Below are 72,089 nucleotides of genomic sequence, written 5' to 3' on the forward strand. Positions count from 1 at the left end.
AATACCAAGTCTAAAAGGTCACACCAATTTCTTCACTTTCAAAGTCTTCAGAAAGTCTTCAGAAATTCAAAGTCTTCAGTCGAAGAACTTCATTTTTAGGGGTCGACTTTCTCTGTAAATATCAAACTCCTCATAGAATTATAGACCCGTGTATACTCACAAACGCATCAGTCCCTTAACCTATAAGTCTTCGATACACCAAAATCACTAAGGGGCACTTGATGCACTTACACGGACCCAGTCTGTGTAGTTGTTACCATCTTCTTTCAATTTAGCTTTCTCTAGGAACGCATTAAATTTCAATGGAACGGTAGCACGGGCCATTGATCTAAAACAACATAGACATGCAAAAAATATCAGGTACTAAGTTCATGATAAATTAAAGCTTAATTAATCATATTACTTAAGAACTCCCACTTAGATAGACATCCCTCTAGTCATCTAGATGATCACGTGATCCAAATCAACTAAACCATGTCCGATCATCACGTGAGATGGAGTAGTTTGCAATGGTGAACATCACTATTTGGATCATATCTACTATATGATTCACGCTCGACCTTTCGGTCTCAGTGTTCAGAGGCCATATCTGCATATGCTAGGCTCGTCAAGTTTAACCCGAGTATTTTGCGTGTGCAAAACCGGCTTGCACCCGTTGTATGTGAACATAGAGCTTATCACACCAGATCATCACGTGGTGTCTCGGCACGACGAACTGTAGCAACGGTGCATACTCAGGGAGAACACTTATACCTTGAAATTTAGTGAGGGATCATCTTATAATGTTGCCGCCATACTAAGCAAAATAAGATGCATAAAGGATAAACATCACATGCAATCAAAATATGTGACATGATATGGCCATCATCATCTTGTGCCTTTGATCTCCATCTCCAAAGCACCGTCATGATCTCCATCGTCACCGGCTTGACACCTAGATCTCCATCGAAGCATTGTTTTCGTCTCGCCAACTATTGCTTCTACGACTATCGCTACCGCTTAGTGATAAAGTAAAGCAATTACATGGCGATTGCATTTCATACAATAAAGCGACAACCATAAGGCTCCTCCCAGTTGCCGATAACGGTTACAAAACATGATCATCTCATCCACTAATTTATATCTCACGTCTTGACCATATCACATCACAACATGCCCTGCAAAAACAAATTAGACGTCCTCTACTTTGTTGTCGCAAGTTTTATGTGGCTACTACGGGCTTCTAGGAAGAACCGTTCTTACCTACGCATCAAAACCACAACGACTTTTCGCCAAGTGTGCAGTTTTAACCTTCAACAAGGACCGGGCGTGGTCAAACTCGATTCAACTAAAGTTGGAGAAACTGACACCCGCTAACCGCCTGTGTGCGAAGCACGTCGGTAGAACCAGTCTCATGAACGCGGTCATGTAATGTCGGTCCGGGCCGCTTCATCCAACAAAACCGCCAAATCAAAGTAAGATGTTGTTGGTAAGCAGTATAACTATTATCGCCCACAACTCTTTGTGTTCTACTCGTGCAAATAACATCTACGCATAGACCAGGCTCGGATGCCACTGTTGGGGAACGTAGTATTTCAAAAAAATTCCTACGATCACGCAAGATCTATCTAGGAGAAGCATATCAACGAGCGGGGAGAGTGTGTGCACGTACCCTCGTAGACCGCGGAAGCGTTTAGTAACGCAGTTGATGTACTGGAACGTCTTCACGATCCAACCGATCCAAGCACCGAATGTACGGCACCTCCGTGTTCAGCACACGTTCAGCTCGATGACGTCCCTCGAACCCTTGATCCAGTTGAGGCCGAGGGAGAGTTCCGCCAGCACGACGGCGTGGTGGTGGTGATGATGAAGTTACCGGCGCAGGGCTTCGCCTAAGCACTACAGCGATATGACCGAGGTGTGTAACAGTGGAGGGGGGCACCGCACACGGCTAAGAGAAGACTTGGTGTACCTTTTGTTGGGGAACGCAGTATTCCAAAAGTTTTACCTACGGTCACGCAAGATCTATCTAGGAGATGAATAGAAACGAGAGGGGAGAGTGTGTCCACGTACCCTCGTAGATCGAAAGCGGAAGCGTTTAGTATCGCGGTTGATGTAGTCGAACGTCTTCACGATCCAACCGATCCAAGTACCAAACGTAACGCACCTCCATGTTCAGCACACGTTCAGCACGATGACGTCCCTCAAGCTCTTGATCCAGTTGAGGACGAGGGAGAGTTCCGTCAGCACGACGGCGTGGCAACGATGATGATGAAGTTACCGACGCAGGGCTTCGCCTAAGCACTACGACGATATGACCGAGGTGTTAACTGTGGAGGGGGCGCCGGACACGGCTAGGAACAATTGATGTGTGTTCTAGGGATGCCCTCCCCGCGTATATAAAGGAGGGAGAGGGAGGAAGGCAGCCTAGGGCGTGCCCAAGTAGGAAGAATCCTACTTGGGCCCCTAGTCCAATTCGGGCCCCCCCTTACCATATTCGGACAAGGGGGAAAGGAAGGAGGGGGAGGGGAAGGAAGTAGGAGTCCTACTTCGTACTTTCCTTTTCCTCCTCTCCTTTCCCTTTCTCCCCACGTAGCTGGCCCTATAGGGGGCGCACCAGCCCCTTTTGGGCTGGTGTGTTCCCTTACTTGGCCCATTAAGCCCATATCTTTGCCGGGGGTTGCCCGGAACCCCTTCTGGTGACCCGGTATCACCCGGAACACTTCCGGTGTCCAAATACCATCGTCCTACATATGAATCTTTACCTATCGACCATTTCAAGACTCCTCATCATGTCCGTGATCTCATCCGGGACTCCGAATAAACTTCGGTCATCAAATCACATAACTCACAATACAAATCGTCATCGAACGTTAAGCGTGCGGACCCTACGGGTTCGAGAACTATGTAGACATGAGACACATGTCCGGTCAATAACCAATAGCGGAACCTGGATGCTCATATTGGTTCCTACATATTATACGAACATCTTTATCGGTCAAACCGCATAACAATATACGTTATTCCCTTTTGTCATCGGTATGTTACTTGCTCGAGATTCGATCGTCGGTATCATCATACCTGGTTCAATCTCGTTACCGGCAAGTTTCTTTACTCGTTCCGTAATGCATCATCCCGTGACTAACTCATTAGTCACATTGCTTGCCAGGCTTATAGTGATGTGCATTACCGAGAGGGCCCAGAGATACCTCTTTGATACACGGAGTGACAAATCCTAATCTCGATCTGTGCCAACCAAACAAACACCTTCTGAGACATCTGTAGAGCATCTTTATAGTCACCCAGTTACGTTGTGACGTTTGATAGCACACAAGGTGTTCCTCCGGTATTCAGGAGTTGCATAATCTCGTAGTCAGAGGAACATGTATAAGTCATGATGAAAGCAATAGCTATAAAACTAAATGATCATTATGGTTCCCCAAGATAACCAGATAGACACAAGGTACTCCTTGGTTCCTACTGGTTCGATGTCCAGGCTAAAATTGTGACTAGCAGGAATAAATTGATGGCTTTCTCTATCGCTCATTATTACTTGATGACACTCTTCTGCTGGGTAGTTGGTTCCTACTGGTTCGATGTCCAGGCTAAAATTGTGACTAGCAGGAATAAATTGATGGCTTTCTCTATCGCTCATTATTACTTGATGACACTCTTCTCCTGGGTAGTTGGACACAAGCGAGGTTCTTCCTACCAACTAGAAATGGGCGACTCCCACTATGTAACCATCGGCACGTTAATCCAAGCTAAAATGGTGACAAGATGAATAAATCGTTATGTTTCTCTAAGGCTCATTAATAATTCATGGTACTATTCGGTTGGATAACCAGACAGAAGTAATGTACTCCTTGTCAATTTGAGGGGACGACTCTTGGCATCTAGCCATCTATCTAGTGAGTAGCACGAATAAATTGATGTCTTTCTCTACAACAAATGATTGATGGTACTATTCGGCTAGACAACTAGAGAGAAGCAAGGTACTCCCTGGTTCCTGCCAATTTAAGGCAGATGGCTCCCGGTAATATGTGCATTAATCTAAACAGAAACGGTGACTAGCACGAATAAATCCATGTCTTTCTTTTTGGCTCTTTAATACTTCCACATTTCGACTAGGTTGTTCGAAAGCGTGAGGTGGGCATCTTCTGACACGGAGCCACATGCACATTAATCCATGCTAAAATGGTGACTTGCACAAATATATCGATGTCTTTCTCTAGGGCTCATTAACACATGATGGTATCATTTGGTTGGACAACCGGACGGAAAGCAAGGTATTCCATGATTTCCTATCCATATAGGGTGGATGGCTCCAGGCACGGGCCAGTTACACAATAATCCGGGCTCATCTAACACGAATAAATGAATGTCTTTCTCTATGGCTCATTAATACTTTGGTGGCACTCTTTGGGGTGTACAAAAGTGAGGTACTCCCTTCTGACTTCGGGTGGTTGTGGGGCCACTAGATGGACACAAGCAAGGTACTCCCTGTCATTTGGGGGAATATTTTAAATATTATTTTTTATGACATAAATTTCGAAAATATAACCCTAAAATATAATATTTCACCGGTAGTACTCCGACATGTTGGTGCCAACAATGACAGGTATCGTTGGCACTGCCAATGATATATCTGTTGTCGTTTCGAGTCATGTGGGCCATCATCAGTGCATCCTGCATCAGCCCTCCCACATGACACACTTGTATAGAGCTAGCTACCTTAGGTCGTGTACGACGATCCTATCTTCGCAATTTCACCTAAGATCGTTGATGAGTTAAACGAGAGTGAATGGAGGAAAAAAAGGCTTGCCATCTCTTACCTAAGAGAAGGTCTCTCAAGAAAAGAAGATAAGACAATTCTATTCAATGTACTAGATGTCATCTCTTATCTTTTCTAGTTTAATTTTAACCATCGCATTAATTCAAGAGCATGTAAACGTTGCTTGTTAGGCTAAGAGCTAATTCATTGTATAATATGTTTTTAAGCTTCTCCAAATGACATACATAGCATACGAGAACATTGTAACGAATAACTATTTGTGTACAGTGTGCTCGGTCTATTATGCAGATATAAAGCATGTGCTATTTGAATGTAATGTTGCAAGGGAGGTTTGGGACAATCTTGGTCTAATGTAATGTTGCAAGAGGCATGCATGCTGGACCATTGAGGTAGTGTTTTTTTCACAAATTCAGAATGTTTTTTTAAATTTGCTAACATTATTTTTAGAAAGCATGATTTTTTTAGTTTGAGAACATTTTAAAATTTTCAGAAACAATTTTTAATTGGGGAATATTATAATTTGATGAGCATTTTAAACATCCTAAAAATTTATGTTAATTACAGAATATTTTTTTATAAGGTTGCAAACATTCTTAAAATCCACGGATTGTTTTTCAAACTTGAAAGCATTTATTAAAATTCTTGAAAGATGTTTAAAAGGAATAAAATTTGTCAGCATTTGTTAAAATTTTCACAGTAGGCAACCTTTTAATTAGTTTTCTAGTAAACAGCTCAAAAATAGATCTGTACAACTGAGAAAAGGCTATATCTCGCTGTACAGCAACATATATCCTGAGCTCGCCTCTGAGCCCACCTTAGTGGGTGGGCTCAATGGTCCGGATTTGGGAAGGTAGTACTGACATGTACAGACTTGTTTTAGAACCAGTTTCTCAAAAAAAAAAAAACTTGTTTTAGAACCATTCGAGTTCTGTTTTTTTTTTCTTTTTGTTATTCGGTGTTTTCTTGGTATACTTCATTTTTATTTCCTGTTTGTTTTCTCTATTGGTTTTTATTAGTCTTATTATTGAATTTTATGTTTTTCATTCCTTTCTTTTTTTGCATTTTCCAAATACACATTGACTTTATTTCAATACACATTGAAAAATGCATATACATGTTGAACCTATTTGGATACACGATAAACATTTTCCGAATACAATTTGAATACTTTTTAAACACACCTTGAATATTTGTCAAATGTACATTAAACATCTTCAAAATACAATGTCAAATTTTCTTAAACACACAATGACCATTTTTCATAAACGCCATGAATATTATTTTTAGTTGTGCAAACAGTTTTTAAGTGCTACGGAAATTTTCTTCGAATTCATGAACCTTTTTTGAATGGTACGAAACATTTTTTGAAGATTGCACAAACAAATTTTAACATTGTATGGTTTTTTTAAATTGCTGCGAACTTATTTTTAAACACATGAACATCTTTCAAATATGAAAACCATTTTTTGAATATTGTGAACATTTTCTACAAACTATGCAAACAAATTTTTTACATTACATCAAGACTTTTTAATGCTGATCAACATTTTAAAAACTAAATAGAATACAGTAAATAAATAAACTAATACTCAAAAATATGTAGAAATATAAAATATATATTAAAAAATCAAACACAAACAAACGAAACAGAGCAAGACTCCCTATTGGCAGGGCCACTACGGGATCCCTCGAGCTACTGTCTCGCTATGAGCTAGACATCGAAATCACTAATTAAGGAGTACTCGTTGCAAAGAACACTCCACTTTCCCAGGTAGCGACAAGTGGCACATATGCAGCGCGCCACTTGTCGCAACATGGGAGTTTTCCCTTTTTCATAGATCTGTTTATTCAAAACATTTTATCTCTTAAACCGTGCGTCCAAATCTCGAACGGTTTTCACCATTGGATTCCTCGCGTCGAGATCTTCAAAACTAGATCCCATGTTGATAGGTTTTGACAAACTTTTTTTCACAAAAAAACCAGAAAAAAACGGGCGAAAAAACCGAACCAGGAGCATGGTTTTTTTCCCTTTCCGAAAGAGGCACGCCCGCGCCTCTCGCGAAATCACAACCGTGCCTCTCGTGGAAGCAAAACCGTGACTCTCGTGGAAGGAATAAAAAAACAGAAAACCCGTTTTTTTTTCGTTTCCGAGAGGCACGGCCGTGACTCTCGCGAAAGCACAACCGTGCCTCTCGCGAAAGCAAAACCGTGACTCTCGCGAAAGAAAAAAAAAACAGAAAACACGTATTTTTTCGCTTTCCGAGAGGCACGGCCGTGACTCTCGCGAAAGCACAACCGTGCCTCTCGCGGAAGCAAAACCGTGACTCTCGCGAAATAAAAAAACAAAAACGCGTTTTGTTTTTCCCTTTCCGAGAGGCACGGCCGTGACTCTCACGAAAGCATGATTATAAATCACCGGTGTTTATTAACCCGGCCTAGTTTTCGACTATAAGTCGCCAGTATGATGATAAATTATCCTGTGTTTATTAACACGAACTTGCTTGGGATTATAAGTCGCCAGTATATATTTGTATTGCGCCATTGGAATTATGCACTTATAAATCATTGGATTATATTATTCAAATCTTCAAATAGCCAACATGGCTGGATTTTATTATGGTTATCAGTAACCAGTGTTATGATTAAGGTTTTCAAAGTTGCTCTAGCGCAATGGCTATTATATTGTCAATGGATATGATTTATTCTATAATTGAAGGAATAGTCACGAGTCGCTGCAGGCTTACGACCCGGCACTTGGGGGCTACATTATTCAAGTTGAGATTACATCAAATATGCAAGTCTCATGTCGCTGCAAGCATGCACCATGACACTTGGGGCTAATGCAAAGTCATTTTTTGTTCACCTTATTGAAGACCCGACTCATCAAAGTGTAATGAGCCGGCCCTTGGGGGCTACCAATTGCTTCTGTCAACAATTCAAGGTACAAGTTAAATTCATTTTATTGAAGGGTCCATTGCTCAGTTGATAAAGCACAAAGCTCTTAACCTTGTGGACGGGGGTTCAAGCCCTACGATGGAAGCTACATTATAAGATGTTATTTTCATTGAACTATATATCAAGTCTCAGCTCAGTATTATCTTACTAAGCCGGCCCTTGGGGGCTACACATCACTGCTCAAGTCTACATGATTATATTTACAAAGTCAATGCTCATTATTGCATAATGACCCGGCCCTTGGGGGCTACACTAATTGAAGTTTTTATAAGCAATTACAAGTCCCAGGTTGCTGCAAGCATGACAACCCGGCACATGGGGGCAATATGTGTGGGATATTCAGTCGTGACTAGTGACTGAGATGAACAATCTGGATTTCTTCAAGGTTGCAACATTTATATTGAAACAAGTCTTAAGCTATCACTATTTTCTCCTCCTAAGACTTGGGGGCTACAGGTAATAGGCATATAAAGGAGGAACATCTTCAAATTCTTAGTTTTGAGCAAATCAGGAAGATTAATTGTGTGACCCGGTATTGGCAACAATCATAACCCGGTGCCTATAAACGGTCATGACCCGGGATCATCAGTTTTTATAACCCGGCAATTTTGGCAATGATAAACTGGCAAGTTCTACATTTTCAAACCGGCTGATATCAGTTGAATATTTGAAGACCAATATTTTTGTCAAATCAGAGCATTGAAGGCCGATTCAAATGGATTCTTTATTTACAAAATATCTTCTGCAAACAAATTGATTATGAAGTTGGTCTATTATTGACTCGGATTTTTCAGAAGGAAGAAATGATAAGGACTTAAGGATGATCCAGTGCCAGTTTATAAGAATATTCAAACCGGAGCACAACCCGCCAAATTTGTTCTTGTGTTTATGTTGCAGATCAGTTTAACATGGATAAATCCAAATTAAACTGGGGGCTAATGTCGGGGATATACCCCGCGGCGTAACCCGGCTGGAAGTATAACCCGGCCGGACTGGACGACTCACTAAGTGACCCGCCCGAGCCTGGCGACTCATGGGTGACCCGGCGAGCGGGTCAGAGGAACGACAAGACCCGGTGGCCCGAAAGGCGGTTTATGGAAAGCCGGCTTATGTTATGGTCGGCCAGTTTATGAGGAAAGCATAAGGAATATTATCCTACAAAGGAAGCAAGACTAGGACTCCACTTGTAATAGAGTAATCCTAATCCAACTAGGACTAGTCATGTAAACCGCCCCTTCAACATATATAAGGAGGGGCAGGGCTCCCCAAAGAGGGACAAGCAAGAAGATACAATTTCTAGGGCTAGACACAAAGAGCCGGTTTACCGGCGACTCCCTCATGATAATAATGAGACCTAGCCACAAACAGCATGTAGGGTTTTTACCAAATGATGTTTCCCGGGGCCCGAAGCTGTCTAAATCCTTGTCTTGTGTGTTGATCCGCCTCGCGTCTCTCATCCCGATCAATCCCTCTCAAGCTACCACATAGATGCGTTGGCCTCACGACTAAGTCCTCACACTAGGACATCTGCCGTGACAAAACCACTACAGTTGGCGCCCACCGTTGGGCCTGCGCACGGTGGTGTTGAGTTCTTGGAGGAATTTCTTCCAGGGATTGGAGAAGGTCGCAAATTTCGAGATGAAGAAAAGTCGGTTTTGAAAGGATCTATATCAGTTTTGATCAAAGTCAAAAATTATTTATTAGTGGAGTTCATCCGGTTGATTGGCGAGATTATCAGAGAAGATCCCGAAGGATTGGTTTGGTTCAGTGTTGGTTCACCGAAATCCAGTGGGTGCAAATCATCAACATGAACAAGGCCAATTTGTTCCAAGCCGCCGCCGACACCCGCCTCGCGGGCATACTCATCGCGTTTCACCTTAAACCGTCACACCTCGAGCAAGTTGCCCCTTCTTCACCGCGTCAATTCCATGGATTCGAGGCTTTGTTGTTTGCTGCCTCGACCAAGGACTCGAGTGCTGCCTCCGTGGTTAACTTCGTCTTTGCCCTCGAATCCGTGTTCGAGCCGCTAGTCGCCGCATCTATTCTGAGTTGCCCCAGGGAATCAGCTTCCGCCACGGACTCTAGGCTGCCGTGGCTATCATCCACCTGTTTCCGTCTTTGTTATGTCCTGCAAACCGTACGGCCACCGCCCTAAAGATCGCCAAGACCGACAAGATTTTCTGCTGCCGCTAATTGAAGGAGTCGGCTCGGCCTGACACGTATTTTTCTTGGTTCCAACACACATCCAATTCATTGAGCTGTCAGGTCGTGTTTGAGAAGACCGATTCCACCGTAGCCTTGCTAATCTCCACGTGAAGCAAAATCCAATTTTTATTTCACTGCCAAGAACCAGAACTAGTACTAGCACTGGCATGCAACAGTTTTGGAAGGACATAACTCGACTGACAAAAACGTGGTTGAAAAACACACAAGGAAGCCAATTCAAGATTCAAGGGAAGGAAAAGTTACTACTAACACGTGGATCCAGAAACCCCTATGACTTGGAAGCGGTTTAAGTCATGGGGGCTCTGGCCTCTGCCGGTTCACCATCGCCGCTGCGACGCCCGGACCGGCCGACCCGCCAGCCGTCTCGCCCCGTTCCAGATGGTGCTGGGTCACTGCTGCCGTTCTGAGCCGCCGAGGCCCTGCCCGCCAGCGCCCCCATAGCTGCATGGTTGAATCGCCCGAGCCAGTCCGGCCTTAGTCGTCGCCTTGATTCAGTACTGCTGCTCCTCGCATGCCGGTTCACCACTGCAGTCAGCTGCTGCTGTCTGCTCGAGCCGGTTTACCGCCCACGCCTGCGCCCTTGTTCCTCTTCTGTCGGGACCAGTCTTAAGTCGCCAGTGCGTACCTCTGTCCCCATTGACCCGCATGGCTTACCGCGCCTCGAGTCGCCCCTGCCTGGTTTTGCCTCTGAGCCGTTGCCCCCAGGCATGCTCTCCGGCTGGTTGCCGCTTGAAGAAAAGAAAGGTGGGGAGATGATTGGTGATTGAATAAAGGGTGGACGTGGATTAAGTCATCGTTCATGTTGCTGTTGGATTCCATATCCCAGCTAAATTATGGACGTGCCAGGTGATATCTTCCTCTGTATTTTATCAGCAGGTTAATTCTTTTTAGAACAATTACTTGGGCATGTAATATTGTTCCGCAGGACAATTGTTCATTTCAAATTGGAGGCATTATACTGCGGATATGGAGCACGCACCAGTAACGTTCTCCGCGCAACTCCACTACGAGTCACTCGACTTGGTGTTAAGTCGTCGTGCGTGACCGGGCTGAGTCGCCTCGCGGAGAACCGCTGTTGGAGAGCTGTCCGGTGAGCCGCCATCGCTAAATCTCGTCTACACGGCCTTGTTCGGAACCACCCCGCTTCGTCTCTGTTGCTGTGGATACGGCCAGTCGCCGAGCCGCCCGGTGCAAAAGTCGTCGGGGCCCTTCGAGCCGTCCCCACTGCTGACCTACGCCATGGCCACCTCAAGCCGTTGCATCGGGCCTCCGTGTTAAGCCGTCCTTGCCGGAGCGGCCTTTGCCTCTGCCGTGCGTGGCTGCGGCCTTCGTGAGCCGCCGGGTCACCGTCCTCCGCGGTGCTCCTCTGTCAACCCGCTTCATCAAGTCGGCCTTGCCTCCGCTGAGTCGGTGTACCGCGCCAAGGAGTCGCTGCGTTGTCGCCTCTGCCTCAATCTACCTCTGTCGTGCGTCGCTGCCGCGCCGGGTCGCCGCTCTGGATTGAGGCTGAGCTACTGACATCTATATGGTGTTGCAAGTTGCCGAGGATTAGACATCAACTATGGAGTGGTTTGGTCATCTGGTACTAATTGAGCTAACTCCAGTTACAGAGTAGTACTCTTTGAGTACTGTTTACGTAAAAGCCAAATTGACAAGGACACCAAAGGTTCGATGCGCTAATCAAGGGGCAGAAAAAACCACTTAAAAACTCAATGGATGAGTGGTTGTTTGTACGTGAAGGCCACCGCCTGGTTAAATTGCTGTACAGTCACTTCATCCGAAAAGTATATCAGGTGACATCTCTCTAAGTATATTTTATTAGCACATATTATTTTTGTCCTAGAACAATTACTTTGATCTGTGTATTTTTATATACAGGACAATCATTCACTACAAATATTGTTTATACCATGGGTATGGAGCACGGGCTGACAATATTCCGCCCGGCGATAGTCCGTAACATATTACCCGATGAATGGACGCGCACAAGCCGCCGCCCGTACGGCCCGGTCTACATCAACTAGCCGGGACTGCGCCTGTGATTGACTTGCGCGTCCGCACCAGTTTACAACGCCACAGACGACTCGCCCGTCTGCTTTCGCGGCCGGTTCACGCGTCCGCGCCGACTTACAACGAGGAGCACAACTTGCTTGTCCGCACCGGCGTACAACGCCGTGGCCGACTCATCTATGTTTCCTCTGATGCTGCGGTCGTCTTTATTGTCCATCTCTCGTGGCCTGGTCTACATCAACACACCGGGCCGCACCTTTCTGCATGAGCTGTTTATTGAGTATGAGCAAGTCATAGCTTGGGTAGCCCGGTTTTCTTTCAATAAAATGGAGGCAAATTATCATATACTATCAACCGTCGTCTACACTGGGTGGCTCAATGGGCAGGCGCACAAGTCGCCGCCACTACAGTTTAGTTAACTTCAAATCGCCAGTTGGAAGGAACCATTGGCCGAGTTGCTGACACGGCTCATACGGGATCATTTATAACCCGCCGCAGTCACCTCAATCTTCTGTGAATTCACATCGTGCTATCAACACCAATGATATACAATTTATGCCAGTTTTATATCACGGTCAAATATGGAGAATCTCAAGCCAACTCTTCGAGTCACCTTGAGACTCGGGGGCTACAATGATATGACTCATCAAATATTGTCGGTTTTCAGTGAAGTCAAGAACCCCAGGACGTTGGAGGAAAAGATAACTTGGTCCCGGAGACTACTACCATATTGATGAAAATTTGAAGGCCGTCAGAAAATTTCCGGTTCAAAATGAAGAAGGCCGGTTTAAAATCCGGTTCAAGGGAAATCTTTTCTCCCACAAAGCTCTGAAGCTCTCAAATCCGGTTTAAGAATTTCCGGTTCAAAAAAGAATTAACTTCTCGCAAGTTCGAGTTTAAAGGCCGTCAGAAAATTTCCGGCTGAAAATGAAGATTCCGGTTTAAAATCCGGTTCAAGGGAAAGATGTCTCCCACAAAGCTTTGAAGCTCTCAATATCCGGTTTAACATCCGACTCAAGAAGAAATATCTCTCGCAAAGTTCGAGTTCTCAGAAAAGTTATCAGGGAAATCACTTGGGGGCTTGGTCATATTCGAGCCATAGCTACACCTCTTGATCGGCGCAAGGCCACCAGGAAAATCACTTGGGGGCTTGGTCGTATTCGAACCATAGGTACACCTCTTGATCGGCTCAAGGCCAAAAGAAAATTACTTAGGGGCCAAAGAGAGTGTTGCAAAAGCACAACTCAAACATAGGCACCCACTGAGCACAACTCAAAATATTGCTTGGGGATTCTTTGCTATCACAATGAACAAAGAATCTACACTTGTAATAGGCTTTCAAGCCATGGCTTGGAAGCCTGGTGTATACACCTAAAACCCCGGGTTAGCTTGCCTTTTTTAAGTAAGTCACTCCGTCCAGGTAAACCTGGTATGACCCGCCGAACTTTGACAAGTCAATCTCATAAGACCCTGAACATGTCAAAGTTGAAAAGACGATTGGTTAAAGATTGAGGTCCATCTTAAAAGGCTTTTTAAAATAGTTTAACTCAGCGGCCTGGCAGCCCATGAAAAGCCTCGACTTTGGGGCCTGGCATCCCGTGAAAAGCCACGACTACAAGTTTTCATATGCTTTTATTTGCCAAAGTTTTTTCTCCTTTGATGAGATTTATGATGTTTGTGATAAACTAGCGTTCGTTAACCCGGTTTGGCTTTCAACTACAAAGTTGTCAGTACATAATCAGTTATAATCCGGAATTTATTAACCCGGTCTGGTTTCGACTATAAGTCGCCAGTATTGAATATGGATAATCCGGTGTTTATTGCAACCCGGTACGGTTTTACTATAAACCGGCAAGACATGGGAGGAGTTATCAATACTCAAAATTTGGTCATCACCCTTACTACAAAAAGTTGGTAAACCAACGATGTGATTCAATGTCGCAGGTATGATATATTTCATATTTGATTATTCTTAAGTGCAGCCTTGGTTATAAACCCGGGTTATATGTTGGGCAATATGACCCGTCCGGTGGTAAACCGCCAGGACACTTTAAACTTGTTGTATGCAGAAACAGGTTGAATAAAGCATAATTATAAATCACCGGTGTTTATTAACCCGGCCTGGTTTTCGACTATAAGTCGCCAGTATGATGATAAATTATCCTGTGTTTATTAACCCGAACTTGCTTGGGATTATAAGTCGCCAGTATATATTTGTATTGCGCCATTGGAATTACGTGCTTATAAATCATTGGATTATATTATTCAAATCTTCAAATAGCCAACATGGCTGGATTTTATTATGGTTATCAGTAACCAGTGTTATGATTAAGGTTTTCAAAGTCACTTTAGCGCAATGGCTATTATATTATCAATGGATATGATTTATTCTACAATTGAAGGAATAGTCACGAGTCGCTGCAGGCTTACGACCCGGCACTTGGGGGCTACATTATTCAAGTTGAGATTACATCAAATATGCAAGTCTCATGTCACTGCAAGCATGCACCATGACACTTGGGGGCTAATGCAAAGTCATTTTTTGTTCACCTTATTGAAGACCCGACTCATCAAAGTGTAACGAGCCGGCCCTTCGGGGCTACCAATTGCTCCTGTCAACAATTCAAGGTACAAGTTAAATTCATTTTATTGAAGGGTCCATTGCTCAGTTGATAAAGCACAAAGCTCTTAACCTTGTGGACGCGGGTTCAAGCCCTACGATGGAAGCTACATTATAAGATGTTATTTTCATTGAACTATATATCAAGTCTCAGCTCAGTATTATCTTACTAAGCCGGCCCTTGGGGGCTACACATCACTGCTCAAGTATACATGATTATATTTACAAAGTCACTGCTCATTATTGCATAATGACCCGGCCCTTGGGGGCTACACTGATTGAAGTTTTTATAAGCAATTACAAGTCCCAGGTTGCTGCAAGCATGACAACCCGGCACATGGGGGCTATATGTGTGGGATATTCAGTCGTGACTAGTGACTGAGATGAACAATCTGGATTTCTTCAAGGTTGCAACATTTATATTGAAACAAGTCTTAAGCTATCACTATGTTCTCCTCCTAAGACTTGGGGGCTACAGGTAATAGGCATATAAAGGAGGAACATCTTCAAATTCTTAGTTTTGAGCAAATCAGGAAGATTAATTGTGTGACCCGGTATTGGCAACAATCATAACCCGGTGCCTATAAACGGTCATGACCCGGGATCATCAGTTTTTATAACCCGGCAATTTTGGCAATGATAAACCGGCAAGTTCTACATTTTCAAACCGGCTGATATCAGTTGAATATTTAAAGACCAATATTTTTGTCAAATCAGAGCATTGAAGGCCGATTCAAATGGATTCTTTATTTACAAAATATCTTCTGCAAGCAAATTGATTATGAAACTGGTCTATTATTGACTCGGGTTTTTCAGAAGGAAGAAATGATAAGGACTTAAGGATGATCCAGTGCCAGTTTATAAGAATATTTAAACCGGAGCACAACCCGCCAAATTTGTTCTTGTGTTTATGTTGCAGATCAGTTTAACATGGATAAATCCAAATTAAACTGGGGGCTAATGTCGGGGATATACCCCGCGGCGTAACCCGGCTGGAAGTATAACCCGGTCGGACTGGACGACTCACTAAGTGACCTGCCCGAGCCTGGCGACTCATGGGTGACCCGGCGAGCAGGTCAGAGGAACGACAAGACCCGGTGGCCCGGAAGGCGGTTTATGGAAGGCCGGCTTATGTTATGGTGGGCCAGTTTATGAGGAAAGCATAAGGAATATTATCCTACAAAGGAAGCAAGACTAGGACTCCACTTGTAATAGAGTAATCCTAATCCAACTAGGACTAGTCATGTAAACCGCCCTTCAACATATATAAGGAGGGGCAGGCAAGAAGAAACAATCTCTAGGGCTAGACACAAAGAGCCGGTTTACTGGCGACTCCCTCATGATGATAATGAGACCTAGCCACAAACAGCATGTAGGGTTGTTACCGGATGATGTTTCCCGGGGCCCGAAGCTGTCTAAATACTTGTCTTGTGTGTTGATCCGCCTCGCGTCTCTCATCCCGATCAATCCCTCTCAAGCTACCACATAAATGCGCTGGCCTCACGACTAAGTCCTCACACTAGGACATCTGCCGTGACAAAACAACGACACTACTGGAATGGTTATGCTTTGTGTTTAAAAAAACAAAGGTTAATGCTCTTTTTTCAGAATGTACTCATTGTGCCTATAGGAATAAACAGGAATCGTTGATCAATTTACCCACAGACAGTATCTATAGAAACAAGAACAGGTACTGGCTTGATGAATCCAATCTATCTGTAGAAACAAAACAAGGTACTGGCTTGATGAATCCAATCTATCTATTGTGCCTATGTGCAGAAACAAATTCCCGCAAATCTAATAATCTCTGAATTGGTCTGAACTAAATATTCCCCTAGAAAACTAGATTCTCTTTCAAAATATATCCTGAAGAGCATTTGACTTGGATGTATTCCTTGTACTAGCTCCACAAGCTCTTCAAGAATTAAAGTGGCAACTACTTAGGTGACAAGAGCTACTCTGTCAAGTGACAAGAAATAATCTCGTGGACTTACCATTCACGCTCCCTGGACTTCTATTAATCTTCCTGCAGCTACTCTGTCAAGTAACAAGAACTACTCTGTCAAGCCAATAATCTCTGCAGCAGGACATGGCAGGACAATAATCTCAAGAACTACTTTGTCAAGCCATTAAGAACATAGATAATCTTCTTGCAGCTATCAAATTCAAGTGGCAAGATGCAAGGAAAGCAGCTTGGGCTTACCATTCACGGCAAAACTTCATGGCACTCATTGCTACTGCAGGTTCCTGCTCTCTGTCCCAGCACGATTCCCAGCTTTCCTCTTGTACCTCACCAATAACTTCATGGTTACTGATCTACTTCTTCTAATCAGTCCAGCCGTCCACAATCTTCTGCCACTTGAACCCGTCCACAAGGATTGAACATGAACGGTGCATAGAGCCACATGCCCACCATAAACCACATGGAAAACAGTGATGAAGATGCAAGTGACAACTCCTCTGTACGTCTGTCCAAACATTTCATACACAACCAGCAGAATCATCAGCTCAATGCCCTTCAGAAAATGTGGCTGTGAGAATAGAATCGATAGTTCTCACCGAATGTGGCATGGAACAGCTCTACATTCACCGAAATGGTGAGTTTTGGTCTCAAAATGAAAATGTGAAAAAAAAACAGATACCAACAGGAATAAATTCAAGTTGCACAAAAACTCTGATGCAAGTGCAACTTGGAGCAGTTTATTATGCACATCAAGTGCACTAAGTACAAGATACAAACACCCATAAAGGAAAACATACAGAGACCAAACTGTAACCGAGGACCAAGCAGAACGATTTAGGCCAAGAGTTAACCAATGATTCAGGGGAAAGCAGAAACTTAGTATTCACACCATTGCCGAAAGTAACATGACAACATTCTGAAGAAATCAAAATGGTTACCAAGTTGATAAATGTCACAGAGTTTTTTCAGCTTATTTTGCTTTTGGGTACCAACGGACTAGAGCAAGAACTAAAGCACGACTTTGGTTCAACAACCTATGATAGTTACCTACACAACAACTTTCTGTTCCATATGCATCTTAAGCGTCCTAGACAGGGGAATGTTTCGTATACAGAGTTTACGAGTGTTTCAACGCCGCAGACACATCAAGCAGTGGCGCACGGGCCTGCGGTCATGTTCCCCTGACTCCGTGGGTCGAGGAGAACTCAGCCGGTGAAGTCGATGGGCTTCACCTTCTTCAATGGCGGTCCATCCTCGACCACCTGTGCGCAATAAACCTTGTGATCATCAACACCCACCTTCAAGAGTAGTAGCCCCTTTGCAGGGCTCGATGTGCTGGCCGAGGCAGACGAGGTGGCGGTGATGGTCTTCTTCTTGGCGAAGGCAGACCTAGGAGCATCAGTGGACCCACCGCTGAAGTCAGGGCAGCTGCCGGCGGACCAAGGGCCTTTGTAGACGTCGAGGCAGCGGTCCCAGTCGCAGTAGCCGAGGTTGGAGCGGTCGCAGTAGCCGAGGCAGGAGCGGTCACAGTAGTCGAGGCCTTTGCATAGTGCAATATCACCCCGAGGGGCAAGACCTACGCTGCCGGCGAGCACACACTCTTATCATGTTCATGCCGGCCGTAAGCATCCTAACTAAACCATCATCTTGATATATATTTCTATTCCGCCTATTGCCCCGCTCATCTTGATTTTTTATATTAAAATTTTATACTTACTATAGTGATGTCTTAAGGTGTATACTTATTCATTACTTGTTTAAAATATTTTTAACACACTTGTTTGGCATACTAAACAACAAAACAAAGTTAAATATTAGTTATATTTTTTTCTTATAAATTTCTAATGTATATCATTGAAAAAAACTCATGTGTTCCCCTGAATTCAAGTTCTACTTTGAAACAAATATATATTTTTTGTTTAGATATTTGTGTAAATAATATAGTTTATACATATCTATGGTCGATATCTCTAAAACATATGGTTTAACAAATATTATAAGAGCGGTTGTCCTATATGATTAGGAAAACATATCTACTGAACATTCTAGATTACAAATTTAATCATAGATGAGTGACTGGTCTAAATATACAGACGCTTTGGAGCACGATGTACAAATTTTAACAAAATATTTATTAAAGCATATGTGGGAGATTACAAAATGTACAAATTTAACTATATATATACACACACTATTTTCCCTGATTTTAAGGCCTCACAATCAATTGAGGTCTTCAACTTGAAATGGGATTATCGATTTTGACTGGGTCAACAATATCTCAAGAGGCTCTCTCATTAAATTAGTTTAATTCACTATGCTCCTTAATTTTGAAGCTTTTCATTCGATCAAGGTATTCAATTTGAATTCGGTTCAAGATTTTGACCAGGTTGAGGATTTTATAAATCAATCGGGAGGAACGGCTTATGAAAACATATCAAACCCGCACACCTTTCACCACCAAAAAAAACCGAAGCGGCAACATATGATTGTAGCATCAAAATAGTACATGTAGACATCGATGTAGAAATTTTCTCCACAGCAGTATGGGTTGATTGGTAGATTACACGGAATCACACTGTGAAAGGCCAACCAAAACACCATATTATTAAAAAAATGGAAAAAAAACACTTCATCATCCTGCCTACTCGCCAAATGAAATACTCCCTCGGTTCCAAAACATATGGTGTATTTTCTTTAAAGTCAAATTTATTTAATTTTAACCATGTTCTGAGCGAAAAATATCGGCATCCACAATTATAAGCAAATAAAATACTCCCTCTTATCTATATTACTTTTCACTGAAACACTTGTTGTATCTAGATGTATTTTGGTGCTATATACATCCGTTTGAGCGACAAGTAATATGAATCGGAGAGAGTATGAAAATTCATTTCATGATGAATCTAATGATACCAATTTCAACGACAATCCCTGCAGAGGCCACCTAGACAAAACGGACATGACTAAAACTCCACACGTCATGGCAGGAACAACCAGAGTCCATACCAGCCTTCCAGGACAATTACTCGGCTGGGCTGACAATGCGGACGTTACTAATGACGTTACTACCCCTAAAAAATACCAATGACGTTGTTAAGACATCTTCATGGTGTCGTGGTAATTCCCTTAGTAACTGAAGCTATCATGGCATGGTTATTAGATCGTGACTCATAACAGTCGTTATAAGGCGAGAATAAGAAGAAATCTAAAAACGATCAGCGGATAGACATGACCTGAATCAACAGGTCCTAGATACCATCGTACACACTGTCATATGAAAGAAAAACATCCAGCATGAATAAGATGTTACCCTAGAACAATGAGTCCGAATGTGGGTAAAACCTCCTTCATGTGAAATCCTGTACCTAGATGATTCACAACTCTCTCGAGGATCCTCCAGAGTTGCCGTGACTAGGATGTAGCGGTACTGCATAAGCCTGATTTACCCACAATCCTCTTGAACTCAATCCCTGACCGAACCCTAAAAATCCATCGGTACTGCCTAATTTCAGATGTGGTGGTCAATCCCCTTTTGAACCCCCACATTCAATCTAACCCCTACCACATAAATTGAATGTGGAAATAGAATCAAATACACAAATGATTGGGAAAATCAAGAGCGATTAGGGGAAGCATAGGGCTTATCGCCATTGCTGAACTCCTACCGGCGGGGTTGGTGATGCCGGTGACCGACGCCGCTACTCGCCTTGCAGTTCTTCGCTCTGTTGATCGCCGTCGCCAGTGTGAGAATGGGTAGAGTGGGAGAGAGCGGTAAAGGAAGGTGCGGGTAATTTTGTCGGCTCTTTGGGAAACTACGCGATGTCTCGAGCATGGCTCCTCGCGTGTAGCTGCCGTCGCCCACATACCTCTAGGTACATCCCTCGGGCCTGGGTGTGAAAAACTGTCGATTCGTCCTTTACTAGCGGGCCTGGCTCGGCTATGCAGGCCAAAGAGTGAATGCAACCTACCAACAGTCCATCTTTCTTATATATTTACTAATTGGAGGCACCTTTAATGACCTCTCATTAATCCACATATATATATATTTACTAATTGGAGGCACCTTTAATGACCTCTCATTAATCCACATCATCAAAATTAATCAAACCGTTAGATTGTAAATTTTACGATCAGGATAAAAGGAAAACGTGCGTAACGCAAATGATCCAGTCCTATAAAAAAACACAGCTGACACGTCCAACATTAGTGCAAAAAACTAGGAAAGCCACACATAAAAAAAAACAAGGAAAGCCTCACGTCAAAAATGAGAGTCCTCTTACTGTACGATCTGTTATCTGTAGTCCAGCACGCAAAAATGAGAGTCCTCTTACTTTACGATCTGTAGTCCAAAACGAAAAGAATATGTAGATGCATTGTCTCTTCATCCTCCTCCAAGCCACGCTCCTATGATAGTTCAATCTTTCTCGCCATTATCATCTCACCCTGACTTGATGGCTCAGCCCATCATGTTCGTCCTCCGAGGCTTCATTGCCGCCACATGTTAGATCGACATACTCCTCTCTTCTATCTTCTCTCTGATTCAACTCACCAAAGCCAAGTATCCAACAAGGAAATAGGAGCTCTCCACTGGCCGCAATCAGCTCTATTTGTCTACATGATATTTCCGTCATTCCCCTGGTAATCTCTTCTCTTTTGTGATTTCCCCACATAATACCAAACCCTAATGGTTTCACCGTCAAAATTTCTGCACATATATATATAATGATGTACTTATCCCCTTCTAATTTAAATTTGGATCAGTTTATTGTATTCTTCTGCATGAAACAAATTCCTTTCAATTTTTTATTTTCTTCAGATTATTTGCTCTTCAGTCCATCTACTATTTAATCTAACTTCGTCCTAGAAATCATATAAATTTAACTTGCGTTAGATGATATAGGTGGCAAAGTCATAATACCTCGTGATGGCAGAATTGCTGGAGCTGGTGGACGAATGACATGTCCAAGAGGGAGAATGTTGCAACGGTGCAGAAGTTACACAACCACGATACTTTCTTATATGTGATGGTACAGTACGATAACCTTAACCACCAGAATATGATGTCAGTCTTTCCTAATTCAGTTCATCACGTATAACTACATAAATAACTATAAGAAATCGCATGAACTGAATAGAGATCGTGCAGATTGAAATCTCTTCCAGTATTGTTTCCTGATTGTTGCATCTCGCTGCATGCTCATCTAACCATAGTCTTGAGACTCAGTTATTGTACCATTGTATCCTGTTAACTGAATTAACTGATTGCAACCATCAGCTTATGTGAGGTTTTAAACATGGTGCCATAGTTCTCCAATCGTATACATATACTTTTCCCCAGAACATTCTTTTTAACCAAAAAATTGGTTTTTATCATAACTGCATTTTATTAGATCACACGGTATGATTAATAGCTTATTTTATAGATTTGCTCTCCTTGGTTTGATTACATGTTAAAATGAATTATTTATTTTGGTTGTAGTCATCTTAGAGTCATCATCCTGGTGCTGTGTGTGGGCACTCGACGGCCATGGCGGAATGCGTGCGCCGACGAGGGCGCACTCATTCACCTTTCTACATACAATTGAATTCATCATAGAGTCCAAGGTGGACCAGATTGATCCCTACTACCAGGACAAGATAAATTGAAGCCACGTCACAATCATATCTCCTTCCTCGGGCCTATGGAGTTATTTGCAGCAGCCATTTTTTGCTGTGCACACGCACATCCTCCGTATTAAGGGCTCCCTATCATTCACTGGACACCCTCCCTCCTAGGCACATGCTCTGCCAGAGTTGCTTCCTTGCTATATGACACCAAGTGTCCTGAAGTAGCCTGCTGTTTCTTTCCCAGACCAGTTCACAAAATTACTTATATTTTTCTTGATTATGAAGCATGCTAGGCAGCGATGGACAACGACATTACCCTGCAGGTGAAATATCCATGGTACGTTAGAAGTCGCAGCATAGTATAGCTGAAGCTGGAATATGTTGATTGGCTGCTGCACGGGGTGCATGCAGATTTGCATTTTCTTATACTATCATGAAAAGTGGCTATTGTTTCCTGATACGATTTCACTGAAATGCATAATGTATGTGAGTGAACTCCTAGATCGGAACCAACTGATTGGTTTGTCTCTTATCGGAATGTCTTACTTTTTAGTCCATTTGGACTATGTATTTTTCCTTGACGTAGTGTTGATCGTATATCTATAACATCAAGCATGCAAATAAGCATGTGTACAGAGCTTCTGATGAAATAGTTGATGCATATAATTCTACATATATGCTACATGATTAGGAATAGCATGAAGATAGCCCACCTATGTATCATGAGACGAATCTTACTAAGTTACATACTCATATTTCCCTAATTTAAGTTTCAGAATGCAACTTTGATCATTTAACTTTGTGCTTTGACTCGAGTTGATTTTACAGGTTTTGTTGTATTCACTGTATGGTTCTGTACCTTAGCCTTTCGAAATATTACTGCTATGACATCCGAAATTAATTTGAAATTTAGGTATATGTTTTCTTCGATATTGTCTTCTCTGTGACTTCATAATTTGTAACAAAAATAGTTCCCAACTGTGTAATTACTGTAACTTGAAACTGATTAAGTTTGTGTCACAAACAGAGAAAATGTAGCTACTTCTACACTTAGTATATTTGTACTGTAATGTTTTCCTTCTCCTTACCTTCCCATCCCATTATTTAGGTGTTCTGCATTTTATATGATACGAGCATATACATCTCCCTATACAACTGCATACTGTCCCATAAAGATAGACATTCATGATTTTAAAATTCGAATGATATTTTACATCTAAATTTAGTTGTCCTACTATGAAGGCATTTGCCATTGTTACGTGCAAATGATAAATCAAATATATTTGTTCAACAAGTTGCACTTGGTTCAGCCACAAATATGCCATATGAACAAGCTTAATTATTTCTCAGATTTCACATAGGTCACATATGGTTAGTTTTGTTTTTATTGAACAAGCGCAACATCAATATGGTCAATTTACCGAGAAAATCTGACATATATTGATATATAATGATCTATGGATACAGAACGTATACCAATTCTTTCTTTTCTATACATATATAGCTATTCATTCATCGTTATACATATTTTTGCACTTAACAATTATTTTATGTAAAAATGAAATCGCTAGACCGTGCAGATGCACGGGTTTAAGACTAGTGATCATAGTGCTCAGGTCTGGTTAGGCTATATGCGGGCAAGCAAACACGCCCACAATGCATGTACTCTACCACTAATTAACAAGAGCCTGGTCAATACACTTGGACCTCATCCTCGCCAGTGGCCGCTGCTTGTAGAAGCTACCTTAGAGCATCTATAGCTGGCCTCCTCAAACCCACTCAAGCGTCCACGGACGCGCCCGATCAACTACCAGACATGGAAGAGAAGGAAAAAATTAACCCAACCCGACTTCTCGTATCACCAATATACATATGGGTCGTCCGCAAACTCTCGTATTAAGAACAAATATAGGCCAGATATGAGAGCTTGCGTACGCGCCTGGTAAGTCCACCACGTAGGATGCGGCCCACCAAACCACCTTTCTCTTTCTTTATTCATTTTCTCTCTCTCTTTATCTCCATAAATCACGAGCAAGTGATCGGAAATATAAGGGAGAAAATGAAGTATGACAGTATGGATGGAGAAATAAGAGCTCAAAACAGACACACCGAGTCACTGACCGGCACGTGACGTTTAGTAGATCAGTTTTGTGAAGTCCGGCTATAGATGCTCTTACAGGACTCGTGAAAGTTAAACTAACGTATGCACATGCCGAAAGGCCGTGGCAATATATGCCGGCCAACCCATCCTAGTACGCAATACTCCTTTTAGTGATCTAACCACTCTTATACTTCTTTACGAAGCTCTTATATTTCTTTACGGACACTACTAGGGAAAACCTTATACACAGAATCTTAGCAGCAGCGTGGTTTAAAAACAAACGCTACTGCTAATTAGCAGTAGCGAGCTCCAGGAAACCGCGCTACTAACACCCATATAGCAGTAGCGCTCTAGGTGAAACAAACGCTACTACTATAATTGCCACGGCGTTGCCTCCAGGCTAGATATAGTAGTAGCGCCCTTCTCATAGACGCGCTACTGCTAAAGTACTCAGTAGCAGCGTTTTTCTTCAAAACTCGCTGCTACTAAGTATCACCGCAACTAATTAAGTTTAGTCCCATACTGCTAAGCGAACAAGGTGTTTACCACCTTGAATATGTTACTTCTCAAACTATCTCGAGCACTTGGTCTTCATTGAACTATATGTGTAGGATTTGTGGGTGCAATATGAATCCTCGCCTGATACAGGTACGGTGAGGATTCATGTTGACTATTTAGATTCTACACAAAAAGATCGATGATGAACAATGTATATTTTTGATGTTTTTACATGCTTAGACTTATATGGTTTTTCCAGGACAAAGCGGTACTGATATTGGGATAAACAAAAGAAATAACTGCTTCCTTTAGCAGTAGCGTTTTCTTCTTAAGAGCGCTATAGCTAAATTAGTTATAGCGCGTTTCCTTAAGAGCGCTACTGCTAGTTCGACTTAACCACCCGCGGGCTCAACATTTTGCTAAGTCCTCCTCCCCCCCCTCCGTTCTCCTACTCCTCTGTTGCCGCCGCCCGAGCCCGAGCCTGCCCTCACCGCCGCCGCCCTCAACCTCACCGTCGCCGCCCTCGACCTCACCGCCGCCGCCCGAGCCCGCACAGGACCGCCGCCTCCCGATCCCGCCCTCGCCGCCCCTACCTCTGTCGCCGAGCACCTCCACGCCACCGTCTCTCCCCTCTCTGTGTAAGCCCCCCACCCCTCCCCCATCCCCTCTCTCTGCTTAGTTAGTAGATGTTTTTAGTAGTAGTAGATGTTAATTTAGGGTTCATAGATAATGATTTTTAGTAGTAGTAGATGTTAATTAGTAGTAGTGATGGTACTAGTTAGCTAGGGCAGTATGGTTAATAGTAGATGTTTTTTACTATTGTATACTGTAGTTTTTTTTATTGTTTTTAGTAAGTTTTTAAAATAATTAGTAAGTAAATTAATAATCTAGTTGAACTAGTTGAATTAATAGAACTAATGTATTTTTATTAAGAAAATTAATATAACTAGTTGAACTAGTTTATTTTTAGAAAGAACTAGTTTTTTCCTATTTATAGTAAGTTTATATTTAGTAAGAACTACTTGAATTAATAGAACTAGTTATTTTTTTAGTTTAAGCAATTATTCAGGATGTATTAGTGATAACTTATAGGGTTTTTGTTTTTGCAGAAATCAAGGAGCCCCTCCATCATCCCCGCAGTGGTCCCTGTCACCGACCCCCTCCGACCTCGAGGTGAGACCAGCCAAATCTCCATGTCAATATGAGTCCTATAAGATATGATGTAGATAAAAACATATATATCTTGTGTTGCTCAAATAGGATATGTGGTTGCCCAAGTGGCCGGTCATGTTCAGCTACACCTCCGAGTGGCCTATGTTTTGCCGGAGTGTTGATTAATTTCCGTTCCGGCAAATTTCAGGTGCTCGATATGTCCTTTTTTAGCAAAGGTCATGCCAGATTTTTGAGTGAATTCTGGCATGACTTGTGCTAGAATATGTAGGAAATATCGAGTGGCCTGGATTTTCTCGAAAAATAATTAAACGACATTTCGACAGACCGATAGTCAACCCGTGATGAATAATAATGATCTAATTTAGGTTTTTCAGTACATATATTTAATTGTACAAGTTTAATCTTTGAATTATGAACGTAGGAAATGTCGTACTCGGACGACGAAAGTCTCCCAGGGGAGTGCAGCTGGTGCCACGACGATCGAGGTATGTGCGACAGGCCTCACCTATACGAAGATCGGCGCTTCAGCATTAAGCTCGAGGAGACCTTCGATGTTGAACCGGTACTCAACGACGACAAGTGTTTTTTTCGTAATTAAGCACGACTTCAACTATTTCAACGTCTGATTTTCATCTTTTACAATTCGACTAGCTTATCCTTTGCCATGCAAGACGCTATGTCTTGGAGAGGATGGGTTTTGAAGACCATGAAAATTTTAAAACAAAGAAAATACACCTAAGGACCCATCATGATATGGATTTTGAAATAAATCTGTACAATTCTCAGAGCGTAACCCATTTTGGTTGCCAAAATTGGAAAGCATTTTGCAAAATGTATGGTTTTTATGAGGATATGATTGTCACCATGGATCTTGGTGATCCTGACATCGAACAAAACAATATGGACATTTGGGTCCTTGTTGATACGCTTTCGATTCTACCGCTATGTGAGTTTCTCAAACATAGTTAGTAACTAATTTATATTGTTTATTTCAAAATAGTTGACAGCTTATTTTCATTCTTCAAAGAATGTGCGGAAGATGGTAGACAAAACCCACTACACCGATGGCTCCGAATTAACTTATAAAGAGAAAAATCATCTGATCGCATTTTGTACTGATCTTGAGAATTACAATACCTATTATCGAACTCCTCCAAATTATGATGAATACGTGCCACTAGTGCACGTGTTGAACCACGGTAACTTCTATGGAGATACCCTGGTAAGATTTTTTACTATTACGACATCCGTGCATCTTTTGCATACTTCTAAAACTAGTACATCATTGCTAACTACGAAGTTATTATTATGTTTTTCAACAGAAAATCCCGATGGATTGTGTGCCTCATCTGATGTATCAGAATGGTCGCCTTGATGTTCTGAACATACAGCCAGGTCATCCTACGGATCTCACCTGTGCATATCGGATTTCTAAAACCGGTGAACACATGCTCATCAAAGAATGGAAAAAATGTTTGGACAGTCGTAAGGAGGTTCTTGGAAGCAACATTAAGCGAAAGGCAAGAATTGGAGACAGGATAATCTCCATTCTCCATAATGGAGAGTCAGCGGCTATCTTGTTTTTTGCTATTTTACCTTAGAGAATATAGTAGGTCCTAAGAGAATGTAGTAGGTCCTATGAGGTACAATATGTTTATTATGTGGTACAATGTGTTAGAGTTGATGATGAGGAGTAGTTGTGATTATGACTAGTGACCAACTTGCTATGTGATGTCTCATTGATGAAAACGATGATCATGAGGAGGTTTTATATGACAATGATGTATTATGATGATAAGTTGTTAATGATATGATGATGATGATTTTTATTATATTATTGGGTGAAAGAACCGCGGATTAGTTTCAAGTGTATGTCCATCCACTTGAAACTAGTCCATAGTTCTTTCACATTGTGATGTAATAACTCATTATGATGCGAAAATTGCATATGGCTCATACTGGCATATAGTAGCACTATCTCAGCCCTTGTACCTCCTCGAGATCCATGCTCATGCATGTATATGCGCAGGTATTCACTTCACGCATGCATTTCTGAACAGTGGTCATGTGGGTTGTCTTTAGTCATTTATGAGGCCCAGCTAGCAGGGTCCAGTACGGTCCTAGTGATTTCTGTTTTTCTAGGGCCGTCCAAAGCGACATCTGGGCCATTAGCTTGACAACTTGGGAGTGGCCCACCGGTCAGCCCAGGGGCGGCCAGATGCTTCCAGTATAAGCTTTATCCATCAGGTGTAAATCTGGATCCCCATTATCTGATGCCCTCAACAGCCTAATCATTGCTGGACACTCACACCTACAGGATCTTGTATTCTCAAGGAGAGGCTGCCCGTGGAACACAAACAATTTTTCAACAGGATTAAATCATTTTTCCCAGGTGTAAAAGTGTATTGCTTGTGTGAAGTTGAAGCTTTATATTCTTACTGAGCATCCACATACAATCTCCTGCATGGTCTTCCTTCTATCAGGATTGATCCTGTTTTTCCCGTATCTAATGCCGAAGCCATGCTCCCACGAATATAAGTTATAAAAATCGTAAGCCTCTGTCAACGAGTCGAAATTTGTCCCTAGCTCTGGCTTCACTACTTCATACCCCTTCCTGTCCACAAAGCCCCTGATAGTCTTCTCAAGCGCTCCCATCCTGCCTGGGCAGGGTGGCCGCTCAATTGGATTTGCGCCCACACGTACCCTGAAGAAACACCAAATATCAACGCCAATTTCAGAACACACAACAACTTCCAGATTTCCTGTCGCATCGACAGTTACACTGTTAGTCCTCAGCATCAGAGTTCAATGTCACAAGACTGCACTGCCATAAAACATTTTTGTAAGTGCCAACAGCCATGCTAAGTGTTTGTAGACTTTCAGAATTACAGGCATTTTAGCCCAACTCTCTGCACTGGGTTTATAATAAACGATTTTTTTTAGTTCTTTTCCCCGTTTGTAAAGTGAAACATTTTTTCCCAGTACCACCTATCACAGTCAACACTAAGTTCAGGGGAAGGCAGACAAGCAGAGCCACCCTCACTACTTTTTAGTTGATGCAATTTTTTTCTCACAGCGAACAGCTGCTTGTACTCGGTCCAGAAAATTCAGTTCGCTCTTCCACGCCTATTCTTGCATTTTATACGTATAAACACGCACAGTTTCAGGTGGTGGGTCACAACCATAGCATTTTTGTAGTACAAAAATACCACGAAATAGTTAGCTTGAAGATGTACTACCTTCTAATCTAGCCGGTCGACTTCGGATCAGGCTTTACCGCCGACTCCTCCAACTCCGATGGGGCGCTCTCGCCACTGCACTCGCCGGTGGCGGCGCCGCAACTGTCGCGGGCAGCCACAGAAGAGGCCGGCACTGTTACGCCCCATCTGTGGATCGGGATTGAATTTGGGGGAAATCGAATCTATGGTTCGTGACGGGGAAGTATATTCGGAATATATGCTTGTATTAGCTATAAAGTATGATAGAATTCTTCATAGAGAAAATGGCTTGCTATTACAGAGAGAGGCGCTGGCTTATATAGCGCAGCTGACAACAGGAAGAAAAGCAACCGTAACGGCAACGGAAATGCTACAGGCTGGAAAGTAACGGTCTAGGCGAGTGTAGCGAGCCGTCGGATCTCCTTGATGGTTATCATCCCAGCCGTACGTTAACTGAAGCATGAAACTGGCCTAACAATACTCCCTCCTGAAAGCGAACTTGTCCCCAAGGAGCTTCATCGACTGAACCACCCATCCACCATTTTCTTGAAGAAGGCGGGAAATGTTTTCTTGATGAAGTGTGCATCCTCCCATGAGGCGTCATCAGGAGGTAGGTTTTCCCATTGGACGAGCCACTGCACCACAGGAAGGTTGTTGCGAGGAATCTGCCTGGTCTCCAACACGCAGCTCGGTTCAGTCTTGATACGGCCATCGCGACTGACAAGAGGAAGATCAGCACAAGGAACTGCAGTTGGCCCGAGATGCTTCTTCAACTGACTGACGTGGAAGAATGGATGAATGCTTGCGCTGTCTGGAACTAGGAGCTTGTAAGCGACGTTGCCCACACCAGCCATCACACGAAATGGTCCATAAAACTTGCTTTGGAGCTTGATATGGGAGCGTATACCGAAGGCATTCAGCCTATAAGGCTGCATTTTCAGATAGACCATATCTCCTTCAGATAGAGTGTGTTCGCTATGCTTTTGGTTGGCGTATTACTTCATGCAAGCTTGAGCACCAGCTAGATTGGCTTTGAGGTACTGCCACATTGCAGTTCGGTCAGTTACAAACTCTGCCGCTTCACTGGTCGAGCTGGTCTTCAGCAAAGGAATTTGCAAGTCTGGAGGAGGATGACCATACAGAGCTTGAAACAGGGTTTTCTTCATAGAGGAGTGAAATGATGTGTTATACCATTATTCTGCCATGGACAAATGCCGTGCCCATTTCTTGGGTTCAGTGGAGGTCATGCACCTTAAATAATTCTCAATGCATTGATTCACTCGTTCTGTCTCTCCGTCTAATTGAGGATGGTAGGCAGAGCTATATCGAAGCTCAATTCCCATTGCAGTGAAGAATCTTGCCACAATTTGCTGGTAAATATTTTATCCCTGTCAGAAACAATGGCCAGTGGAGGACCGTGTAACTTCAACACATTATCTATGAATGCCCTTGCCACTGTTTGAACATTGAAAGGATGAGCTAGTGGAATGAAATGAGCAAATTTGGATAGTCTGGCCACTACAACAAAGATAACATCATATCCTTGTGATTTTGGAAGCCCTTTAACAAAATCCATGCTTATGTGTGTCCAAACCATGTCAGGAATGTGGAGTGGGTCCAAGAACCCAGGGTATGGACAGGTCTCCCCCTTGTTTTTCTGACAGACAGGGCAGAATAGCACAAATTTGTTCATATCCTTTTTCATGCCTGGCCAATAAAAGACTTGTTTCAGTCTCTGGTAGGAAGCTTTCATACCTGAGTGCCCTCCCACAGCAGAGGAGTGCAGGGCATGCATTAATCTTGTTCTGAGAGCAGTGTCATTTCCAACATAAATCTTCCCATTATGCCAGATGATGCCATCCTGTAGGGAATTTTTGTGAACAGTATGAGTGGGAGTCAGTAGGAGTTTTTCCAGCAGTTTCTGACAGTGAGCATCCTCTTTATATGATTGTTCCACTTCAGAGATCCATTGAGGAGTTGCTAGAGAGAGAGCCATGCAAGAGTCTTTCCTGGATAAGGCATCTGCCACCTTATTCTCTTTGCCCTTCTTATATTCTAACTGAAAGTTGAATTCCAGGAGTTTTAACATAAGTTTGTGTTGTATGCTGGTGGATATTTTCTGATCTGTCATGAACTGCAAGCTCTTGTGATTAGTCCTGATAATGAGGTCATTTCCAAGAAAACAATTCCTCCATCTCTTCAGAGCCTCGATAATTGCCAGGGCTTCTTTTTCATAGGTGGATAAAGCTGCATTTCTGGGGCAAAGAGCTGAGCTGTAGTAAGCAATAGGCCTGCCCTGTTGCATCATAACTGCTCCTAGTCCAGTGCCAGAGGCATCAGTCTCAAGAACAAAAGGTTCAGAGAAATCAGGCAGTGCTAGGACTCGGGCAGAAATAAGGGCCTCTTTTAATTGCTGAAAGGCAGTGGACTGGGAAGATGTCCAACAGAAACTGTCTTTTTTGAGGAGATCATGGAGGGGCCTAGCAATTGCTCCAAAATTCCTAACAAACCTCCTATAATAACCACATAAACCCAGGAAACCTCTGAGTGGAGTGGGAGTTGTGGGTACCTGCCAATCAGCTACAGTAGAGATTTTTCCTTGATCAGTAGAGACTCCAGAACCAGAGATAGTGTGGCCCAAGTAAGATACTTGAGGGACAACATAGACAAACTTAGACAGGTTGGCTGAGAGCTGGTGTTGCTGTAATAGTTCCAGTACTATTTTCAGGTGCTCCTTGTGCTCTTCTAAGGACTTGCTGAATATTAAAATGTCATCAAAGAATACTAGGATGAACTTTCTCAGATAAGGCCCAAATATTTTGTTCATCAGTGCTTGAAAAGTGCCTGGAGCATTAGTGAGGCCAAATGGTATAACGAGGAACTCATAGTGACCAAAATAAGTCCTGAATGATGTCTTGTGTATGTGCTTTTCATTCGTCCTGATTTGGTGATATCCAGACTGCAAGTCTAACTTGGTAAAGATTTTTGCTCCATGTAATTCATCTAGCAGATCCTCAATCACATGTATAGGGAACTTGTTTTTGATTGTGGCTGCATTGAGTTTCGTATAATCAATGCAAAGTCTCCATGATCCATCTTTTTTCATAACTAGGATAGCAGGAGAGGAGTAAGGGCTTGAGGGGAATTTGATGATCCAAGTCTCTTACAGGTGGTAAATCAGTGGGTTCTTGAAACACTTCTGGATAGGATGTCAGAATTTCCTGAATTTCAGGTGGTGTAGCATGCTGCTTGCTGGGCTGCAGTGTGATATCTTCTGCTAGTTGAATTGCAAAAGCAGGAGCACCACTAAGCAGCATTCTATTAAGTTCTAATGCATCAATCTCATCAGTAGCCTGGAGAGTGTCACAAGCTGGAATTGTGACAGGAGTTTGACCCTGATGTTGCACAGTAAGTTGCCTAGGGTCATAAGAGAAGGAGACAGGACTATGCTGGGCCATCCAGTCAGATCCCAGCACTACATCATGCCCAGGTAAGTCCAGAATTCTGAATTGTTGCTGGAATTCAGTGTTACCAGCAGTGAAGGTTGTGGTTGGTATATACGATCCAGACCACAGTTTTCCTCCTCCTGCTACAGTAACTGCTGTAGTCGAGTCCTTCCAGATTGTGCAGGATATCTGAAGAGCAAAGTGTAAATTCATGAATGTGGAGTTGCTTCCTGAATCAATTAGTGCCCTGGCCATTTTGCCCCTTACAGAAATCATTATGGACATGGTATTGACAGTATCAGACTGCATTGCTTGTAAGGAGATTCTCATGCATTGTTCTTCTCCTTGTGGCTGTTCTTCCTGATCCATTTCTTCTAATTCCTCTTGTTCTGTAGGATTTTCCTGTGGCTGTTCTCCAGTAAGAACATTTAACACTGGTTGTTGCTTACACTTGTGGCCATGTACCCAGTGATCTCCACATCTCCAGCATTTTCCTGGTTCTCTAGCTCTCTGGGTCATTGCTGGTGCTTTGAATTCAGCAGGTTTCTCACTAGGAGTTACTACTTATTTGGGAAAGCCAGTGGTTGGTTTTGAGTAAGAAGAAAATTGTTGGAATTGTTTCTTTTGAGGGGCTCCTTTTTCTATGTCAATGGCCAACCAATAAGCATTAGTTAGTGTGGCAGGTCTGAGAGATCTGATCTGGTATTTGAGCTATGATCTCAACCCATTGACAAAGCATTTAACAAACCAGCTTTCAGAGATATATGGATTTTCTTGCTGGACATCTGCCATCAGTTCTTCAAACTGTTCTGTATATATATTCAGTAACCGTAGAGGAATTCTGTTGCAGAGAATTGAATTTGTCAGTGAGATCATAAGAGCTTGATGCAGAAAACCGGTGAAGTAGCTCAGTGCAGAATTGTTCCCAGCTGGGTTTTTTCTTTAGCAGGCCAGATCGTCTTAACCAGATATCAACCTTGCCAATGATATGCATTTGAGCCATGTTCACCTTGTATTTAGCTGGTGTGCCTGCCCTTTGAAAGAACTTCTCACTTTGGCGAATCCAGCCCCCAGGGTTATTGCCATCAAAATTGGGAAATTCCAAACGAGGCCCTTTTGTGATGGACTTGAGGAACTGTGTGCGCATTTCCTGTTCATATTGCTTATAGTAGTCCTCCCAAGACGTACGCACAACAGGAGGCTGGAAATTGTGAAAGGCGGGGGTGTGAGCACTTCGGTAGGCCGCAGATGGAGTTGCATTACCAGAGTGCACCTCACGATGAACTGTTTCTGCATAACCAGGAGGAGGGGCTCCATTTGGTACTCTGAGGGGTGCCAAATTGGGTGGGATTTGCAGCGAAAATTGATTGGTTTTCTCCTGCTCTGCTGCTAAGCGTTTGCGGAGTTCTGCAGTCAAGGGCCTAGGTGGTTCTTGGTCTGTAAGATCTGGTGCAGCCGTGGATGCCTCTGCCGTGGGAACGTGCTGAGTAGCTACTAGCTGCATAGGTGAAGGTACTCTGTTTGTGGAAAAGCTCTTGAGCACATCCGCCATGGTGGACAGCTGAGAGTTGAGATTTGTAACTGCATCTTGGACGCCCGTCAGGACCTTGGTCATCGCGTCCTGCTTGAGGTTGATTGCGTGGACATCCTTTCGCAAATCATCCAGCTCTCCGCGCATGTCCGCCGTCTCTTCGCGGGTCTGCAAGAACTCGCCCTTGAGTGCCATCAATTCGGCGATGTCGTTGTCGTCCATGCTTGGCTTCGAACGCCCCATCGAGATCACCAGAGTCTGAGAGGAATTTTACAGCCAGATGAACTGGAAACCCGGTCAGATCTGAGTCTCCTACCGCCGCCGACGAGATCCGCCTCCCTGCAACACCACTCGGTGGGAACCTGGAATTTTACCACGGAAACGTTGTGTTCCCGCAACCAGTTCCTGGCCCCGAGTTGTCGCCGAACAGGTGTACCGCCGCCAGCGCCACCACACCGCCTCCGAACTCCAACCCTGACACCACCGCCGTCCACCGCCGCCAGAGGAAAGGGAGGGAGAAAAATTTCCGCACCGCTCCGCGCACCACCGAGGATCAGACTGGCTCATGATACCAATTGTTACGCCCCATCTGTGGATCGTGATCGAATTTGGGGGTATATATGCTTGTATTAGCTATAAAGTATGATAGAATTCTTCATAGAGAAAAATGGCTTGCTATTACAGAGAGAGGCGCTGGCTTATATAGCCCAACTAACAACAGGAAGAAAAGCAACAGTAACGGCAACAGAAATGCTACAGGCTGGAAAGTAACGGTCTAGGCGAGCGTAGCGAGCCGTCTGATCTCCTTGATGGTTATCATCCCAGTCGTACGTTAACTGAAGCATGAAACTGGCCTGACAGGCACCCCACCTCTCCGCCTACCCGCACCCTCACTGATCTCATCCTGCTTGGAGCACGCCGACGCCGCGCCGGATGGAAAGATGGGCAACCTTGTGCCGCACACGAACAAGAAAGGAACAGTCAAGTCGATGGTCCCGTTGGGAGGGAATGCACATTGTGCTGCGGCGGGGAGGGGCTTGAAGGATGGGGTTACCTGAACACTGGATCTACTAGGAAGACGCCTCGGCCGCCGCCTATTCGCGCGTGCCTCCCTTCCCCTTTCCTCTCTTCACCACATGAGCTTTTTTTCGCCCCACAGTACAACCTGGGTCGGCAAACGCACAACTAACATAGTACATCCACCGCCCGAAGCCCGTCGAAACCAAACCACCCTACAACGACATAACTGCGGTAGACATCAAGAGGAAATCTTTTTTTTTTTCATCGCTCCAAATATTTAGAGGGCCCAAGGACTCTCCAGAATTAACGAGGTGGCAATTTTGATTATATTTTTTCTCTGCATGCTACGAACGGAGCAACTGCAGAACGTACGCACTCACACGTGGTCGTGTGCGTTCCCCGGTGACGGTGGCTTTGAACGGGAAAATCTGGACCATGGTCCAGGATCCACGTTCTGACACGGACAGCTTAGCCCACTTCCGTCAGCTCTCGCTAGCCGAACGTTCACCCCCACCGCGTATTCCTACCGTACCTGCACCCCCATACAATGGCCCCACCTCATATCGCCCCCATTTTCTGCCGGCAATGCTAATATGCATTCAATGCGTCTGGCTGGCTGATCTGCGCCGACCAATGGATATGATAATGGGACTATATAGTAGTATGAGCCATATTGCTTCTCTCATTATGATGTAAAAACAATCTCTAAATTGCTGCTGTATGAAAACTTGTATAATGGTGTATGAATACAACATGAAATATAAGTGAAATACAGAATAATAGTAGTAGCGCGGGCTGAGAGAAGCGCTACTAGTAATTACCAGTACCGCTCTTTAGTGAAAGCGCTACTACTAAGTCGATATAGCAGTAGCGTGGGTCAACAGACGCTACTGCTAACCTTTAGCTGTAGCGCCTTACTAGTAGCGCCGTAACCAGCGCTACTGATAGGCATTATTCCCGCGCTACTGCTAGGGTTTTCCCTAGTAGTGGGAGGGAGTACAAATGCCGAGCAAGGCCATTTTTTTTGAATGGTCACTGGGGGGAGAGGGATCCCCACCTGAATATATTATTCAAAAAGCTGCCAAAGCCAAGAGTCACCCCTTAAGCTTTGGCTGATCCAGTTTATAAGGAAAACCGGATCGAAAACCTAAACCGTACAGGTAACAAGGTTATAGAAGATGAGAAAAAAATTGCCACCTAGGAGAAGGCATGACCTAGCTAGCAGGCACAAAGATCAACACCATGAGAGACACAAGTAGATGTGGGGTGTTGCCGAGGGATCAATACCAAAACTCTGCAAACAACCTAATGCACCGCACCGGCGTGCGTACTGAGCCACACGGCACAACAGAGGATCAACCATAATCAACGAGTGCCAAACTAACACGAACCTTGACTGGGAGATCCGCCACGGGCGGTCGAAACGATTACCAGGTCGGGGAGGCATCATTGAGTCGTCATTGAGCAAAGGTGAACCAAGAGAATGGCAAGAGCCCAAAGCTCGCCACAGCACAACGGCAACCATGGGAGGGACTTGAGCATGCACAACAACAGGACAGAGACCACGCGAAGGACATCCGAAGAAAAACATATGAAGAAGAACCACCACCGTCGGCCCCAAGCTGGCCGCACCACCACCACCAAACACACCACCCTCAACCACGCGCAGCAGCAGGAGCCGTCGTTTGGGCCTCCAAGGAGGTAGTGTTGTCGAAGACACAACACCATCATCCGATCCGGCGAGCCCGATCCTAGGTTTTCACCCAGAGACCGCAAATCAAAGAACCGTAGGTGCTGGAGCTCCACAGTGGCACCTCCTGCGAGGGGAACGACGTCCATAGACGTCGCTGCCGCCGACATTGACATAGTCGATGCAAGGTTCTCACCCGGAGTTTGAGCACATCCCTACAGCAAGACGGCCCGAACCACGCCGAAGTCGATGCAAGATGTTGAAGAGGCGCAATGAACTGCCGTCGCCAACCACACCTCGCGGAGACGGACGACAGCCAAACTTCAGCACCACCACTATGCAACCACCACTGGTCCCTCCGACTGGAGACGAGCAGGGCGGACAGCGCACCTCGACGACGTCTTCAAGAAGAGCACGGCACCCGAGGGCGTCACCGTCGCCGGCCCCAGCCAACAGCCTAAGGCAGAGCTTTCGCATGGCGCTGCCACACATCCCGCCAGAGTCCGAGCCCGGTCGGACCACCAAGCAGCCTCACGCCACACGAACCCCTCGCCACCTGCACCCGCAGACAAGCCAGAAGCCAAACCCAGATCCGCCCAAGACCTGCCCGATCCGGCAGCCACCCGAGGCGACCATCAATCCTCCACCTCCGGGCAGCCATAGGAGGCGACTGCACTCCACCCAAGCACCACGCAGGCGAGCGCCCACGAGCAGAGGGAGGAGGGCCGCCACCCCTCCTCAAACAGGCGGCCGGATCGGGCGCGAGATTCGCGCAGAGGGCCGCCGCCGCACGCGGGGAGCCGCCGCGGCTGCACCAAGGGAAGACCCCGGAGACGCCACCCACTAGAGGAGGCCGGGGCCCCCGGGCCGCCGAGCAAGAGGAAGGTGCGCCCTCCCACCACCAGAGAAAAGCACCGATGCGCAGGGAACGCCCCGCCGCCGCCGTCCGCGGCGCGGGCTTAGCCTGGCCGCATCTTCCAGCGACAGCGAGGGAGGAGGAGAGGCGAGGGGCGGCGTCGGGCGGCCAGCGGCTAGGGTTCCCCCGAGCCGCCTGGAGGCGACGCGGGGGTCGGGGTAGCGGGGGGGGGGGGGGGGGGGGAGGGGGGTGGTGGTGGCAGCAGCCTCTCGTCAGTCTTTCTTGGGGAGCGGTCGAGCAAGGCCATTTTGTAAGTGTAATCTTTGGTGAGATCAATCGCTACTCCATACAATCATTACTATGAATTGTGTAACATTTCACTATAAACAAGGCCCTTGTAATGGCACAAAAAAATTAAAACTACACCCGAAGCGTATAGTCTACAGGCTAGTGGTGGATATAGCCTTTTCTAGGGCAGCTGGTGGCTATATTATAGCTTTTTCAGGTGTACATTATGAGTGTGAATTGTAGCGGTGCCTTTTCATCATCCTAAAAACGTATCGACCTTTTATTTATTCTTCTGATGACCAGGAAAGAAATATGATCCAATCTATGTGCATTCAATTCATCCATCGAGCACTGTGTGTGAGAGAGAGAGTCTTATCTGATGTACCGTTAGTAACGGCCAGCCGTTGTGTGCCACTGTTTGCTCCAAGAAGATGATAACCACCATCACGGCCGGCGGAGAGAATTCCAGCAAGGCAACGACGCAGCCTGTAGCGATGGGTCTAGTGAGTGAGTAGTGATGAGGGACGGGACGAAGGTGTGCGCCGCCGGCCACGTACGCAAGGGGAAAAGATTAAAGGGCCATCACCAATTTTCACTCGACTTCTTTCTCTTCTCCCATCCCACTTGTTTGAGAATAACACCAAACCTGCTTCACACCACAGAATTTACTCTTGTTTTAGTCTCTGTACGTACGCACGCCTCCTCTAGAGAGCATGCACGGGGTGAAATTCAACATAAAATAAATTTACTATCCTTTTCCAGATCCTATATATAAATAGGCAATTTTTGACTAATTTAATTCATAGATAAATCACTAGCATGGCATTGGCTAAATTAACGACATCTAAACAAGTACGTACTACCACCAGTAGAAAAAGGGCTTTAGTCCCGGTTAGGGTCGTTACTAAAGCCTCCCCCTTTAGTCCCGGTCGGGACTAAAGGCCCTCCACGTGGCCGCTGCCTGGAGGTCCACCTTTAATCCCGGTTGGTAACACCAACCGGTACTAAAGGAAATTTTATGATTTTTTTTGAATTTTTTTTTATTTTCAAAATTTTAAATTATTTTAACCTCCAATCTCTCATCACTGCTCAATTTAACCTCTAATCTCTAATCACCCCTCATCATTCCAAATCATCTGACTTCCTGGACGGTCACCCATCCTCTCACTACTCCAGCCTGAGCACGCTTAACTTTCGGGTTTTATTCTCCCTCGTTTCCAAGTCTGCACTTGTTGTTTTCCTGACAATAGTAAGATGTCAATCCTATTAACCCTCAGGAATTTAGCTTGGGCATGAAGTCACACATTTCACTGTTTGAGTTTGAAACTATTGTTCTAAAAAACAATAATTATTTAGTAACACTAATATTTCTTGAATAAGTAGTTTGACCACAGTTTGACCACAATTTGACCAGATTTGACCAAAATTCAAAAAAAACTGAAATAAATATTTAGTAACACTAATATTTCTTGAATAATTACTTTGACCATTGTTTGACCACAGTTTGACCATATTTGACCGAAATTTAGAAAAACTGAAATAATTATTTAGTAACACTAATATTCTTGAATAATTATTTAGTAACACTAATACTTCTTGAATAAGTAGTTTGGCCAGATTTAACAAAAATTCAAAAAAACAGAAATTTGAGCATAACTTTTTTTCCTTTTAGAATTTGAGGATTCAAAAAATTTGCAAACCGGCCATAGGCCGTCAAAATCGGCTGCGGATTTTCGTGCTGAACATTTTGATATATTATACGTTTTTTTCTGACATCGTATGCAAAAGTTATAGCCGTTTTACATTTTTCCTACACTTTTTGCAAAACATGTCCAAATTTAAGTTTTAAAATTTTCCTAAGTAGTACATGTAGTAACATAACTACATCTGGAAGGATTTTAATTTTTGAAGTTTTTATCATTTTTCTTTTGCTTTTTACAAAACTGAAAAGACGATCCACAGGGGGGTAGAGTTTGAAAATGGGACCTTTAGTACCTGTTCGTGCCATGAACCGGTACTAATGCCTCAAACCCCATTAGTACCGGTTGGTGGCTCGAACCGGGACTAAAGGTCTAACCGACTAAAGGTCTAACCTTTAGTACCGGTTGGTGCCACGAACCGGTACTAATGGGCATCGCACCCTTTAGTCCCGGTTCGTGGCTCCAACCGGGACTAAAAGTCACATTTGAACCGGGACTAATGCCTGTACGGTGCCCTAGCCGCTCCAATCTAGAGGGTGAAAGAGATAAAAAATGTTATGCAAACCTAGAAGCTCCACGCATGCACGCATCCATGCATGCGTATAGGATTTCAGTTAAACGTCCTTTTCGGGGAGATCTCTTGCCGACAGCTCAAAAGACCGCTGCTCGCTTGCTGTGTGTTCATGCATCCCCGCCATTATATTTTGGCTCAGGGCATCTCGCTGACCCTCAAATCAGACATCTATCCGTTTGCAGACATGTTCTAATCAATGTCCTGACAGTGATAGGAGAACCAACCATCCAATCGTATACCTCAAATATCAAACAACTTTCCGGCAAATAGCTAGCACAGTTAGTAGTGCCTTCGACCAAACATATGTGTATACAATGAGTAAATTGCATAAAACCACCACTTTAAAGGTTAGGTTTGCGAAAAACACTATAATACATTTTTTTGCAAAAAACATCATGTCTTCGGTAATTTGTTTTGCAAAAACCACTAATCGGCGGATCTGGCTCAGTTGAGCACACTTATGACAGTTAGGGCCCTTTTTCGCTGACTTGGCATAACGCTTTGCCAAAGATAACGCTAGATGGGTCAAAAAGCAAAAACACCCCTGACATTCTTTCCCCGTGCGACCAAGGCCCTTCCCTCTTCGTTCCCGCAGCAGCCCGAGGAGAGGAGCTCCTCATCCCGCACGCCGCCGCAAGTAGTAGCTCACCGGAGCAGACAAAGCCGGCGAACTGCGGAGGAGGGCGCACCAGGTCCAGTTCCTGGACTTGAACTGCGGAGGAGGGCACGACACGCACCACCACATGAGCCGCCGATGGCGGTGCGCACATGCGCTCCAGGCGCCGCCACCTCCGGCGAGGCATGCCGCGCTGTAGCCCCGATTTACCCCAGCGCCGCCACCTCTTCTGGATCCGGCAAAGGATGTCGCGCCGCCGCCCTGATTTGGCCTCCAGCTCGAAGACGCCCAGCGCCGCCACCTCGTCTGGATCCGGCAAGGATGCCGCGCCGCCGCCCTGATTTGGCCTCCAGCTCGAAGACGCCCAGCGCCGGTTACCGGAACCGGCGAGGTATGCCGCGCCGCCGCCTCGATTAGCTTCCAGCGCGAGGAGGCGCCCGATGCTGGCTGCCAGATCCGACGAGGGATGACGCCATTGCCTCGATTTGGCCTCCAGCGCGAGGAGTCGCCCGACGCAGGCTGCGTTGACCTCCCCAACCTGTGCCGAGGATGCACGTCGTCTGTTGCATTTTTCTTTTTGATTTAGGGGTGTCTGTGTAAAATCTATGGACCAGTTTGTAAAATTAGATTAAAATTGACCTGGCATGAAATGTTACACCACGTAGGCAAAAAGGGGCCCCAACTGTCATAAGCGTGCTCAACCGAGCAAAATCCGCCGATTAGTGGTTTTTACAAAAAAAATACACAAGCAATGATGTTTTCTGCAAAAAAAATGTATTGCAGTGTTTTTCGCAAACCTAACCTTTAAAGTGATGGTTTTATGCAATTTACTCGTATACAATTGCAGGTTATTGTTCCAAATCAGTGTATACATATTTATATGTTGAATATTGTCTTTGCTCCATAGAGCTCAGTTCTGAAAAAAAATCATTAAATTTTATATTTTTTACATTTCACAAAATTCTAAAAAAACACAGATATACATGAAGGAATAACATACATGTGTGTAAATTTTCAGGGCAAAATACGTTGAAATGAAGACTGTGCGAAAAAGACAAATCTGCGGCTTTTTAACACATATTACTATTCATCCTCACATTTCAATGTTTATCATCCTGAAATTTTGCACACATACACATAACATCCTTATTTACTTGCACAATTGTTTTCAGATTTTTTTGAAACCGAAAAGTTCGAATTTTGATATGTTTTTCAAAAAAGGCCTCCATGGAGGCCGAAAGCCAAAGCCAAACCTCCTTCTCATCGGTGGGGGGAGGCGGGGGGGGGGGGGGGGGGGTATGTATGTGGCGGCTTTTGGTGTAAACCTCTTTTCGTTTGGATTTGATTTGCATAATAACGGGCGTCTGGACCAACCCACAATCCACTTTGAAGATGCCCTTACTGTTTCTTTTTTATTCCGTCACATGTCATCACGGGAGGAATTTCCTATGGCAATGGAAGGAACAGTACTACAACTACTTGGTGCGAAAAGAAATAATTTTGCATGTGGCTGCATGTAATAACAGGTTATTTTCTCAAGGTTAACTAATCAAAGTTACGTGCATGTACCTTATGCGCATGCAGGCGTCGAGTCCATCGGGCGAGCTCCGTCGTGGGTATGTTCAAGTCGAACAGGATCAAATTGATGCGTGTGTACGCCCCCGACAAGGCGGCGCTGCAGGCCGTCAGTGGCACGGGCATCAAACATGGTCTTCGGGGCGGCTAACCACGTGCTCTCCAACCTCGCCGCAAGCCCGGCAGCGGCGGCCTCGTGGGTCAAGAGCAACATCCAGGCGTTGATCTGGAGCAACGCTTGATCTGGAGCTAGAGGAGGAGGACCCCATTGCAAGAAGGATGGAGGTAACAAGTTGTGTTGGAAGAGAGGGGCTCTGTATACCATGTAAAACTTGATGAAGCATCTCAACCCTCCAGAGGACAGCCCGCAGGTATGTATTGATTGTAACAAGAGAATCTTCGTGAAGGTTTACATCGTGAGGTTGTACAGAACGTGCATTGCACGTTACAGAGAGGAAATCAGAATAGGAAGAAGATAGAAACTTAAACAGAGAATCTCACTCGAACAACCTATCTCCAACTTATATGACTTGGAATGCGATATGTTTAATAGAAAGAACAAAAACTATGAGGGGCTAGGCAGGGAGTAGATTTTCGTGGAGAAAGAAGTGAAATTATTTGAGAAAAGAGGAGGTGCCAACACTCTTAATTCTTATATATGCAAAAATTAGTGATGGCGTGTCAGGAACAAGCACGTCAACACTAGTCTAATTACCTATGGTCTGCACAAAAGTCACACGACACCACTACTTTATGCCTGGTCAAAACAACTGGTCACACAAACTTGTGGCATGTTACAAAAAAGAAAAGCCGTCACTAACACTATAAAGGTGGCATACCAAATATGTCAACGCCACCACTATTTAGAAAAAATAGTCATGACGTGGATGAAAATTGGTGCGCCACCATTGTGTAACCATTTCCCTACTAGTGGCGGTGTGCGAAGGAGAGGTGGGAGTGGAGAGGAGGAGAGGAGAGGCGGAGGTGCGCCGAGTGCAGATGGAATTTCCGGTGAGGCCAACCTGCTTAAATAACCGGGGGAGGCTGTCATGCAACGCTTCAATGCGGGCGCAACGGTCGGAGTAGCCTTCTCTATAGTTGTGTTAACCTTAAAGCGGCTTCGGTCAGCCACCTGGTCACGTTGGTCTCACTAGCACGGATGCAGTAGGCGGCTGTCAACGACCAGATGCCCAACACACACGAGTTAGTTCAAGTTGGGGGAAATAGATGGTTTGGTGCCGGTCCAAGTGGAAGAACATAAATGATTTGGTGCCAGTCCAAGTGAAATGAAGAGAAAATATAAAGATAAATTTTGATTTGTATTGGCCCAAAAGAAGTGGCAAATTTTAGTAGAATGAATAAAAAATATTTTTGAGGAAAATGAATTAAAAAAATGCCTTCTCAAATCCTTCATGTGAAAAAAAATTCTCTTCTTGGCCAATGTCTTGATTTGAGGATGCAGACACATAAGGTATCCGGCCAACACTAACTCACACAAACGCGAAAACTCGCCGGCAACAAGCAAATTCATCATATAAGACCAAATCTATGCATAAGCGAGGAAAAAATGAAAAAAGCCCCAAAGCAATATGATCTAGGATCGGCAAACTAGAACTGACCATATCCGCACCAACCATCTCGTAACACCACGTTGAGGACGAGGTTCTTAAACAGCACCACAAGGCTAGAATCTAGGTTTTCACCCTGAAGAAACAGTCTGAGCATATCCGAGCAATACCTTAAACAAGGTAACGATGTAAGAAAAACGTTCCCAATGCCAGGTATAACCACTTGAGTCTAACCTACGCTTTCGCCCTAGAGCTCGAGACCAGGTATTCGAGTAGCACCACCATCAAAGTCACTTATGTATTGTTGCCACCGCTTTTCCACTATCCTGGAAGGTACATGCGATGTGGCCGCCACCACTGCACAACCAGCTCGAGACCGGATCAGAATAGATGAGCTCTTCCGAAGACCTTTTGGTGACTTCCACGTCATGGAGCCATAGGAAGTTGTTGCAGAATTTTTGATGTTACAACCATTCAGCCAATCAAATCTGGATCGCCACCATCAAGTCATGGACAGTAGCACCACCAGTCCAGTCTCTAGATGAACAATTCATTCATTCTAACATCATATCTTCCAAGTCTTTGATGAGTCCTAATTCATTTTAGAACCATACCTCGTTAATTTTACATAACAAAAGATCCCATGCGTCCGTCTTGTGTTGAAATAAAACTTTTGAGAGAACCCTCGAGAATTCAATCGAAGCTGATGTATGTTTTCACTAGATCAAGCTTGTTGGCCCAATGGGTACCATTCAGGTTCTTATATTGTTGGATTTTGTGGAAGCATTCAAAGGCTACCGTGATGTTATTTGTAATCATTCGATTGTGAATAAAAACACCTTCTCCTTAGGATATGAGATTGTCTATTAGGGGAGGGGGAGATATGATTGACCAAACACATCGATACGACTTTATATGAGATGTTGTAGACTGGTCGATAAACCTTCAAAGACTCATATGTATTTGCCTTCGGGATAAGAACTATCCTTCTATAATTGATTCCCCCTTGATTGTTTCCCAGTTCCATTGAAATCGTGCCTGGAAGCCATCACGCCTCAGTGCCTTCAACAAGCCAATTTAAAAAGTGTGTCACTAACCTCCTTCTCGGTGAAATTCCGGATCAAACCTTCATTCAACAGATCAGTCACTTCCAAAGGAAACATCTCAAGGATCGCAGATGGGGTGACCTCCGTGCCAACCATGTATGGCAGCTAGAAACACTTGGTTGCAATTTCCTCTAGGTGCTCAGGTTTCTCCGCCAAGTTCCGTTGATGTCGTTCAACCTCTTAATTTTATGACATCAAGTGCATTCTAAACGACATTTTTTTGTTTGTCAGCAATTACTAGCTGTGATATTATTTCAATTAACAAATCACATATACCTAAGAGATCCATCCCCACTATCTATATATCTAAACATGCAGCCTATCCACCTCAGCAGCCCTGCCACATCAGCAACTTTAGTGTATACCATATAGGAGCTCAACATTTCTATAACTAGACGATACCCCGCACATTGTTGCGGGGATTGTTTGTTATATATTTGATGAAGTACTACATGAATATCTGATTATTGTATAGATGTAGGATATTTTTTGAACATAAGTAGGATAATAGTTTTCACATCCATGGTTGCATGTTGTAGTGGATCTTTTCCCGTGCATGTTATCATGTTGAGGCGGTCCTTTACCCATGTATGATTGTATGATGAGGTGGCATAGTTGCATGCTGACATAAATACAAGTAGTGCCAACAACCATATCTATATAGATGCCTCTAGGACTTCAAATCAGAGATCTAGCTTGTGCTCCATAGAGCTCAACATAAGAGTTATCTACATTTTGAGGCTTAAGTGGAAAGATTTGTATAATTACACTAGCTAGCTAGTGTTTCCTTTTTTCTATTCCCTCCTTGTACATACGTATCACAAAGAAAATAAAAATAAATAAACATATGTAGGACAAGACTATTGTCGCTCGTAGAAAACTTCCCTTTGATATTCAACCACACTAGGTACCACTAAGATTTGCCCTCTCTTTATATAATTATATTTCCTCTCTCTCTCTCTCTCTCTCTCTCTCTCTTTAATAATGAAAATCTAGTTCTGGTGGATTCTTTGTATTTTAAAAGTGACAACCGCAAAACAATTAGTGATTTCTACGAGTCATTCAGCGCCGCAAAATCACCCGTTAGTGATAGGAAACCTGCAATTGATGAGTATTAAGACGGTTTGATGATGTGTTACATACCAGTCCGTCATTGATGGAATGTCGGTTAAAGGCCACCCTCTAGTAGTGCATGATATTACGCCATCCAGTCTAAGCCAGGTTTATAATAAGTATGATGAGATTGTAATATTTGAAGTGCTTTTATATGTTGGCACCATCAGTGTATGTCTTCTTAAGTACGATGTGCATCTAGTCTAAACATTATCTCTCCAAGCTTGGTGTTATGTTAAATATGAAGGTCATGTTGCATCATAAACTTGATCATTTTAATTATCACATGCGAAAGTACGAGATTAGGTGTTTCTTTTTTATGTTCTTAGCCATATACATGTTATTTTAATTAATGGCAATATATCTTGTCACCATGACTATTCTTAGATTAGTTATTTACCAGAGCTCATGCATGCCATCCACCAAAAAGAATTGTGTTTATAGTAAGTTATATGTGAGTTCTAGATTTAGGTTGTTCTTCTATAAAAGTGGCTACATGTGTTGATTAACTGATGTCTTCTATGAGATGGTCGTTATGTCCTTGTAAGTTTGTAGTAATTGCAATGATTAATGACATACTTTAAAATTAAGCCAATTTAGAATATATTCATGGAGAGCTCTAGATCCAGGGTACTTTTCAATGTTGTTAATGGTGCATATGTGGTAACAATGGATCACAGGTGGCCACAATCTCTTCACATGTCTACTATGGTTCTAATTTCTTGATAAGGCATATTCACGTCTATTAAGAAAACCTTGATTTCTCATATTCATTAATTCATATATGAGATGAAGTTGTTGTTCTTGGTAGTGTTATGCAACCAGAAAAAGTAATGGATTCTAGTCTCTTGAGTTGAAGTTTGGACTTGTGCTATCTTTTAATTTAATTATTTAATGAGCGTGGATTCTATTTTAGTTGACACGCTAATGTTTGCCTCACAATATTCTAAGAGGTGCATTGTTGTAAATACATGTTCCACTTCCTTCATTCGTAAGATGACAATGATCTAAACAACAACAACAAAATTGTAGGTACTGATGAAAAAACATCATGGACCAAGACCTAGAACACTGAGCATCCATATTTTTCCCAAGCAACCTAATTAAGATAGTAGTGCAAAGGATAATGAATTTGGAAATAAATATATTTTATTTCAATATAGCTCTTACATGGAAGCGCTAACTAGCATCTACAACACCTCTCCACAGTCTGTAAGAATATCAATATCTTGTCCAGTGGAAGAGGGCGGCACATCAACCCATCCACCATTTACCATGGAAGACTGTCCTAGATCCGTACCGCTAGAGCCTAAGTAAGCATCCATTCCTAGGAAACTATTGTAATACGACTGATCTGATAGAGCATAACCCCATTGTTCAGTGTTAAATGGGTCATCAATAGAAAAAGCATTGCCACTCGAGTACCCCAATAGTGGAGAGGCCTCGAAATTCTGCCCAGATGTTGAGTCATGGTTTGCATCATTTTCTTGTGGTTGCACTATGTTGCAAGGACTTTCATAGTTCTGAACATGCAACTCCTCTGGTGGAGTTTGCTCATGTACCTGATTTGGTATGGGTTGGACATGGGAAGCCAAATGTGGAGCTAAAGATGGTGGTGCGGAATGTAACATTTGTGGTGCCTGCATAGGAAAAAGTGGTGCCGAAGTTTGTTCTGGTTGTGATGGTAGTGGATCTGAAGGTATCTGGAGTTGTGAGAGATTGTGAGGCCACGATGACTGCATAAGTGAATGAGTAGTACCCAAATGATCCGCCGGCGGAACACTTGGTAGTTGCAGATCTTGTGCCACAGATGTGCTGCCGGTCTTGTCTTCACGACCATGCAACGGAGGTAGCCGGAATCTAATGTCTTTTAGGACTCGAGAGAGCTCACTGAAGAGCTTGTTCAAATCTTCAAGACTGAGATCTTTTTCCTTCGTGAAGATAAGATTTGCCACCATACCTGGGTTCTCTTCTTGTATATTTTTCATACGAAGGATGGAAAGTTTGTTTTTGTCTTCCTCGGTCATGTTCTCCATGTCCAACTGAGCCACCTCATTTTGTAGGCTTCCAATCCTAGCAGTGGTTGCCTCGTCGGCGAAGGGAACTGCTAGTGGAGCTCCAAATAGGAAAGCATCAACAATGGGATCGGCCAATGGTGTCCCAAATGAGTGCATCTTTCCATTGTTTGTTTCTAGGACGACCGCAACCCTAGCCCTAGTGAGGGCAGAGATGTCAGTCGCCCTCTTGAACAAACCGGAACGTCGCTTGTAGAAGGTGAGATCACGTTCTTTGTCATTGTGGATGTATGCCACACCTGACCGTCGCTCTTTCCTCGGCATACTAATGTGGACAAAAAGGAAGAAACTAACTAGTACAAATAGGAAGCACAAGGATCTACAGAAAACTAGAGATTTAGGGGTACTGTTGGCTTACCACATATTGGTGTAGGATATGAGAAGATGTACTCCCCTTATATAGAATTAAAAGGGTTGTATGGCAGTGCTATTTGACTATACAAAGACCATGTAAATATTTAGTAAAAATTAACATACATAACTCATAAAAAGTGCTATTTTATGGATACTATTAACTATCGTCCAAATATACATCTCTGAGTGCATCCACATCCTTCTTTGCAACCACTGGTATGTATTTCTTCTGATGTAAGTATTCACATCCATATATAGAACTATTAACACTTCTAAAAATAGAAATATTAAATGATTGCCATTTGACCACATCCATATCCTTATCTAGAAGTATTAATGGGAGTAAAACCCAACTAAGTTTTACTCTAATATCTTATATCTTATATTTACTAATTGGAGGCACCTTTCAAGCCTTCTAATTAATCCACATCATCATAATTAGTTACACCGCTAGATTGTAGAATTAACGTCCGAGATAAGAAGAAAAACTTGCGTAACACAGATGGTTCCGGCCGTCCAAAAAAAGACATGACACGTTCAATGTTTTGAAGCAAAAAAAAAATCCACATGTTCCTTTGACACAAATGATAGACTCTTTCCATAATAACTCTGTAGGATCCGTGGGACATTTTTTTGACATGCAGGATCCGTGACGCTCTTCTGCAATTAGAAAAGGAGAAAACATCTCCCTCAGATTAAGAAAAGTTATCCATCCGCTTCTTTAAAAAGGAGGTAGTCTCCGTCTCAAACAAAAAAGATTCTTTCCTTTAGAAACAGCTCATCGTGAAAATCTTCTTGCCAACTAAAAAAACAGGAAAAGCATCAATCACAAAAATAGAAAGGGTTTAGCTAGGACTCAGTCGACTGAGACTTCGCAAAGTCTCAGTCGACTGACGTCAGCATCGTACGTATAGGCCTTCCCCAATCGATTGATTTTCCTCTTTGTTCATGTGGGCTGTGTGTACGACGCTTTTCTTAAGTGGGCTGCTTTCCCTTTGTTTTGTCCTCCCAAAAGCTTGTCTCGTGCTGGGCTGTCTTTTCCGGTACTTGGTTGGTTACTTTTATTTTGTATTTGGCCTGACAAATATATCAGTGTCTGTGTCAACGCTGCCAGGCCTGGAGTGTGTCTCCATGAAACATAACATAATGCATAAAAAAAAGTGTGTTTGTATTACTTGAGCACATAATTTTGACTAAAGAAATAGAAAAATAAATTAGAGAACATCTCTGGTTGAACTAAAAATGAGCTTCCTGGTGCATGTCGTAAAATCTGCTAAAAAAGGGGAAGCAGGTAGTAGAAAACTAAAGGTCACTCTCTGATCAACAAAAATGTAATTTGGAACAATACTAATGTTGCATATGCCTAGTCTGGGACCATCTACTTCTTTCTTAGTGTATATCACTAGTTTTAGGTGATCCATGGGAAAATAAAATATATTTTAAATAAAATAATAAGTTACACATGGATGACGGACATGCAATTGTGTGTGAGCAACGTGTGAGCGATCAGATGACAATATTTTGAGAAAAAAGATTGCATAGAAATGACGAGCATGCAATTGCGCGTGGACGATTGACATGCGGCTGGCACGTGCATAACCAGTGGCACTATCTTATAAAAATAAAAATATATTAAGTGTACATGGACGGGCATGGCCAGAGTACAGACGACTGTGCGGCCATGGGTGTCATTTGCAAGTCGTGTGGCGTTATTTAAAATAAAAATCCTAGACATCACTAATAAGAAAAGGAAAAAACACAAAAAAAATAGAAAGTAGAAAACGAAAAAGTTAAAAATAAACCCATCATATCGGTCTGCCCAAGCAACCAACCGCCCGCCACGCACACACACTACTTTTGCTCGGGTGGTGTCACTTGCAATTGCATGCAGACTACAACATATGTGGTTGCGCATGGGAGGACGTGCAACTAGTGTTGGACATGCAATTGGCCCGCCCCCTCTCCCGCTGCCCCCTCCGGCAAAACAAAGGTCCAGTTGCAACTATGTTAAGGGACATGCAGTTGCGGTCAGGTGCGGTGCTTGCAGTTGCATGCCTAGTGTCGGACATACAACTGGCCCGCCCCCTCTCCCGTCGCCCCCTCCGACAAAACAAAGGTCCAGTTGCAACCATGTTCGGGGACATGCAGTTGCGGTCAGGTGCGGCGCTTGCAGTTGCGGGGCTGTTGTCGGGCTTGCAACTGGCCCGCCCCCTCTAGCGGCGCCCCTCCGAGAGAACAAAAAAATCTAGTTGCGGTCGGGTTACAAGATATGCAGTTGCGGTCGGGTGCGACACTTGCAGTTGCATTCCTAGTGTCGGACATGCAACTGGCCCGCCCCCCTCCCCCACACCCCACCGACAAAACAAAGGTCTAGTTACAACCACGTTGTGGGACATGCAAATTTGGTCGGGTGCGGCGCTTGCGGTTGCGGGGATGTTGTCGGGCTTGCAACTGGTCTGCCCACTCTACTGGCGCCCCCTCCGACAGAACAAAAAGGTCCAGTTGCGGTCGGGTTAGAAGACATGCAGTTGCATGTCTAGTGTCGGACATGCAACTGGCCCGCCCCTACCGTCAAAACAAAGGTCCAGCTGCAACCATGCTGGGGGACATGCATTTGCGATCGGGTGCGGCGCTTGCAGTTGCGGGGCTGTTGTTGGGCTTGCAACTGGCCCGCCCCCTCCGACAGAACAAAAAAGTCCACTTGTGGTCGGGTTACAAGACATGTAGTTGCAGATGGGGCCCGACAATCAGAGTTGCGTGCCTGGTTGCATACATGCAACTCCACACTCACCCCCCCCCCCCCCCCCCCCCCGCACACACACACACACACACAAACAACACATAGTTGCATTACGAGGTGATACCTACAGTTGCATGGTTAGTATCAGACATGCAATTATCCCTCCCTGACAAAATAATACAGAGTTGCAATTGCATTGAAGACTTGCAGTTGCAGTCGGGACGAGACACTTGGAATTGCATGCCTGGTGGTACACATGCAATTGTCCTCTTGACAAAACACCATAGAGTTGCAGTCGTGTTTGAATACATGTAGTTGCAGCCGGGGGCCCGGGGCACGACAATCAGAGTTGCGTGCCTGGTTGCAGACATGCAACTCCCCCCCCCCCCCCCCTCCCCCCCGCGCGGGACAAAACAACACATAGTTGCATTCCAGGGCGATACTTGTAGTTGCAAGGCTAGTATCAGACATGCAATTGTCTCTCCCCAACAAAACAATATAGAGTTGCAATTGCGTTGAAGACTTGCAGTTGCAGTCAGGACAAGACACTTGCAATTGCATGTAAAAGACATCAACAAGCGAGCTTCATGCATGTAAAAAAAAGTCTGTTCTACAAAATTTAGATGTTCCGTATTGCCAAAAGATAAAAATAAATTACAGGTAAACCATTTTAATAAAAATAAATTGATGATTATATACACTAAAATAGAAAAGGGAAATAAAAAATAAAAAAGAAAGTACAGGTATATACGAGAGTGGGCTGCGCTAGCAAGTTTCCTGCTTGTTGTAGACAAAAGCAAAACAACGGAAAAGGCCATCCAGCCGCTGGCCAGCCGCGCGTAGCCTTTGCCGGCAAAAAAAAAAGGAAGTGGGCTGGTCGCGTCTTAACAGGCCGAATTGATACAAGACATTATATTACGTGAATCTTGAAGCGACAAACATCGAACGGCCAGGCTGTCGACTGATACTTCGCGAAGTCTCAGTCGACTGATTTTTAGCATCTCCGAAATAGAAAACGTCTTCATTGCCTCCTGTACGTTTTTTTAGGCAACCACGGCTCCTGTATATGGCCGGATCTTTCAAGCCTTCTACCTAATCCATGCCATGAAAACTAACTAGACCACAAAATTATAAATTTATATCTGATAAAAAGAAAACTTGGCGAACATAGATGGTCCCGTCCAAAAAATAGCATGTTTTTTTGAGGGACCAAAAAATAGCATGTGATATGTCCAACGTTGTCAAAAAACTATCCATCCGTTCCTTAAACAGAAAAGACAGCGTCCTTAAAAAACACTATCGATAAAAGGAAAAACAATGACGGAATCCTCTAGTTGATGTCCCGTGAAACTCCATAAATAAAATCTTTTGTCGATCGATTAAAAAAGGAAAACATCTGGCCATATACAGGAGCCGTGGTTGCCTATCACATGCTTAAATCCAGCTCTGCATGGCCGCTGAGACTCCACCTCTGCTTAAATCCAGCTCTACTACATGTGGCCGGTGGTGGCAATTTCTCTCGCCGAAGGATGTCCTCAACTCCCTATCACCACATTTATGATATAAAGCCAACTATCAAATACAACCTCTAACAAGTTCTTCTAACAGATTGCTCATTCATATCTGCATATATAGTACGTATGCATGTCAGCTACTAAAGCGTCTTTAAATGCATGTAAATTACTAAAGTAACAAGAAATCTGGATGTATAATGCGCCACGAAGATCTCATATAAACACATGATTGTCTATGTGATATAGGTATGCATACAGTATGTATATAAAATATTAAAAAATGAAATCCATATTAAAAATAAAACAATTTCTTTAAGAATTTGTTGGTTGAGACAAGAACTTAAAATCGAAAAAAATCTATGGTGCTTATAGTAATGAGAATATACTACAAAATATTGTTCGCTATCACAGAATGACAATATTTATAAGGTTGTCACACAATAGGACGCAAACAATCAAATCAAAAAATAGTCTGAAGCAATGGAACATTGTGGAACCCTATGTCCGACAAAGATAAACATGCATGTGTGACAACAATAACCCGTATCAACATTATCATAATATTGTCTGACATTTCTAATTCATAACAACTTTGTTGTATCTAATATTCAAAGTGCTAGCCCGTGCAAGTGCACGGGTTGATGACTAGTACAAAATAATTGTGGTCAAATTTATTTGGTTGTTAATTGCGTCCAAATCCTTTGTTGATCACATTGCTTACATCCTAATGTATTAGTGATCATATTGATTACATCCATATCCTGTACTAGGAACTACCTAATCAAGAAGTGGCCATCCTTTAATCCATAATATCCAAGTATAAGATGGACCTTGCTTTGGGGCTTAACTTAGAAATTGAGATACCAACTAGGAAAGATACACTAAGAGCAACTAGAAAATACTAGGACATTTGGTAAGTCATGGTATAACACATATGTTACTCGGAGCATCAACCTGCCTCCTTGGTAAGCCCAGTTCCCACGAAAGATGTGTTTTACCGGTTAGACATGTATATCTTGGGCCCTAGTTTTTTATGGCCCATAAAATAATATGTGTAAGGCTTTTTCTCGAAGGATCCAACACAACCTAATCTATTATGTATTAAAAGTAATTTGAGCTCACCAGAAAAAGAAAAAATGCTAGAAAATACAAAATAAAAACAACTAACTCTCTATCTATTATATATTAAAAGCAATTGACGGGCTCACCAGAAAAAAGATAAAAATTCTAGAAGATCTCTCAAAAATCAAAAACATCCGACTGTCTATTTAATAGGCTAATATTATATAACCATTAGATTAGTTTTAAGTGAAATAATTACCGACCATTGCCATTATAAGAAGAAAAAAAGTGTTTCATCTGACTTATTAGGACGTGGGCTGATGACATCTTATTAGGACGTGGGCCGATGCCATATTATAATGGGAAAAACGTTGTGTTCCCATAGTACGAAAAGGACTGCTCACACATGAACACAGTGGTAGCAATGTTCATGTAACTGATCTTTGTGATTAATTCCCCCTTGGTAGAGTACCTAAAAAAGCCTCCAGATTGGATCTCCCCGGAGCAGAGAGGTGGGCGGCGCAAAAATCCTCTGTTAATATTTCTTAGGTTTTTGGGAGTATATAAAGGCAACGGAAGAAAGATGCGATGGAGGCAACCTCTATGGCGACCATGCTCCCCCTTGGATGCTCGTGCTGACCTGTGGCATGTGGCCTAGGGGGGGACCATGTGGGTCTAGGTCCCTCCGGCTTCATTTCTTCATGAAACTTAGTATTTTTTCTGGTTTTTTGGTCCCTAAAAAGTTATTTTTAAAAAAAATCCAAAAAAACAACTGGCACTTTGTAATAAATTAATATATTAATCAAGAAAAACTATAAAATTTGATGCCAATACTATGCCATTAGGATATAAGTATAGCATGAAACAATAAAATTTTCTTGATACGTATAGGACATATCAACTGGCATGAATAAATTGATGTTTTTCTAGGGCTTGTTAATACTCGGCAATATTGTTCTCCTAGATAAACATACACAAGGTACTCCTTGGTTCTACCGGTTCGATGTCCAGGCTAAAATTGTGACTAGCATGAATAAATTGATGGCTTTCTGTATCACTCACTATTACTTGATGACACTTTTCTGCTGGGTAGCTAGACAGAAGCGAGGTTCTTCCTACCATTTAGAAATGGGCGGCTCCCATTACGTAGCCATCTGCACGTTACTTCAACCTAAAATGGTGACAAGCACGAATAAATCGTTATATTTCTCCAAGGCTCATTAATAATGCATGGTACTATTCGGTTGGATAGCCACACAGGTACTCCTTTTCAATTTGAGGGGACGACTCTTGGCCTGCATCCATCTGTCTGGTGACTAGTACAAATAAATTGGTGTCTTTCTCTACAACAAATGATTGATGGTACTATTCGGCCAGACAACCAGACAGAAGCAAGGTACTCCCTGGTTCCCTGCCGATTCAAGGCGGATGACTGCTGGTAATATGTGCATTAATCCAAACTAAAACGGTGACTAGCACGAATAAATAGATGTCTTTCTTTTTGGCTCTTTAATACTTCCACTTTTCGACTAGGTTGTCCGAAAACACGTGGTGGGCAGCTCCTGATACGGAGCCACATGCACATTAATCCATGCTAAAATGGTGACTTGCACAAATATATCGATGTCTTTCTCTAGGGCTCATTAACACTTGATGGTATCGTTTGGTTGGACAACCGAACAGAAAGCAAGGTATTCCATGATTTCTTGTCCATATAGGGTGGATGGCTCCAGGCACGGCCAGTTACACATTAATCCGGGCTCGCCTAACACGAGTAAATGGATGTCTTTCTCTATGGATCATTAATACTTGATGGCGCTCTTTGGTTAGGCGGTGTACAAAAGGGAGGTACTCCCTTCTGATTTCGGGTGGTTGTGGGGCCACTAGACGGACACAAGCAAGATACTCCTTGTCATTTGGAGGGATATTTTAAATATTATTTTTTATTACATAAATTTCAAAAATATAACCCTAAAATATAATATTTCACCAGTAGTACTCCGACATGTCGGTGCCAACAATGACAGGTATCGTTGGCACTACCAATGATACATCTGTTGTCGTTTTGAGTCACGTGGGGCCATCATCAGTGCATCTTGCATCAGCCCTCCCGCAAGACACACTCGTACAGAGCTAGCTATGTTAGAGCATGTACAATGGTGCTATCTTTGAAATGTCACCTAAGATCACTGCTGAGTTAGAAAAGGGCGAATGGAGGGGAGAAAAGGCTTGCCATCTCTTACCTAAGAGATGGTCTCTGAGTAAAGAAGATAAGACAATTCCATCCATTGTACTAGATGTCATCTCTTAGCTACATATTTTCTAGTTTAATTTTAACCATCGCATTAATTTAAGAGCATGTAAACGTTGCTTGTTAGGCTAAGAGCTAATCCATTGTATAATATGTTTTTAAGCTTCTCCAAATGACATACATAGCATACGAGAATATTGTAACGAATAACTATTTGTGTACAATGTGCTCGGGGTATTATGAAGATATAAAGCATGTTCTATTTGAATGTAATGTTGCAAGGGAGGTTTGGAACAATCTTGGTCTACTGGAACTCACCGAAGAGGCATGCATGCTGGACCATTCAGGTAGTGTTTATTTCACAAATTCACGAACATTTTTTAATTTGCTAATTTTATTTTTTGAAAACATGATTTTTTTTTTAGTTTGAGAAATTTTATAATTTCATGAATTATTTTTAATACGGGAATTTATAACTTGATGAGCATTTTTAAATATCCTAAACATTTATTTTAAATACAGAATAATTTTGAAAAAGTTGCAAACATACTTAAAATCCATGAATTCATTTTCAAACTTGGAAGCATTTGTTAAAATTCTTGAAAATATGGTGAAAATGAGTAAAATTTGTCAGCATTTGTAGGCGAACTTTTAGTTAATTTTCTACTCCCTCCGTCCCATAATGTAAGACGTTTTTTGACACTAGACTAGTGTCAAAAAACATCCTATACTATGGGACGGAGGGAGAAGTAAACAACTAAAAATTAGATCTGTACAACCGAGAAAAGGTGAGCGAGATATAAACCGAGCTCGCCTCTGAACCCACCTTAGTGGGTGGGCCCAATGGTCCAGCTTTGGAAAGGTTGTACTGAGTGGCACATACTTGTTTTAGAACCAGTTTCTCAAAAACAAACTTGTTTTAAAACCTTCCAAGTGATTTTTTCCTTTTTTCGGTTTTTTTTGTATACTTCATTTTCACTTCCTGTGTGTTTTCTCTATTGGTTTTCGTCAGTATCTTTATTGAATTTTCTGTTTTTCATTCCTTTCCTTTTTTTTGCATTTTTCAAATACACGTTGACATTATTTAAATACATGTTGACAAATTTCATATACATGTTCAACATATTTGGATACATGTTAAACATTTTCCAAATACAATTTGAATATTTTTTAAAATATACATTGTACATTTGACAAATGTACATTAAACATCTTCAAAATACAATGTGAAATTTTCTTAAATACACAATGGCCATTTTCCATAAATGCCATAAATATCATTTTTAGTCGTGAAACAGTTTTTAAGTGCTATTGAAATTCTTCAAATCCATGAACCTTTTTGAATGGTATGAAACATTTTCTGAAGATTACACAAACAAATTTTAACATTGTATGAATTGTTTTTTAAAATGCCGCGAACTTATGTTTAAACACATGAACATCTTTTAAATATGATAATCATTTTTTGAATGTTGTGAATGTTTTCTACAAACTATGCCAATAAATTTTTACATTACATGAACATCTTTTAATGCTGATCGATGTAGTGAATTAATATGAATATAACTATTTGTATTTCAAATGCAATTTATTTATAAAACGATCGTAAGATTATCTCAGGTGAATACTAACTTATTCCGCACCCTGTGTGATCAAACACAAAATAACGAAAAAGAGCAAGACTCCCTACTGGCAGAGCCATTATGTGATCCCTTGAGGCAAGGCGAGCTACTATCTCACTAAAAGCTAGACATAGCGACACCCGTAATGCATCACAATCACATTGGATAAGAATCAGGCAAAGTGGGACGGCTCACTATGTGCGTGGGGGTTTGCTCGACTACAGCCGGCAGCGGCCTGGTCCACATTGTTGTCCCCCTGAAAAAGTACATGATGCTGCAAAATAAATGGAAATGAACTTATTTGACCATTTCTTACTACTAAAATAAAATACATTTTGCGGCCTTAAAAAAAGGCGAACCTGAGTCCAATTGAGGAAAAATTGAACCGACAACTTCACCGGTTCAGTCACTGGTCCGGTTTTTAAAACTAGAGAAAAGTATACTTTTTGTCCCTCAATTTTTGTTGGAGTCTAGATTTGATCCCTCAACTTCAAAACCAGACAACTTGCACCCCCAACTACGGAAAACGGACAAGGTTCGTCCCTGGTCTTGGTTTTGACCGGTTTTGGTGCCGACTCACCCCGGTTTTGACCGGTCTCACTCAAATTCATGTAATTTTTTTATATCCATGTACTTTTTGAAATTCGAATACACTTTTCAAATCCGCCTACTTTTTTCAAGGTCTTGTATTGTTTTTCACAAATAAACATACTTTTTTCAAATCAGTGAACTATTTTGAAATTTTTGTACCTTCTCCAAATCCATGATTTTTTTAACATTTGCGTACTTTTTTCAAATCCATGTATTTTTTCCCAAGTTTTTGTAATTTTATCAAATCCATGAACTGTTTTTGAAGTTCACGTACTTATTTCAATCCAGATACTTTTCAATGTCCGCGTTTTTTTTCAAATCCGTGTTCCTTTTCTAGTCCATGAACTTTGTTTGAAATTCACGTATTGTTTAAGTTGACATAATTTTTCAAATCCACATATTTTTGTGTAAAAAATCCAAATCCGCTTACTTTTTTCAAGTTCGCATAAATTTTTGAGATTCATGAACTCTTTCCAAAATATGTACGCAAATATCAACAAGTACGCCAATTTTAAAAATTTACAGTTATTTGAAAAAAACTACATGGACTTTAAAAAAGTTCACAGATTTGAAAAAGTACGTGAACTTGGAAAAAGTACGCGGATTTGAAAAAAGTACACAAATTTTTAAAAAGTTCATATATTTGAAAAAAAGTACCTGAATTTGAAAACATTACTCGGACTTGGAAAAAGTACGCGAGTTTGAGTCGGCATGGTCAAAACCGGGGTGGGATAGCACCAAAACCGGTCAAAACCGTGACCAGGGATGAATCTTGTTCGGTTTCAGAAGTTAAGGGTGCAAGTTATTCGGTTTTGAAGTTGAGGGACCAAATCTAGACTTCGCCAAGAATTGAGCGACGAAGTATACTTTTCTCTTAAAACTATGGTATAAATGGTTGACAAGCCCTACGGACGTCAGCTGACCAACAAACTATGTGGTATCAATTTATATCTGGGCTGGATGGAAACAAATCATCTTATTTCCAGCTCCTTTGGAAAGGTCCCAAACGGTAAAAAAGAAATCCCAACCGTAAATATCGCTACCCAACGGTCGGCCAAGCTCCTTGTAGTAGTACTCCCGTCCCATTCCGTTATAGTAGGTGGTAGTAGTACTATCATCTCCTTCCTCCTCTGACTCCATCCCCATCCCCTTCCCCTCCTGCCGCTGCATCAGAGGTCCCGACGGAAGTACCATGGCGGTTGTCGACGAGCCCATGAAAGCATGTCCCCTCTACAACTCCTTTCATTCATTCGTTTATTTATGCATACGTATCTCTACATCTACTCCTATGCGCCGGTCCGTGTGGTTGTTTTCAATTTTCTGATTGATGGATCGAACATCACCTTATGGTAGGTTTCTTGAGAACATCTCTGTAACTGGATGTGTGTACGATCGTTGCCTGAACCATTGGTTTATTGGACTCGTTTTATTGTTGATCTGATTGATCTTTACTCATTTGACGATTACTGCTCTGTCGCATAATTTCGAGAGGGAGAGAGGTGATTCCCCGCAGCCTGTCGAGACCGAGATCGGGCAGAAGGCGGCATCGATGCATCAAGATTGTAGAAGTGCATGCTCTACCTAATGCAACCAAAAGACCGATCTGATGGAATAGACTAGGCAGCACATTATACGTCAACACTCCCCCTCACGTGTGACTCCCTTAGGCCTAAACGTGGACCGAAAATGGGCTGCACTTTAATTGCGCCAGCCGGGTCTTGAACTCAAGACATCTTGGCTCCGATACCATGTAGAAGTGCATGCTCTAACCAATGCAACCAAAAGACCGATCTGATGAAATAGACTAGGCAGCACATTATACGTCAACAAAGATCAAAAAAGGCTCGCCTCACTCGGCAACAACGATAATGATTTTGAGCCACCGGTGAGAAACTTCATGGAACCATGCATCTGAACCTCGCATTGCTGCATTTTAGGCACTTCATTCTGCCTTTTCCAAACTAGCTTAAAAGTTCAGAGTACCTTGTCGAACCGCCCGACAAAGTAAAAACGGTTTGCTTGTGTTTATTATTTATCCTAGTGCTTACTGGTATTCTAGCGACAACTAAATATTACTGCATAATTTACTAAATATTACTTCACAGTATTCAGCGATCCGTATTTGGAGTGTCGTTGCAAGATATTTTGTTTCTTTCACTGACGAACTGACTAGTAACTACTAATGCTACTTATTTCTACATCACTAGTTAAAATTAACAAAAAAATATTGTGCGCTTGATGTTTATGCTCATAACAATGAGTACTCTGACTTGGTTTCTTAACTATTTTCAAGATGAAGGGAACGACATCGGCCGTCTCCCTCTAGCCGCCCAAGACTGAGATGGGGCAGAAGACGGAGTTGGCACATCCAAAGCTCACTTTGCTCGACCAGGGCGGTTTGGAGAATGAGCAAGTAAAGCGTCCAAGCTCTGGCTATGAAGTGAGGACTATCACTATGACCTACAAAGTAAGGAAAATTTTGGTCATTCTCATAAAAGTACTTTTCATGCCTCAGATTATATGATATCTCTGCGGCATATGTAAACACATACTGAATTTGTTGCTTTGTTTTGGTTGTTTACTTTATTTTCAGAGGAAGAGAAGGTGGCCAGCCAAAAGTACGTTAGCGCATAAGCCAATGTTGATTGACAGCGGCAGTAGCAGCGATGCCAAGAGTGACAAGGGTGATGACTATGAGCCGCCGGTAAGGCATTCCATGAAATATTTTCAAATTGTTTCTCTTAAGACATGTTTTGATGACTTTGAGCCACACATAAGACCTTAAATTGCATCTATTATTTCACACCTTGCGTTGTGGGTGGATGAGTCTGAATTTCTTATTGGGGAACAATAGCCAATTCTTTGACTGGTTGTTTTACAGGCGAAGAGGGGGAGGCCAGCAAGTCTCAAAACCGCCAAGAGCCAGAGACGCAGGCCACCAGGTTCGAAATCAGCCAAGAACCAAGAATATGGCATTGGATCATCGGAACCACGCACTGGCTTCGACGTTGTCCAAAGCTTCAGAAGCTTCAAGGTCGTCGTCGGTGGTTCTGTCATCGACGACAAACTACTCCCCATTGAGACACGTAGGGCGTACCATGGGCTCTGCCGCGACCGGAAGTTGCTCCTACATGGGCGTATGCAGAAGCCTATATGCCCTTTGCTCGCTGCAGGAGTAATCATCGAGACGGTACGCATAGCCGAGGGCATCAGGGCCTCCGTCGCCTCCCCGTCCTGCGAGGACCTCGCGTGGTGGAAGAAGGCCCTAGAGTCCTTTGAGATGATGGGCATGGATGCCGGCTTCATGTGAGAGCGCATCGACAGCCTCCTCACCCTTCTCGAGAAAGCAGATCACCTGCACGAAGGGTACGAGGCAGCAAAGCTGGAGCGGGCTCGCGCCACCAAGGGGTTGACGGTGCTCGAGTGGAAGCTGTCGAGCATCAAGGAGTCTCTGAAGGAGATAGACCTGGAGTTGCAGGATATGGCTTCATAGTCGCAGGAATTACTGCCTCTAATGTGGTTGCACTTCCATGGTTTATTATGAGTATGCTGTATTTTGATTGTAGTCCAGTGTTGCAGTTTCATGGATATGAATTATTCTTTAGGTAAAGGGAGTACATGTTTGAGCAGATGGCAAGTGCTAAAACAAATGGCTTCAAGTTAATTTGGTAAAGAGAATATTTTGCCGAAGAAATAAGTGACAACCAATTTGCGGGGGTCTTAAATTGGTCTCTGTTATAAGACCAATGGTCCAAAGTTTCTCCGGTTTGATTAAAATTACATGTGTAGATATTTTCATGTACATAGGTCTAGACATTTTGATCTTTTTTTCCGGAAACTAGAGAACACACAAGGGGAGTGCTACTTCTTGAGCTTGCGTTGATTTTTCCTTGAAGAGGAAAGGGTGATGTAGCAAAGTTGAGATACGTATTACCTCAGTTAAGAACCAAGGTATCAATCCAGTAGGAGGCACAAGCAAGTCTCAATCGATGCACCTGCACAAACTAACAAACACTTGCACATAACCCGAAAAAGGGGTTGCCAGTCCCTTCACAGTCACTAGCAAAAGTGAGATCTGATAGAGAAAGGTATCAAAGATAAGTAAAAGTGCAAAATAAAGTAAATATAAATAAAGTGCAGTAAGGTATTTTTGTATTTTTAGTTTTATAGATCTAAAATATATGCTGGTAAATAGAACTGGGGCCATAGTTTTCACTAGAGGCTTCTCTCTTGAAAGAATGCAGACAGTGGGTGAACAAATTACTGTTGAGCAATTGATAGAAAAGCGCATAGTTATGATGATATCCAAGGCAATGATCATGAATATAGGCATCACGTCCATGACAAGTAGACCGAAACGATTCTGCGTCTACTACTATTACTCCGCATCGACCGCTATCCAGCATGCATCTAGTGTATTAAGTTGACAAGAATAGAGTAACGCCTTAAGCAAGATGACATGATGTAGAGGGATAAACTCAAGCAATATGATATAAACCCCATCTTTTTATCCTTAATGGCAACAATACAAATGCGTGCCTTGCTACCCCTTCTGTCACTGGGTGAGGACACCGCATGATTGAACACATCACAAAGCACCTCTCTCTCATTGCAAGATAGATCAATCTAGTTGGCCAAACCAAATAAATAGATCAGAGAGAAATACAAAGCTATCTTAATCATGTATAAAAGAGTTCAGAGATGACTCAAATAATATTCATAGGTAATCTGATCATAAATCCACAATTCATCGGATCTCAACAAATGCACCGCAAAAGAAGATTACATCAAATGGAATTCCAAGAACATCGAGGAGAACATTGTATTGAAGAACAAAGACAGAGAATAAGCCATCTAGCTACTAGCCATGGACCCGTAGGTCTGTGGTAAACTACTCACACATAATCGAAAGGGCATCAAGGTTGATGTAGAAGCCCTCCGTTATCGAATCCCCCTTCGGCGGAGTGCCGGAAAAGGCCCCAAGACGGGATCTCACGAGAACAAAAGCTTGCGGCGGTGAAAAAGTATTTTTGATGTGCCCTCTGATGTAAGGGGGATATTTGGGTATTTATAGAGGTGAGATTAGGGTTAGAGGAGTCATGGGGGGCCCACAAGCCTAGGGGCGGACCCCTAGAGCTTGTGGCCCCCTCGTGGGTCTTCTGGCCTCTTCCCGAAGCTTCGTGGTTGTCTTCTGGTCCCACAAAAATCATCGTAAAGTTTTATTCTATTTGGACTGCGTTTGATATTGATTTTCTATAAAAGACAAAAAAAAGAAGAAAAAAACAGCAACAGGCACTGGGCACTAGGTTAATAGGTTAGTCCCAAAAATGATATAACATAGCATATTAATGCATATAAAACATCCAAGATGGATAATATAATAGGATGGAACAAAAAAATTATAGATATGTTGGAGACGTATCAAGCATCCCCAAGCTTAATTCCTACTCGTTATGTCCTTGTAAGTTTGTTGTAATTGCAATGATTAATGCCATACTTTAAAATTAAGTCAATTTACAATATATTCATGGAGAGATCTAGATCCACGGTACTTTTCAATGTTGTTAATGGTGCATATGTGGTACCAATGGATCATAGGCGGCCACTGTCTGTTCACGTGTCCACTATGGTTCTAATTTCTTGATAAGGCATATTCAGGTCTATTAAGAAAACCATGATTTCTCATATTCTTTAATTCATATGAGGTGCAGTTGTTGTTCTTGGTAGTGTTATGCAATCAGAAGTAATGGATTCTAGTCTCTTGAGTTGAAGTTTGGATTTCTTTTCTATCTTTTAATTTATTTATTTAATGAGCATGGCTTCTGTTTTTTAGTTGACACGCTAATGTTTGCCTCACAATATTATAAGAGGTGCATTGTTGTAATACATGTTCTACTTCCTTCATTCGTAAGATGACAATAATCTAAACAACAACAAAAAAACAACAAAACTGTAGGTATTGGTGAAAACACATCATGGACCAAGACCTGGAACACTTAGCATGCATATTTTTCCCAAAGATCCTAATTAAGAAAATAGTCCAAAGGATAATGAATTTGGAAACAAATATATTTTATTTCAATATAGCTCGTAAATGTAAGCGCTAAATAGCATCTACAAAAGCTCTCCAGGGTCTATAAGACCATCAATAGCTTGTCCAGTGGAAGAGGGCGGCACATCAAACCATCCACCATTTACCATGGAAGACTGTCCTAGATTGGTACCGCTAGAGCCTAAGTAATCATCAATCCCTAGGAAACTATTGTAGAACGACTGATCTGATAGAGCATAATCCCATTGTTCACTGTTAAATGGGTCATCAATAGAAAAAGCATTGCCACCCGAGTACCCCAACAGTGGAGAGGCCTCCAAATTTTGCCCCGATGTTGAGTCGTGGGTTGCATCACTTTGTTGTGGTTGCACTATGTTGCAAGGACTTTCATAGTTCTGAACATGCAACTCCTCTGGTTGAGTTTGCTCATGTACCTGATTTGGTATGGGTTGGACATGGGAAGCCAAGTGTCACTAGTAGAAAACAGGGCTTAGGTCACAGGGCAGTTTTCACATTAGCCCCGGTTTAGTCACGAACCGGGACTAATGTGAGCATTGGTCCCGGTTTGTGAGCCCAGGGGGCCGGCCGGGGCCTCGTGGGCATTGGTCCCGGTTCGTATGGACCCTTTGGTCCCGGTTGGTGGTACAAACCGGGACCAATGGGCCACGCTCTTGGCCCACCACCCTTTAGTCCCGGTTCATACCACAAACCGGGACTAAAGGGCTGGTCCTAGTTGCGGCCAGTGTTTAGTCCCACCTCGCCAACCGAAGGGCGCTCACACCAGTTTATAAGCCCGTCCCTCTATGCCTTGTTGAGCTTCTCTTAAAGTGAAAATAGATGCCCTTATACAGGAAATTTGACCTAAATTCATAGTAAATTTCATAGAAATTTATTATGAATTTAGGTTGAATTTTCTCTATAAGTGCATCTATGTTCATTTTTTTATATTTATAAAATAAATAAACCTTAATAAAATAAATAAAACTAAATAAACCTTAATAAAATAAAATAAAATAAACTATAGTAACTACAATAAATAAATCTTAATAAATTAAGTAAAAATAGCAGCAGTAAAATAAATAAAAATAGCACCAGTAAAATAAATAAAAATAAAATAATTAAAGTAAAATACATAAGTAATTAGAAATAAAATAAATAAGTTTTTTGTTGTAAGTAGAAACAAAACCTTTTCAGAGTTCATTTGAAATGCTTTTCAATTTTAGGGTCTTATAGCTCAAAATAATTAGTAAATGCATGAAAAATAACAAATAAAGTAAGAAAGGATTGAAAAATGATGATGTGGCTTTGAATGGTGCATTTTGAACACACAAAAAGTCAGGAGTCCAAATAAGTTTTAAAAAATGAAATCCCTTTGTAACAGACGAGTTTCCGGATGAAATCCAGATACTTTGAAAGAGATTGTCCGTTTCGTACACGACGTGCATCCAGTTTTTGCCGTAACCCTCTCAACTTTCTTGCACATGCTATGTGGATGAAATGATGATATGATGCCAACTTTCAACCTTTTCAGAGTTCATTTGAAATGCTTTTCAATTTTAGGGTCTTATAGCTCAAAATAATTAGTAAATGCATGAAAAATAACAAATGAAGTCAGAAAGGATTGAAAAATGATGATGTGGCTTTGAATGGTGCATTTTGAACACACAAAAAGTCAGGAGTTCAAATAAGTTTTAAAAAATGAAATCCCTTTGTAACGGACGAGTTTCCGGATGAATTCCTGATACTTTGAAAGAGATTGTCCGTTTTGTACACGAAGTGCATCCAGTTTTTGCCGTAACCCTCTCAACTTTCTTGCACATGCTAGGTGGATGAAATGATGATATCATGCCAACTTTCAACCTTTTCAGAGTTCATTTGAAATGCTTTTCAATTTTAGGGTCTTATAGCTCAAAATAATTAGTAAATGCATGAAAAATAACAAATGAAGTCAGAAAGGATTGAAAAATGATGATGTGGCTTTGAATGGTGCATTTTGAACACACAAAAAGTCAGGAGTTCAAATAAGTTTTAAAAAATGAAATCCCTTTGTAACAGACGAGTTTCCGGATGAAATCCTGATACTTTGAAAGAGATTGTCCGTTTTGTACATGAAGTGCATCCAGTTTTTGCCGTAACCCTCTCAACTTTCTTGCACATGCTAGGTGGATGAAATGATGATATCATGCCAACTTTCAACCTTTTCAGAGTTCATTTGAAATGCCTTTCAATTTTAGGGTCTTATAGCTCAAAATAATTAGTAAATGCATGAAAAATAACAACTGAAGTCAGAAAGGATTGAAAAATGATGATGTGGCTTTGAATGGTGCATTTTGAACACACAAAAAGTCAGGAGTTCAAATAAGTTTTAAAAAATGAAATCCCTTTGTAACAGATGAGTTTCCGGATGAAATCCTGATACTTTGAAAGAGATTGTCCGTTTTGTACACGAAGTGCATCCAGTTTTTGCCGTAACCCTCTCAACTTTCTTGCACATGCTATGTGGATGAAATGATGATATCATGCCAACTTTCAACCTTTTCAGAGTTCATTTGAAATGCTTTTCAATTTTAGGGTCTTATAGCTCAAAATAATTAGTAAATGCATGAAAAATAACAAATGAAGTCAGAAAGGATTGAAAAATGATGATGTGGCTTTGAATGGTGCATTTTGAACACACAAAAAGTCAGGAGTTCAAATAAGTTTTAAAAAATGAAATCCCTTTGTAACAGACGAGTTTCCGGATGAAATTTAAACTATTCAAATTTGGAAACTAATGGAGTAACAGAAAGTTTATAATTATTCTGAGCTAGAAGCAAAAAGAATAAAAAAATAAAGCAAAAATCAAAAGAAAAAATAATTCAAAAAACAAAAAAATACTGGAAAAATAAAAAAATGCCGCCTAATGGGCCACACGGCGTGCATACGACTAGAAACCCATCTGCACATGGGCCAGGATGCAGGCCCGCAGGCCCAATAGGCCCAACATGGCAGTGACAAAGGTAGGCATGTAATGCCTGCATATTAGAGAGGAGCTCAGCACCTGAGCTGCAACGCAGCTTATAAACAGGTGCTGAGCTCTCTCAGCTAGCGAGGTGAGACTAAACTTCCCACCGCACCGCGCCAGCACATTAATCCCGGTTGGTGGCTCCAACCGGAACCAATGCTCCCCTTTGGTCCCGGTTGGTGCCACCAACCGGGACCAAAGCCCTCTGCTTCCCGCCCTTTGCGCTGGTGAAAAGAGGCCTTTGGTCCCGGTTGGTGCCACCAACCGGGACTAAAGGGTCGGTATCGGTTCCGGTTTGTGCGTTGATCCGGGACCAAAGCCTTTGCTATATAAGCAGCACTTAGGAAATTTTCAGATTTCCATCACCAGTTTTCCCCCGCCCGACGACGCCGCGAGTTCGATCTACGCCGCCAGGCTGCCCCGCCGCCGTCGCCGTCGCCCGTGCCCCCGAGCCCACGCCATCGCCCGTCGCCGTCGTCCTCCGCCCCCCGCCGCCGTCGCCGTCGGCCTCCGCCGCACGCCCCCGAGCCGTCGCCCGTACGTCACAGTCGCCCTCCGCCCCCGGCCCGCCGCGGTCGCCGTCGCCCTCCGCCACCCACGCCGTCGCCCTCCGTCGCACGATGTGAGCCGCCGCCACGCCACGGCTCTGTTTATTTTTTTTCATATAATTTGTATTATTTTTTTGTTCATTGCATTTTTTCATATATATAATGTATATATATGTATGTGGTAGCTATATGATGAATGGATGTGGCTATGTATGTATGAATATAATGTTCATATATAATGCTCATACAATTTTATAGAACTATGTATGTATGAATATAATGTAGCTATATGATTTTAGGTTATAAGTGGTTAGTAGTTGAACTAGCTAGTTGATTTAATAAAACTATTTTATTAAATTTTACTATATATAGAAGTAGTTTATTTTTAGTAAGAACTACTTTATTTTATATATTTATAGTAAGTGCTTAGTAGTTGAACTAGTTGATTAATTAATAGAACTATTTTATTAAATTTTACTATATATAGAAGTAGTTTATTTTTAGTAAGAACTACTTTATTTTTATTTATTTATAGTAAGTGCTTAGTAGTTGAACTAGTTGATTAATTAATAAAACTATTTTATTAAATTTTACTATATATAGAAGTAGTTTATTTTTAGTAAGAACTACTTTATTTTATTTATTTATAGTAAGTGCTTAGTAGTTGAACTAGTTGATTAATTAATAAAACTACTTTATTTTATTTATAGTAAGTGCTTAATTAGTAGTTGAACTAGTTGATTTAACAAAACTAGTTTATTTTACTATAGAAATAGTTTATTTTTAGCAAGGAAATTAATAGAACTAGTTTGTTTTTTTAGTTAAAGCAATTATTCCCGCATCGACGTCGACGATGCCTATCCCGCATCCTCGTCGTCGACTCGGCGGAGGAGGCCGGCTTGATCAGAGGGGCCATGTCCGGGACTGGGCTCCGCCGGGCTCGTTTTGGGAGGTGCTACCTTCCGGTGGGCGTAGGTTGGTGAGGAACCAGCCCGTCGTTGACCCGATCCTTGTTTGGTGGCGCTCGCGTGGGCCAGTGACGGTGCCGAGGCTTCCGGACACCGCGGAGGTGGTACGTCACCGTGTCAGCGAGGAGGACCAGCACGTCCGTCGCTACATGGTTGCGTTGGAGGGCAGGTTCGACAATACCTGGCAGGTTCTTCAGGGATCTCACTGGAGCTATGATCCTGTGATGGTTCCGTCCCTTTGGGTGTCCACCGCCCGCGCCGATACCCGTCGGGCGCTACTGTTCTAGCTGTACTAGCAATGCTATATGTATGATAGTATTCGAGGTGTATTAGTGATAATATTCGACGATGTACAGACGCATGGAGATGATGTAGTTTTGCTTATAATTGAATGCATCCTAATTTGAATACTACTTTATTTTGTGATTTGATTTTGCTTATTGAATGCTCAGAGTGGAAAACTACTCCGATCCTACTTTGAATGCTAAAATTGGAGAGCACTATGATTAGTTGATAGCTTATAGGGTTTTTGTTTTCGCAGAAATCTAGGAGCCCCCGGCCCCTCCATCATCCCCGCCGTCGTCCCCGTCACCGCCCCCTCCGACATCGAGGTGAGACCAGCCAAATCCTCTTTTAGAAAGATAATTAAACGATATTTCGGGTTGACTGTAAGTCTGTCGAGTCTCCACCATATATGAGAGGACGAAGAATCCCGACTGTTGTCGTGGGGGTAGCTTCTCCTTCGTTCCCGTGTGCTAGACAATTTGGTGTAATGCACTCGAGAACGAAAGGAGGAGCTACCATCACCGACGGTCGCAAATGTCAGAGAGGAATCAGTGAGGGAGAGTTCCACCATATATATATGAGAGGACGAAGAATCCCGACTGTTGTCGTGGGGGTCGCTTCTCCTTTGTTCCCGTGTGCTAGCTAGACATTTTGGTGTAATGCACACGGGGACAAAGGGAGGAGCGACCATCACCAACGGTCGAATGTATACACCACGTGAGCTGAGAGTTTTCAAGAAAAGACTCGACAAACCGATAGTCAACCCGTGATGAATAATAATGATCTAACTTAGGTTTTTTAGTACATATATTTAATTGTAGATGTTTAATATTTGAATTATGAACATAGGAAATGTCGTACTCGGACGACGAAAGTCTCCCGGGGGAGTGCGACTGGTGCCACGACGACCGAGGTCAGTGCGACAGGCCTCACCTGGTCGAAGATCGGCGCTTCAGTATTAAGCTGGAGGAGACGTTCGATGTTGAAACGGTACGCAACGACGACAAGTGTTATTTTTTCGTAATTAAGCACGACTTCAACTATTTCAACGTGTACTTTTCATCTTTTACAATTCGGCTAGCTTATCCCATGCCATGCAAGACGCTACGTCTTGGAGAGGATGGGTTTTGAAGACCATGAAAGTATGGAAACAAAGAAAATTCACCTAAGGACCCATCATGATATAGATTTTGAAGTAAAGCTGTATAATTCTGAGAGCGTAACCCATTTTGGTTGCAAAAATTGGGAAGCATTTTGCAAGATGTATGGTTTTGATGAGGGTATGCTTGTCACCATGGATCTTGGTGATCCTGACATCGAGCAAGACAATATGGACATTTGGGTCCTTGTTGATACGCCTCCAATTCTACCGCTATGTGAGTTTCTCAAACATAGTTATTAGCTAATTTATATTGTTCATTTCAAAATAGTTGACAGCCTATTTTCATTGACAGCTTATTTTGATTGTTCAAACAATGTGCGGAACATGGTAGACAGAACCTACTACACCGATGGCTTTGAGTTAACTTATAAGGAGAAAACTCATCTGGTCGGATTTTGTACTGATATTGAGAATTACAATATCTACAATCAAACTCCTCAACATTATGGTCAATACGTGCCACTAGTGCACGTGTTGAACTACGGTAACTACTATGGAGATACCCTGGTAAGATTTCTTACTATTACGACATCCGTGCATATTTTGCATAGTTCTAAAACTAGTACATTATCATTGCTAACTATGAAGTTATTACTATGTTTTTCAACAGATAATCCTAGAGGATTGTGTGCCTCATTTGATGTATCAGAATGGTAGGCTTGATGTTTTGAATATACAACCAGGTCATCCTACGAATCTCAACTGTCCATACCGGATTTCTAAAAGAAGTGGAGACATGCAAATCAAAGAATGGAAAAAATGTATGGACAGTCGCAAGGAGGTTCTTGGAAGCAAAAGGAAGCGAGGCGCAAGAATTGGAGACAGGATGATCTCCATTCTCCATAATGGAGAGTCAGGGTCTATATTGTTTTATGCTATTTTACCTTAAAGAGGGTATTTCGGTCCTACCTAATACTGATGATCATGTGCTAAGAACAATAAAGTAGGGTTGGTTCGATGACTGTGAGGATGATGATCGTATGACTTGTTATTAATAACGAGTAGAAGTTGTATGATGATGATTAGTAGGACTTGTTATTATATATGATGATGCATGATGCACGCATGAAGAGTTATTATATATTAGCGGGTGAAATGAACATGGATTGGATTGAAGTGAAGGCAACATGCATGTGGTGCGTGTCGAAAGTAGTACAATCCAAACTTGATCAAGTCCGGATTAGTATTACTTTCGACATGCACCACATGTTGCCTTCACTTCAATCTAAGCCATGTTTAGGCATAGCAGTACGTAGCGTTGGTAAACCAAGCACGGAGATATAAGAGAGGACACTTCTCTCTAATAGCTACCTAATAACAACCTAAATTAACCCCCCAAAACCCCCAAAACCCCCAACCCCTTTCAAAAAAACAAAAACCTCAGCTCCTGCCAGGTGCTGACGCGTGGATGCCTATTGGTCCCGGTTGGTGGCACCAACCGGGACCAAAGGCCCTCCTACCTGGGCTCCACGCACCGGCCACGTGGACGGCCTTTAGTCCCGGTTCGTGTAAGAACCGGGACTAAAGGGCTAGGGCATTAGTAACGACCCTTTAGTCCCGGTTCCAGAACCGGGACTAAAGGCCCTTATGAACCGGGGTAAAAGCCCCTTTTCCTACTAGTGTGTGGAGCTAA

General features: G+C 42.7%; 2 protein-coding genes across 2 annotated transcripts in view; both read right to left on the reverse strand.

Annotated features, from left to right (window-relative positions):
* Window positions 1-47,163: 47,163 nt before the first annotated feature.
* On the reverse strand, window positions 47,164-49,489 carry LOC109746066 (uncharacterized). Its single transcript, XM_073503202.1, has 2 exons — window positions 48,189-49,489; window positions 47,164-48,056 (listed from the first exon to the last, which is right to left on the reverse strand). The coding sequence occupies exons 1-2, from the start codon at window positions 48,565-48,567 to the stop codon at window positions 47,419-47,421; spliced, it is 1,017 nt and encodes a 338-aa protein (XP_073359303.1). The 5' UTR covers window positions 48,568-49,489; the 3' UTR covers window positions 47,164-47,418.
* A 15,062-nt stretch (window positions 49,490-64,551) lies between these two features.
* LOC109746067 (uncharacterized) overlaps window positions 64,552-72,089 on the reverse strand; it is an 8,544-nt gene continuing 1,006 nt past the window's right edge. Inside the window, exons 1-2 of the mRNA XM_073503203.1 lie at window positions 72,082-72,089; window positions 64,552-64,960 (exon numbers count right to left, since the gene is read on the reverse strand). The exon at window positions 72,082-72,089 is cut by the window's right edge and continues 1,006 nt beyond it. Of these exons, the coding sequence (XP_073359304.1) occupies window positions 64,552-64,960; window positions 72,082-72,089 (417 nt within the window). The remainder of the gene's footprint in view (window positions 64,961-72,081) is intronic.

This window comes from Aegilops tauschii, chromosome 7, assembly GCF_002575655.3.
Source record: "Aegilops tauschii subsp. strangulata cultivar AL8/78 chromosome 7, Aet v6.0, whole genome shotgun sequence".
In the NCBI taxonomy this organism is placed as follows: domain Eukaryota; kingdom Viridiplantae; phylum Streptophyta; class Magnoliopsida; order Poales; family Poaceae; genus Aegilops; species Aegilops tauschii.

Excerpts from the sequence above, each read along its gene's own strand:
- LOC109746066 (XM_073503202.1), bottom strand. The coding sequence starts at position 48,567 with ATGCCGAGGAAAGAGCGACGGTCAGGTGTGGCATACATCCACAATGAC. Across the intron at positions 48,057-48,188 it reads TATACAAGAAGAGAACCCAG|ACAAGACCGGCAGCACATCT; the intron begins GTATGGTGGCAA and ends ATGGTCGTGAAG.